The 65,541-nt window shown below is 40.6% G+C and overlaps 2 protein-coding genes across 2 annotated transcripts; both read left to right on the top strand.

Annotated features, from left to right (window-relative positions):
• Window positions 1-13,418: 13,418 nt before the first annotated feature.
• Window positions 13,419-15,402, top strand: LOC111893955 (cytochrome b-c1 complex subunit 6-1, mitochondrial). The gene is made up of 5 exons (XM_023890030.3): window positions 13,419-13,543; window positions 13,683-13,724; window positions 14,442-14,526; window positions 14,993-15,082; window positions 15,165-15,402. Coding segments are annotated over exons 2-5 (210 nt in total). The 5' UTR covers window positions 13,419-13,543; window positions 13,683-13,722; the 3' UTR covers window positions 15,198-15,402.
• A 9,588-nt stretch (window positions 15,403-24,990) lies between these two features.
• LOC111893956 (pentatricopeptide repeat-containing protein At5g48910) lies at window positions 24,991-26,981 on the top strand. The gene has a single exon (XM_023890031.3). It carries the CDS (start codon window positions 25,059-25,061, stop codon window positions 26,955-26,957), a length of 1,899 nt encoding a protein of 632 aa, XP_023745799.1. The 5' UTR covers window positions 24,991-25,058; the 3' UTR covers window positions 26,958-26,981.
• Window positions 26,982-65,541: the final 38,560 nt, after the last annotated feature.

Below are 65,541 nucleotides of genomic sequence, written 5' to 3'. Positions count from 1 at the left end.
AGATCGAGCGGTCTTTAGCCGGCACAACCTAAACGAAAGTTGAAGACCCCGACAATAGGAGTACAATAGTAAAAAGTCTGACGAAAATGGACACCAGATGAAGGAGTTATGGAATTTAAACGGACTTTTCCAGGCCCGGCCTGTTAAAAATAATATAATAAATATAAAGTCAAAATTAGCCGACGGAGTCTAAACGGGAGTTGTATAGCCTTTTCTTAGCTACGCGTGGATATAAAGAACGTCGAAAACGGAGCTCGTATGCGAAAGATATGATTTTCTGAAGTTCGGGACACGAATTTCGATGTTGTGTCAGAATTGTTAGTGTTCACGACGTGAACACTGTGTTCACGACGTGAACAGTCTGACTGATGCATTTCAGAGCCACTTGACATATGACGCATGCCATGACGAATTTGGGACAAACTCACGATGTGAATTGGCAAAACTCACGACGTGAACTTCGATTTTTAGCCTATATATAGAAATCGAAGCCTTTCGAGTTTGGCTGCTCATTCCTAACCTCTCTACTACTTCTACTCTCTGTTAAGCCCCTCTAAACCACCCCGAATCCCCGGTAACACTCCTGGAGCACGACGCAAGGCCCGACACCCCGAAGTTCCCGAGACACTGCTTCTCTCCAGTCGAAGTACTGCCTACGTGAAGCCCTGGGTTTTATACTCAAGCTCTGAAGGAAGTTCTATACTCCCGAGATCCCCGAGAATCCCGAGATTTCAACTCTCTCTAGTCGAAGTTCTGCTCGATTCTTCTCTCGACTACTTCAAAACAACCACTTCAATCATGTGAGTTCATACCCCTACAAACACACTTTAAATACGTTTTTAACCGCTTTTAAACACTTTTAGGGGGGGGGGGGATACAAGTAAACACATGACTAAAATCGTGTGAAACATCGATCTTTTGCTATAATTTTCATACTGTTGATTTAACTATCATATGAAGTTGTTATCATGCAAAACACCTCACAACACAACTTTACCCTCTTGGGATACAATATGTTCTATAAATAGAAATATGTTTTATTTATACGTTTGCATACTACATCATATCAAGGGTAACCATTTTCAACTATAACATAATGCTTTTACAAGAAAACTCAACTCATCATCACGCCTTTGTAACACGGTAGAAAAGGAAATCATTTCATACAAACGATTTTTCATCATATTTCTCGTGAACTTGTTGTTAGCCATCCTTGTTAAACCATTTTATGCATTCAAATAACTTATGATTTATGCTTTGTCAAACATTGTGAAAGAGGATAAACATTGCATACCAAAACTATCACTTTAATACAGACTTAGTTGAGATTTCGTGAGACAATTACATCTTTAATGCTACCTTTTTGCGAAAAGGTACAACCTAAAGTCCTGTCTATTATAACCAGAGTCTCACATTTGGAGAGCGTGTAAAATGTGTATAGATCTATACGGGAAGTCATGATCCCACGCCCTGACTGTTAGCTACAGTCCTTTGGGTGACAGTTTATCATAAACGTTTCGACGCCTGAAGACCGTCGCCACATGCATATTATGTTTAGTATGGTTATATAACTCACCGGATAGACAATTATTATGGTATTCTGATTTTTATGATGGAGTAGTTATTAAAACTATTCTTCATCTAACAAGTGATATCTTCTTATATCTTTATTATATAAAACTATGCCTCAACCTTTAAGCATGTCGGATGCTTGCGATTTTCGGTCTTGGACATTAGAGACTGCCTGTTATGTTAGGAAAATAAGGGATTTTCCTGCATCTAAAACAATCAACCAATAGGAAAATAAGGGATTTTCCTGGTGCAACTATTTACAATTCACAACACGAACATTCATATGCATTTCATACTTTTATAAGAAAATAAGGGATTTTCTTGGAAAACGCACGAACTTTGGAATGGCATACATTTTCTCAAAACCGCTTATGAACTCACCAACTTAATTGTTGACACTTTTTCTTTGAAATAACTTGTATTCTCAGGGAACCGCTAAGCAGGTTTTGAAATCATCTTTTGAGGATTAACGTTCTGGCGTTAATGAACTTCTTTTGAAACATGTTATTGTATTTATATTTTTAATATGTAACAACTACGATTATGTAAACACTTTTAAATATTTATATACTTGGTGGTGTGTACTTTCCTTACTATGTAATTATTATAATATTGAATATGACGTCCTCCGCCCCCGAACGTTTCCGTCGTTCTGGTTTGGGGGTGTGACAGATTGGTATCACAGCTTTGTTTATAGTGAATTAAGTATATCAAAACCATTTTTTGTATACAACTATAAATACAACTGGGCAAAAACACTCTGAGTAAGAGTGATACTTTAAAAATAAAATTTATTTAATTTTGTTGTAAAGTAGGCATGCATTCATTTCATATTAATAACAGGGTCAGTATCATAATTAAAACAATATAGAAGTATTTTAGATGAGTTGTACAATACAGGTATGCCTTGAGATATGTAATCGGGACTGGGATGAATATAGCCTAATCAACTATATTTGTCCGAGAGCCGACCAGCATATGCTAGGGGATAGCTACAATGAACAACAAATCTAAAACTTACCAAACTTATCAACCTTAGAATCAAACATAACATTTAGAATACTATAGGAGTATTTTATGCATACAATAAGTTTAACTTTGATGTTCAACCTTATGTGCCTTAGTTCTAGACAATCCTTATCTCCCTATTCTCGTACAAACACAATGGCTGGATTCCACCTACCAGGAGACCCCTACTACCCGAACCAAGACAGTGGAGAAGGGATAGAGAATGATCCAGAAGAAGAAATGCAAGAAGAATCAGACTCAGATCCCAAGGAAAATAACCTACCCTTAGCGGCTCCAATTCAAAATTCTAATCCTCGACGGGAATTTCATGGCTCGACACCTCTATGGGCAACCAACCTGAATAGGTGGAGTCGCGAACAGGATCAACCCTTTCCATACAATGGAGACCGAAGCTTTTACAATCTAAGCGAGGGAGGCTCAGCAGATAGAGTCCTTCCTATATTGGTTTGCCGAATTGCTCGCATTGAGGAACAAGGAAGGACAACCGTCCATCGAACTGAGTAGAATGATGCGAACACTGGAGTCAATACAGTTCGCATCTGACAGTTAGGATTAGCTCACGGGAGAATCGTAAATCAAAATGAAGCTTGGCAAGGAGAACTAACTGAAACTCAAACTGAAGTCAGGGAACTTAGAGCACGCCAGGCAAGGTATGAAATGCGTTTGCTCGAGATGGAACGTCAGTTGGCAGGTCAAAAGGCTCAGCAGAACAGTTCCCGCCGCTAGTAGAAGATACTCTACTCACTCTGTAACATCCGAATTTTCAGGGTTATTATTTTGTAGTTTAATCTTTTGATTAAAGGAGAGATTCGACGAGTTGAGGATCCAACTCGCCGAGTCGAGTCGGGTTTTTCATGAGGATTTAATGAGTGGACTCGACAAGTCAGATGAGGGACTCGCCGAGTAGGTGCTGGGAAGAGAAACCCTAATTTCTCGGGTTTGGGACCTATTTAAAGTCCTTATGGCCTTCATTTGCGGCCACTACACCCTGAGAAACCATAGAGAGCATAGAGGAAACTTGTAGTGCAAGAGGAGGGCTAATTCATCATCTTTTGGGGTGTCCTAGCAAAGGGAAGGAAGGATTTCGAGTTGGGCTGTCTTGTGGGACTCAAATCTTCCATCATTTCGTTCAGAGCTGCTGTGAGAGGTAAGGATTCATGTCCATATTCGTTTGATTTCATGAATCTAGGGTTTCTTCATGCTTTATTTATCTTGAATCTAGAGTATGAGAGGTCCCATGGTAAAATGATTCTTAGATCTGGACCTTAAGAGGTCCAGAGAGTCCCTTCCATTATGTTTTATGCCTTTTCCTTGGAGCTATGAGCTAGGTTTGTCATGATATGAAGGATTTCACCAAAATAAGCATAGAGAGCCTTGCATGTGTACCAAGATTTGACCTTTTTGTGGTTATTGGTCATAGGGAAGTCAGATCTATGGATTAGAGGAACGGATCTGACCTCAGAAGGCCAAATGAGTGTTGTCATGGGAGCAACTCGCTGAGTTCATGAGAGGACTCGACGAGTCGAGTCGGGGTTGCCCTGCGATTCATACCAGGCGTGACTCGTCGAGCAAGGGGTTGGCTCAACGTGTCAAGCGAGGCTAGAAGGTGGATTCCGTGGTCACGTGTGGACTCACCGAGTCGCCCATGTGCACTCGACGGGTCGGGTCAAAGTTTGACCGTTGACTTTCGTTGACTTTAGGGTTTTGGTCAAGACTGACTTAAGAGAGTTCAGGTAACGGTAGAATGGTCTTCTACCCAATATTTAGAGCTGAGACAATAAGAGAGTGTTGATCGGGGATGTTATTTAAATAATAGGAGGAGGCCAGGTCGGGACGTTGAGCGCAAGAGTTCATCCGACTTCGTTTGAGGTGAGTCTTCTCACTATACTTTACCTAGAGTGGTAACAGAGTTATGTGACAAAGTTATTGTATGCTATCTATGCGATGTGTGGCACTGCATTATTTCTATGTGATTTATGTTGTGTGTATATCAGAGTTAGGACCGGAAGGTCCACAGGGCTAGGACCAGAGGGTCCACAGAGTTAGGTTTAGAGTTATGTGCCAGTGTATTTGTATGCTATTTATTTTATGAGATTTATTGTGATATGTGATATGCATGATTCAGAGTTATCAGAGTTAGGACCTTTGGATCCATAGAGTTAGGGCCAGAGGGTCCATAGAGAGTTGGGACTGGAGGGTCCCACTGAGACACACTGACCAGAGGGTCAACAGAGTTATAGCCTTGAGTGGCTAATATGCGTTAGAGTGGTATTTTGGGTAACTCACTAAGCTTCGTGCTTACAAAGTTTTGTGTTATATGTTTAAGGTTTTCTCAGGATCATGGGACGGCACCGACTCGATTGTACACACCAGAGGAAGCATTTGTTTTGGAGGATCCTGGTTTATTAATTGATTGAACAAAAGAGTCATGATTTGTAATTTAAATAAAAAAATGAGATTTTTATGAAAAGTGTTAAAGAGATAAGCGAACTTAAATGAAAATTTTGTTTTGAAGATTTCGGTGTTACACACTCCTTCTTTTGGGTTGTGAAATAACCTTAGTATGTACTCTAAGTAGTACTCTTTTCATGTAATTATTCCTGTCTAGCAAGTACTGTCTCGTTAAGTCTTTGTACTATCAGGTTTCCCTGTGTGGTATATTATAGACCTACCCTAAGGTCGAATTTTTCCGAATTCTAAGTAGCTGTATACCAACTAATATGACAGACCTCTTTCTTCCTTTAAAGATCCTCGCTATCAATTCATACTCTGTCTATGTAAGCAGTTCATGTCATAAACTGTTATAGCAACTCACTACAATGTACCTATCGATCTAATATATTGTAGTTCAATGTTATTGAACTCAACATCACTAGCGAAGTCTTGCCACCATTTCATCAGTAACCCTAAAGTTGGAAAATGCCTTCTCGCTAATCAAACGGACTAAACCCTTCCATAAACCCAACTTTTCTATCACTTACACCCTTTAGAGAGAGAAACGGTTATCATAGGATAACAAACCTTTATAACTTTAACTATGGCAATCGAAACAACGACGGAGACTAAAACGTGCCTAAGGAAAACCAAGGACGTCGTGTTCATAAGATAGAGGATATAACAAATCGTTACCACCGAGGAGAGGACAAAGGGAACCACTCGTGAATCATGAGAGGTGGTAGAGAACCTGATGCGTCAGACTAATAAGTAATAGTTTTTACTACTTAATGAGTTGGTAAGTATAATACTCACGCTTTGAGATGGATACATCACATCTTCCTGATGGGTTTTGGTCATAAGAACATCCTATGTGCTCATACAAACCCTAATGCTTGGATCTAGGTTTCTCTATTGTACATGCAATTTATCCAAAACTATAAACCCTAGATCTAGCATATGATAATCAATATAACATATAATTAGGGTTTAGATCATACCTTGATTGTTATGTAGCAATAACAATCTCAAATCCTCCTTGTAATGACTTTAGAAAGCTTAGAGTCACAAATGTCACTCCTCTAATGGTTCACAAACACCAAGAGCTGGAGGATGAAGAAGAGAAGAGAAGGAGGCTCTCAAAAACATGTGGAAACCCTAGAAGGAAGCTTGTCCACGTTTTTGAGGCATAAGGGCTCTTTAAATAGTGAGGCTATTATGGTTATCTAATAAGGAAACCCTAATTTGGATGCTTAAGCCCTAAGCAACCCATGGACTCCTTTCCTTAAAGGCCTTGGACGATTTCCAATGGGTTTCCACATAGAATTCGTCCAACCTTATAATATAAGGCAATCCATAGCCCAGTTGCAATTATCTTATAATTACAATTCCAGTCCCTTAAGTTTATTTAATCTCTTTTGGTCACAAACTTAATTCTTATTAATTCTTGACTAATATTAATTAAACAATATGATTTCTCCTTTAATATATTATTCCCATAATATATTAATAAATCATATTTAATCCTTTCTCTCCATAATTCATCCTATCAAGTTGCTTTGGTGAAGGCAACCCAAAAAGACCATGCACCATCGGGTCAAGTACATACCAAAATAGTTATGGACTTAGACACTAATCAAACACTTTCTTCATATCTCGGAAAAGTAAAGGATATATCCTCTCCTAAAATGAATGAAACTAGATCAACTTGAGATTTCAACCCTAAAGTATAACTACATCATAAGGAATGTAAGCCGGAACATTAGAAATCGAATATCAAAGTGAGGAAATTATACGTATAGAATCCAACTAACAACAATCCTAGTTATCTAACCAACTCGTTTCACATCATGTAACAGAATCATGTCTTCACCTGGAAGTAATCAACCAACCAACGACGCACCACTTCTGCATATTGACTCAGCTACTCTTCGTGTTGCAGTCACAATCGCCATATCAGCCATCATGGCTTATATCAATGCAAGTAATGCTATTAAAAATGGGAGTGGTGTCGACAATTCAAACCTCTGTAATAATCAAGGAAACCAACAAGTGCGAGCCCATAAGAATACTCCAACCCACAAACCTCGTAACAGGAAACGAAAACCCTGGAATAGGAAAGGGAACAATTTGAAACAAGGGCCTCCCAAAAGGCAACATATAGTGACATCTCACACTTTTACTATTCCTACCACCCCAACACCCCTAAGGTCGTATAATGGCAACCAACCTAAGTGAAACCGATGCAACTTTCATCATCACGGAACTTTCTATGAAAGTTATTGCGCTAGGTGCATCACGAAGGGGCACACTGTCCGCTACTGCAAAGGACCAATCCAATCACCCACTCTAAACACGAATGTCGGAGTTGGCCATACTTGCTATGAGTGTGGAGCAACGGGGCACTTTCGAAGGGACTGCCCGAGAGCAAACAACAGAAATGCTGATGGGAGAGGTCGAGTATTCGCAATGGGCCAAGAGGAAGCCACTGCAGATCCCACTATGGTTACGGGTACGTTTCCCCTCGATAACTCTTATGCATGAATATTGGTTAATAGTGGAGCGAAGATTAGTTTCGTGAGCCATAGTTTTAAAAATCTACTCAAACAAACAACCCAACCATTAAGCAAAACCTTCATAGTAGTAATAACAATAGACTGAAATCACTGAAAACACATAAGTAGAATGCACTATCCCACTAATGAACACTTTTACTGATTGACTTCACTATTAATACGATAAGAAGTTCCCAAATAGCTACTAGAAATGGATTGGCGTGGTCTCCACAATACCAATTGCATGTGCTATAAAAAGACCCTTCACTTTCACCGTTGACTAACAAAAACCTTTCGATCTAAAACGACAAACCCAACACAATTCCCAAAATCATAGTTAGGTTTCAAAACCTCGAGGTACTCATGTGAGGAGTACTATCTCTTTACAACCTTCCCATAGTATTCCCCAATAGATCATTTAGAAGAACATAAGTAAATAAACCCAAAACCACACGATATCCTTATCGGTCGAAGCGATAGACGGAATAATGAAGATCCGTTAGAACACCCATGCTAAGAGTTGGATTAAGTAGAGAACAAGAAGATTCAAATGGAACAGAAGTACGCTCACCTTTCCCCAACCATCGATGTCCCATTCAAATGCGAATTTCGAGACGAAATTCTCTCTAACGGGGGGATAATGTAACACCAGCAAAATTAGGGTCAAAAATTTAACTTTTATAAAACAAGAATTGGGATATACCAAGTGGTATATATCGTAACGAGTTTTCCAAAAATATAAAGAGCAATAAAATCCAAGTTATAATGAAAAAGTTATGAACAATCAAATATCTGCGGCAATACCAGTAAAACACTGTTAAACGTAAAATACGAAATCCCGATAAAATACTTTTTAGCCTTAGTTATCTAAATGAAATTCATAGATATCATTAAATCGTGAACATACATAAAAAGAATGCCCAAATCTGACTTCGTATTAGGAAGTTATGATTTTTCGAAGTTTCTGACTTAGCAGTAGACAACTAAAAACTCGAAATAGAGATCGAGCGGTCTTTAGCCGGCACAACCTAAACGAAAGTTGAAGACCCCGACAATAGGAGTACAATAGTAAAAAGTCTGACGAAAATGGACACCAGATGAAGGAGTTATGGAATTTAAACGGACTTTTCCAGGCCCGGCCTGTTAAAAATAATATAATAAAAATAAAGTCAAAATTAGCCGACGGAGTCTAAACGGGAGTTGTATAGCCTTTTCTTAGCTACGCGTGGATATAAAGAACGTCGAAAACGGAGCTCGTATGCGAAAGATATGATTTTCTGAAGTTCAGGACACGAATTTCGACGTTGTGTCAGAATTGTCAGTGTTCACGACGTGAACACTGTGTTCACGACGTGAACAGTCTGACTGATGCATTTCAGAGCCACTTGACAAATGACGCATGCCATGACGAATTTGGGACAAACTCACGATGTGAATTGGCAAAACTCACGACGTAAACTTCGATTTTTAGCCTATATATAGAAATCGAAGCCTTTCGAGTTTGGTTGCTGGAACACGACGCAAGGTTCGACGCCCCGATGTTCCCGAGACACTGCTTCTCTCTAGTTGAAGTACTGTCTACGTGAAGCCCCGGGTTTTATACTCAAGCTCTGAAGGAAGTTCTATACTCCCGAGATCCCCAAGAATCCCGAGATTTCAACTCTCTCTAGTCGAAGTTCTGCTCGATTCTTCTCTCGACTACTTCAAAACAACCACTTCAATCATGTGAGTTCATACCCCTACAAACACACTTTAAATACGTTTTTAACTGCTTTTAAACACTTTGGGGGGGGGGGATACAAGTAAACACACGGCTAAAATCGTGTGAAACATCGATCTTTTGCTATACTTTTCATACTGTTGTTTTAACTATCATATGAAGTTGTTATCATGCAAAACACCTCACAACACAACTTTACTCTCTTGGGATACAATATGTTCTATAAATAGAAATATGTTTTATTTATACGTTTGCATACTACATCATATCAAGGGTAACCATTTTCAACTATAACATAATGCTTTTACAAGAAAACTCAACTCATCATCACGCCTTTGTAACACGGTAGAAAAGGAAATCATTTCATACAAACGATTTTTCATCATATTTCTCGTGAACTTGTTGTTAGCCATCATTGTTAAACCATTTTATGCATTCAAAGAACTTATGATTTATGCTTTGTCAAACATTATGAAAGAGGATAAACATTGCATACCAAAACTATCACTTTAATACAGACTTAGTTGAGAATCCGTGAGACAATTACATCTTTAATGCTACCTTTTTGCGAAAAGGTACAACTTAAAGTCCTGTCTATTATAACCAGAGTCTCCCATTTGGAGAGCGTGTAAAATGTGTATAGATCTATACGGGAAGTCATGATCCCACGCCCTGACTGTTAGCTACAGTCCTTTGGGTGACAGTTTGTCATAAACGTTTCGACGCCTGAAGACCGTCGCCACATACATATTATGTTTAGTATGGTTATAAAACTCACCGGATAGACAATTATTATGGTATTCTAATTTTTATAATGGAGTAGTTATTAAAACTATTCTTCATCTAACAAGTGCGATCTTCTTATAGCTTTATTATATAAAACTATGCCTCAACCTTTAAGCACGTCGGTTGCTTGCGATTTTCGGTCTTGGACATTAGAGACTGCCTGTTATGTTAGGAAAATAAGGGATTTTCCTGCATCTAAAACAATCAACTAATAGGAAAATAAGGGATTTTCCTGGTGCAACTATTTACAATTCACAACACGAACATTCATATGCATTTCATACTTTTATAAGAAAATAAGGGATTTTCTTGGAAAACGCACGAACTTTGGAATGGCATACATTTTCTCAAAACCGCTTATGAACTCACCAACTTAATTGTTGACACTTTTTCTTTGAAATAACTTGTATTCTCAAGGAACCGCTAAGCAGGTTTTGAAATCATCTTTTGAGGATTAACGTTCTGGCGTTAATGAACTTCTTTTGAAACATTTTATTGTATTTATATTTTGAATATGTAACAACTACGATTATGTAAACACTTTTAAATATTTATATACTTGGTGGTGTATACTTTCCTTACTATGCAATTGTTATGATACTGAATATGACGTCCTCCGCCCCCGAACGTTTCTGCCGTTCTGGTTTGGGGGTGTGACACAACTGTAGCCTGTAGTTATAACCATAATCTCCTAGAGGAAGAGCAGAAGTTTATGTATGGATCTATACGGGGGTTGACACCCAACACTTGAGTTGTTCGCTGCAGTTAGACTAGGTCAGTCTAAGGTGACAAACCATACCTTAAACAAGTCAGCGTCTAAAAGATGTCATGACATACGAAATTTTCATTATTAAGTATGTTATAACGGCTCACTTAGAGGAATTAACACCATTATAAAATATACGGGAAACATTCTTTTGTGGAAACACGGTAACCTACACGCACTAGTACTCAACCTCGGGTGTTGAGATTCCAACATTTTCATAAACGGACAACATCGGGTTGTCTGGGGTCATTCTCTTTATATTCTCATAAACATTAACACGCATGCATTAATACAAGATCGGACACAAACATTTCAAACCGTTTTTCAGAAACTATCTGATTTTTTGGTGTTTATGAAGTAATACAAAACATTTTTTTTCCTAAACATGCTTATGAACTCACCAACATTATATATGTTGACCTTTTTAAATTAATTTGTATTATCAGGAAATCGTTGAGCAAGTTGGTCATTAAGAATACTTGGATATTTTGATATGTTTTGTTTCATCAAACTTTGGTTTATTTTGGCATGTAATATTGAAATACAATATTTGATGTAAACAATGATAGTTGTAATATTACATGTGTAATGATGATAATGTTATGTTTCAATTATATGCATTGTGATGATACTACATGAATGAAGTCACTCAAGTCCTCGGACGTTTCTGCCGTCTCGTTCGGGGGTGTAACAAAGAAGAAGAGATTGGAAAAGACAATACAAGTGTTGCGTCAAACAGAATACGCGCATAAGTTTTTTACTCTGAAGACTTCTAAAAAATAAATAGCTGCGAGATTAAAAGTGTTGCGTATGTGCTGCACCGCGCAACAATAAAAGATCTTAAGAGATTTTTTACAAAAAAAAAATAACACCTTATCTTTTCCCTTATTTAACTTATAAGAAAATGCGATGTTTTTTTTAGTTTGTCATTTTAAATATGAAATCTACCAAAAAATAATTTATTTTTTTATTTATCCATCAAATCTACTAACCAAGGCATAATATGTAACAAAATGTTCATGTTAAGAAAAAGTTTTGACACTACAAAAATATCAATTCCATTTCAATTTCATATCAACACTTAAAACTATTCAAAAACATAACAAAATATTTTAACTAATATACATCAAAACACAATAAATTGAACAAAAATATTCAAACGATAATAATGTTAAAAAAATCTAATAATACAAAAATATTCACCTTACTTCATTTTGATAGGATCACTTAAAAAGTTGGATATACACTAAAGATGAGACATATATAATTTTTAGAATATATATATATATATATATATATATATATATATATATATATATATATATATATATATATATATATATAAAATAGTAATATTTACAAAGATTATAGTTTAAATTGTTGTAAAACATTAGTTTTTACATTAACCTTTAATAACTTTTAGTTTTTTAACATTATTATTTAAATATTTTTGTTGGTATATTTATTATGATTTAACATATATTAGTTTGAATATTATATTGTGATATACATTAGTTTGAAACATATTATTTCTGGTTACATCTTATTGTGATATGCATCAATTAGTAGGTTTCATAGATACATCAAAAAACAAAAAAAAAAAAATTTGTTAGATTTTATATTAAGTGATAAATAGGAAAAAAGGGAAAAAAATTCTCACAGTTTAAATGGATTGATGGATGAGACAGTTTGATTATAAATAAGTAAACAAATTAAATTTTGTAAACGATAACTAACGGGGGAAGCGCTTAAACTTGTAGTTTTAAATAACGGTAAAAGTGCCAAAACAATTTTAATTTAGAGTAAATTATGCGAATAGTTTTTATGGTTTATGGTAATTTATGCGTTTGGTCCCTAACATATTTTTTTAACTTGGAAGGTCCTTACTGTTTGTTTTTGTTACACGTTTGGTCCCTGACTTACCTAAAAATATTATTTTTCCCTTGATTTTTTGATTTATTTAAATAAACACACCCCAATCCCACATCCTTCACCTTACCTTACTTACCCTATTATTTTTTTTCCTATTTAAATAATAGTCTTTTTAGGTAAGATATGGACCAAACGTGTAACAAAAGCAAACAGTAGGGATCAAACGCGTAACAAAAACAAACAATAAGGACCTTCCGAGTTAAAAAATAAGTTAGGAATTAAACGTGCAAATTATCCCAAACCACAGGGACCATTCGTGTAATTTACTCTTTAATTTAAGTGGAAGAATCACTTAAACAGTGGAAATATCATATCCCAATATATATATATTTAAAGTAAAAACATAATAGATTTTTAAACTTAACGGGTTTTTTCAAAAATTCAGTTTCATGTAAAGCCCGGTTATTACATGGGCTATGACTTTTAGTAATCTTGATTCAGTTAACTTTAAACCCAGAACCAAGAGGGCCGAACCAGAATTGCACCAAAACGGCAGCAAAACCGAAAGTCAGGATTTTATAAAACCGAATACTGAACCGGAGTTGTTATTCGGTGCTGGATCGGATCGGTTCAGTTATTGGTTTTTTATTAGGTCCAATCAGATAAATACACGTGGTTTTTCCCAGAAAGCACTAGACGTAAACGCAAAATTCGCATTGCTAAAAGAGATCTCTCTCCCCATTTCTCTCTCTAACTTCTTAGCCCTGATCTTTCGGTTGACGGCTGCTGTTTTAAACCCCCATTTTCACGGTAATAATCGTTGTTCATCTTCTCCATTAACTTCGTTATTCTCTGGCAAATCCGATCAGATCTAAACTTTATTCATCGATCTGTTAATTAGGGTTTTCACGCATATTTCAATCGATTTTTGAAAATGGTGCTTCTGCAGGTTGCTTTGAAGTGTTCGTGTATCATATCCGTGTATAATAATGTGAGTAATCCGTCTCTTGAACTTATCCCTAAGAACTAATTTAATTGTTGTGTATGAAAGTTTGTTTTGTAAGTATTAATATATTGCTGCCCTAAGATGCCATCATCCGGCTGAATTTGCATCGTTAACTTCTATTTTTTAGATCAATTAGGAGTTAATCCCTGATTCGAAAGCAGAAATTCAAATCCATGATGTTGTCTGAGAATGCTTTCTTGAAGGCTGATTGCAACTAAAGAGAAATAACCTTGATTTTGTCTTCCAAGTCATCTTTTTATCTCAACATTCTAAAATATGTGCTAGAACACCTCTGATTAAGTGACTGTAACAGTTATATATCTTCAGTGGGATGTAACTGTGGATCGTCTGAATCCTTTTTCCCCGATGTTTGCCTCCATTAATAAGCTCCATAAGCTGGAATCAGTTTAATTACAAACTACACAGTCAACATGTCATGCTGCCATGTATTCGATTTTAAAAATGCTGTTTCTTCTGTCGAATCTTTCTTGATCTTCTGCATCCCAAATTACAACTATCTTGATAATTCATCGGCTGCTCATCCTGACAACACAGTTACTTTTACTACTTATCTCCCATTATTTTTATCCTGTTTTGCAGACTTTGTCCTGTTTGAATGAATTGAAAGATAGTTAAGAGGTTTTCAATGGTTTTATGTTCAACCTCACATTGATAATATGTATCTTTATTTCTCCATTGAAGGTCGGATGAAGAACCAGTTGATCAGAAGAAATACTTTGAAGATTTATGCAAGCCCAAGTGTGTTAGAGCTTGGCTCGACTATCAGGTTTTCTATTATACCTGAAATTGAATATTTTCTCTTTTACTTTCCATAGCCCATAAAGTCCATGTAGAAATACATCTGCTATCACATGTTTATTTCTCTTTGCTTCTTTTTTTTTTTTTATTGCAAATATATGGAGGAAACTTCCTTTTAAGTTACAAATGAGTGAAATGACCAAATGGGTCTTTGCTGAGGTCTTGAAATAACCAAGTTTCAGATTGTTTAACCACTCAAGTTTCATTTTTGTTTCATTCTTATACAACTTTATGTTTTTTGCTTCATTTCAATGTAATTTGAAAACAATATTTATCATCTACTTGTTATTCTCCTAAACACTTATTAAAAATGTTATCTTTTTCTTGTTTATGACATGGTAAATCTATGTCAATCACATAAACATTGGCATAATATTTTGGGTATTTTCTAAAAACAATAATTTATTTCTAATTTAGGTTATTATGATTTTCAGGGATGTGTGAAAAGGGTTCAAGCAGATGAAACTGGCCACAAACATTGCACTGGGCAATACTTTGATTACTGGCAGTGTGTGGACAAATGTGTAAGTTTATTATTATTTTATTTAAATAATAAATTTGATCAGTGTTTATCTTTATTTAATATTGAGGCTGATTTGAATGCAGGTTGCACCTAGGCTATTTGCAAAACTCAAGTAATGGAGATAATACATATTGAGGTCACATTTACGAGTGTTTATTTGTTTGCAAGAAAACTCATTTTTGGGTAAAACTGGTACCTTGAGTTGAAACATGAATAAGGAGTGTCTTAATTGCCATGAATTTAGCTTCTTGTTGTTTATTTGTTGAAACCTTGAAAATTGAAATAGACCTTTGCAACAAGCAAGATCTTGCTTTTACATCATTTTGTGTTTGTGGGTTTCGTTCCTCTCTCACTTAAATACAACATGTAATGACACTATCTATAACATCTTCAAACGCAACTTGACCCTTTCCATTTGGTTTCTTTTCCTCCTAGAATTTGTTATCTTATCTTTATAAAGGTCATTCTTATTAAATATGACATTCCTACATCTAATGACACTCTACTATGTTCATCGTATAAATAATATCTTATCTAACATGAACTATAACCAAGTAAGTACCAATTTGTCCATCAGATCTTAGGCAAATACACATGAGGCCAGATAATTATTTTTCATCTCGTTAATTATTATGTTCATTCTTTTAGCAATTGTATTCAACTGAGGTGTTTCAATAACCATCTTCGGCATTTCGATCATATTTGCATCATAATAATTAACAAAAATATTTTCGATTGTATCTTTCTCCATTGTCAGACTTTAAACAGATGTTAAAATTAGTCTCATTCTCAACAGCTTTCCACTTTTTAAAGGTACTATTATTTAAACATTTATTTTTTTTAGAAAATAAAACCATACATTTCTTGTGGAATATCCAATGAAAGTAATGTAATAGCGATCATCCTATTCAAGAAACTAATATAGGTCTTACACATCAATATGTGCAAACTTTATTTTTTCTAGCTTTAGATGACATTTCCATCTTTGCAAAATGTAACATTTTTTGTCTAACAAGAACACACGAATGACAGAAACCTATCACCTTCCTTAGATCTAGAATTATGTATTTTAAAGCTACCATCTTAATACATTTTACACTTATATTGTAAAATTTGTAACATCCTCCAAAGCACGTACCACGATATTGTCCGCTTTGGGCCACAAAAACTTCATAGCAGAGTCACCCGTCTTAAAATTGTTCTTTACTCGGACACGCTTAAATGCAGAATGCTTATGAGATTCACCATCCTCATGGCTTTAACAACACGTTTTGATAAGGAAGATAACCACACCCCTTATAAGATAGAGTTCGATTCTCCTTCCCAAACGACGTAGGATCATAGATCTCTCCCATTCACCCCTTACTACAATGTTAGAGGTCCCCGTTGAACACATCGACCTTTGATACCATTTGTAAAATCCACAAAGACATGTATTATAATATTGTTTGTTTTGGACCACCTAACAGAAAAACTTCCTAACAGGGTCATCTATCTTGAATTTGTTCTCGCTCGGGCATGCTTAACTGCAAAGTTTTATGGGATCTACCGACCACATGACTTTAAAACGTAATGTGATTGGGTAGATATCCACACCCCTTATAAGACAATTCTTAGTTCTCATTCCCAGCCGACGTATGATTAGGGATGATTTTAATCCCCTCCTTCACATTTCTATTTGTAATTGACTGTTATATTAGCATGTTTGTAACAAACAAGAGATGACGTCCCTTGTGGACACGATTTTGTCGTCATTTTATAGAGCGATGCAACGACATGGACATTGTATCTATAAACAATTGAGTCGCCATGTCGTTGCATAGATGACAACAGCTTTAAATAATTTTTGATGTTCACTTGTCATCACAAAAAGGTCTTTGTAGCTATGAGCCTATGAAGCATGTAGTACGTTCTTGTAGTGTCTTCTCATTCTTAATAATACATGTTCTTCTTACTAATACATGTCCTAGAAACATCAATGATAAAGCTCACATGGGTCACATTATTAAAAGTGTACATCAAATGAAAGAGAAAATGATAAATAATAAGAAGTAAAAGTTATTAAACTAAAATTTTGAGGTAGTGTGCAATGATGACACTATTCCAACACCATATACTCTATTCTTATTGTTTCAAACTGTAGTATATTTTCAAAAACCAAAATAAAAGCAGTTCTCGTTAGTGTCAGCTAGTGAGACAACATTCACACATCTAGAACTCCAAATTAAAATTAATTATCAAAAACACAATTTATCCAAAATATATATTTATTGCAATGGGACAAGCATCATGTGTATGAACACTGTACAACCTGGTAGACAATGGCAAAATGGGGTTGCAGATATTTTAATTAAGGGTTTGCTTTGATGCCCACTTTATGATAAATGATTATGCACCTTGCTTAAAAATAATACTTACCATGTCATTAGGTGTAAGATTCCTCCATTAAATCATTAATATGTAATCCCCACTAAACAGTAAACAGCCGCTATAAAAGCCATCAATCCCACTACGCTTATTTGCCACTCGATCATACAAACTACAAAACCAATCTTTCTCTAATCTCTACAAGTGCAAATAAACATTTATCATTCACCGAAATGGAAGGTGTGAAGCTAGCCATTTTTCTCGCCATTACAATGATTGTTCTGATGGCCTTCACAAGTTCTGGAACGATGGCTCAGGAGTTTGAGGCAGCACCAGCACCATCTCCATCAATGCAGAGCGCTGGAATTGCATTGCAAGTTCCTGCTTTACTTGTAGCCATCGTGTCTTTGGTGGCTTGCCTCTTCTAAAGCAAGGCCGGATTTTTCTAGCATCTTTCTTATCTTAATAAACTTAACCTTTGCTATCTTCAAGAGTTCAATGTTTCAAACTTGTATTTCCGGTGTCTAGCTCTTCATTTGTAACCATAATTTCTTTTTAACAATTGCATTTACTATTCTCTTATCATAAACTGATTAGTTTTTTTTTTCCTGTTTACTACTTAAATTTATCAATTTATTTTTATACATTTAAGTAGTAACAAGGAAAAAAAACTAACGAATTTACAATAAATATTAGATTAAGATAAAATAAAAACTTTACCATTCCAAAAAATAAAAAAAGATGAAATTAATACTTTACCCGTTTACCGTCCCAATATGGATCAATGCAAAAAAATAATAATAATACAAAAGACAAAGATGTACATTTTTTTAAGTATGTTTTAGAAAATACAAAAAATGCTGGTGAAAAATTGTAATATTCCAAAAATATGGACATTTTAATAAAAATAATAAAAATTTGGGTAAAACCTGTAAAAAGATAAATGTTAGATTAAACTTAAACAGACGTTGCTTTTTAAATGACTTTTGAGATTTTTGGTTTGATAATTTGAAAATGAGATTTTTTTTCTACTACGTACCTATCACACACCAACCTATTTTTTTGAAAGGTTAAATATTGAAAATTGTGTATTTCAGCCTCCCATTTACCAACGCCTATTTTTTGTTCTTTTTCATTTTGTGATTTCTTTGAGTTTTTTAAAATAGAGAGCTTTTTTTTTTTTTTTGAAAAGTCAAATATTAATACTTCCATTTGCATATTTTTTCCTGTCACTAAACAAAATCATGTTTTTTTTTTTTTTTTTTTTTCTTTTTTTCTTTTTTTTTTTACTCTTCAAACCAAGTTACCAAATCTTTTTCTTTATGATTATCACGTGCACCTTATTTTGATTTGATTTTTCATTTTAAATTTGATTTTTACACACTTAAAAAATAAAAATATATAAGCACTTCCTTGATTTTGGTTTCCCAATCCTGTTTTTATTGGGTTAATTTTTATTTTTATTTTTAGTTTTAAAATTTTGTTTTATTTTAATTCAGATTTTATTTATATATACCTAAAATAAAATATGTATAAAATGGCCTTATAGTTGAATTATTTTTAAAATTATTCAAAACAAAACTAACACAAGTTTAATTATCTTGTTCGTATACTAACAAAAGTTTAATTATTTTTAAAATTATTCAAAACAAAACTAACACAAGTTTAATTATTTTGTTCGTATACGTGGTAACATTTAGAAAAATATATATGGAAATGAAATGAAATAATAAAATACTATATATGTTTTTTGATTGCTGAAATATGCAAATTGAGTATATATATATATATATATATATATATATATATATATATATATATATATATATATATATATATATATATATATATATATATATATATATATATATATATATATAGTAACTTTTAAATATAAAATGAAAATTAAAATTAAATATAAGTAGATTTTGTTTTAATTTTTTTCTGGTCTTTTTATTAAATATTCTTTTGGAAAATTTTGAAAACATCATCATCATTTTGTTTAATCGTCAATTATGGTTCAACGACAGTGTCAGCATAATGTCTGGTGGTCCGATGAGTCGGTGGTTTGACGATGATGACTTGGCGATTTTGATGGTCCGGCAAAACAACGACGACATATATATTATTTTTAGTTTTATTTATGATTCTATGATTGTAAAAGCATTTTAGTATATTAACATGAAAGTTTGAAAATAAAATAAAAAAATATTGAGCTAAATACATATTGTACTGCAACATTATTGAAATGTAAAAAAAAATAAATAAATAAAAGAAACCTATTTGTTATATATATATATATATATATATATATATATATATATATATATATATATATATATATATATATATATATATATATATATATATATATATATATATATAGAGAGAGAGAGAGAGAGAGAGAGAGAGAGAGAAAATTACTTTTTCGAAAAACAATGTAAGTAATAATTTATTAATGGTAATGATTAGTTTAGGTATATCAGATTAGTGTTTAATAGAGTGGTGTGTCCAAAGTAGGACCCTTTGAAAATATCTTTTAAATTGTCTTTTTGAGAAGAAGAAAAAGAAAGGGTTAAGAAGTCTAGAATTTGTGACTTTTAGCAATTTTTGTTTTTTTTTCTTTTGCCCTTTCAAAAGTTACAAACACATTTTAAAATTATTTTTTGAAAAATTACATGAATCAAAAAGTTTAATTCTAAAAGATGACTTTTAGTTTAAAAAGTTATCCCAAACACAAAGAAGTATAAATTGGAGAGGTTTGGGGTGGGTATGGGTATAAATATGGGTCTAGATCCACGGGTATACGCTTTAGGATAAACCTTTTTGTTTTGACTCATGAAAAAATAAAAAGAAAATGACACATGAACTAATCAAACCCGTCTTGAATGTGGAAAGCAAGAACATAATTCAGGTTATCCGTTAGTTGATGTTAAAATAGGTTTATAAAATAAAAACGTTTGGTATTGAAATAATAAAAACACTATTCCTCATGTTGCAAATTATGCATGGTTTATAATTCATTAATTTGAATACTTTTAATTTTATTTTAATAAAAACATTAAACAAGTTATAGCAATATAATATACAATTTATTTGTTGTTATAGACAAAAATCAATATTGTTATATATATATATATATATATATATATATATATATATATATATATATATATATATATATATATATATATATATATATATATATATATATATATATATATATATATATAAAAGATTTTTTTAATAATTTTAAAATAAATAACAATTTTTTAATAAATAATTTCACATAAATAAAAAATTAATTAAAATTTATATTTATTTAACAAAAAAAATTAGGTTCAAATTGATTTATTAGTTAGTTACAAAAATTATGTTAGTTGAATTATATACATATAAGTAGGGGTGTCCACGGTCCGGTTTTTTCGGTTTTTAGGTCAAACCGGAGCCAAACCGTTACTAACGGTTTTTGTCAAGCAAAAACCAAAGCCGAACCATTGAAAATTTAAAACCGAACCAAACCAAACCGTTACTAACGATTTGGCTCCGGTTTGGTTTCACGGTTTGGGCTTTTTAGGCCCATTTTAATCGAGTCCATTAAGCTAATTTAGTAAAAAAAAAACTGCATTATTACATGCATTAAAACAGTAAAAATTCTACATAATATTAAAGCTATAATAGTAGAGGTATTAAAATAATAAAAAACTGCACTATTAAAGGTATTAAAACAGTTAAATAAAAAAACTGCACCATTTAAGATATTAAAACATTCTAAATTCTGCCTAATTTAGTAAAAAAAAACTGCATTGTTTGTTGAAAATACTGCAATAGGGAAATTGCCAAAAACAGCAAGAAAACACCAAAAAAGTTGTCCAAAACAGCAAATAAAAAACAGTAAATGAAAATATCAAATATTGTTCCATTACATCAAATATTAGACTAATAAACACATCCTACTAAGCTGTCCAAAACAGCAAAACTGTTATCCAAAAAGCATTATCAGCAAGATCACTTTCAAAATGCTATCCACTTCCAAAATTCTATCCAATTCATAAGCTTTTGCTGTCCAAAAAAGTCAATATTAAAACATCACACCAAAAATTCAATATAAAACCAAGAAAAGAAATGTACCTTTCATTCGATATTGTCGGTGCAAATATTAAGTTTGTTTGCAAAATCTAAAATACAAGTTATATTTTGTTAGAATTTAGAAATAATAAGTTGAAGAAAATATATAACTTTTGAAAATTTAAAACTTACCATTTTCAATTTCATCAAGGTCTTCAATTTCTTTCAACACATCTTCATAACCAACTTTTGCATTTTTGTTAAACACACCCCGAATTTTGTGTGCATATAAGCGCTTGCACTGTTTTAGGAAAAAGACTACTCCTAAATGAATCCAAAACTCTACCCCCGGTGCTAAATGCGGATTCCGACGCAACTGTGGAAACTGGAACAGCCAAGACATCCCGTGCAATTTTTCCTAAAATCTTATATTTTGCTCCATTTGTCTTCCACCAATCCAACAAGTCAAATGACTCATAGCTTGGCTCTTGGTTATCTGACAAATATCTTTCAAGTTCACTCACTTCTCCTGTTTTTTCATCTTCCAAATGTGCCTTATATTTTAGCATACGCTTCTCTTGTATGCTAAGATTCTCATTAACTTTTCTTTTGTTATGATTCTTGTTTGAAGAAGAACTTCTGGCATGCATAGGATCTTTTTCCAAATAAAAGTCATAAAGTCGAGTCAAAGTGGCTTTTAACTTCTTTTTCAAGTCACATGCAATATCACCAATAGGGTACATTTCTTCCAAACTCCAATTGACATATTTTAACTTGTATCGAGGATCAAGAACAACTGCTACATACAATAAAGGATTCATCTTTTCAGCATTTCCCCAATATTTATCATACTTTGCCTTCATATTCATAGCCATCGAACTCACCCGCCAATCATCACTTTCAATGCATTCATCAATATGGCTATGCAATGAACACATATCATGAAAGTAAGCACTCGAAGTTACATATAAAGACCCCGAAAACCGATTTGTCACTTCATAAAAAACCTTAAGAAAAACCATAAATGCTTGTGCAACATCCCAATCAATATCACTACGTGGCCCCACTCTAGTGACATCATACTTTTTCTTTGCATCTACTTCATTCAACAAGCTACTAGGACCCACATTAAAAAACCTTGCATAGTGTCCATCTTCTTCCAACCTATTAAACGCTTTTCTATACTTCAAAGCTGACTCCAACATCAAGTAAGTTGAATTCCACCTAGTGGAAACATCTAAACATACAGTTCCAGTAACATTTAACTTTTCTATCTTCACACATTCCTTGAACTTAGCCAACCTTGAAGGTGAGGATCTAACATACCTCACAACATTTCTAATAACTTGAATTGCAGGATCATAATCTTTTAACCCATCACACACAATCAAGTTTAACACATGAGCACAACAAGGCATATGCAAGTATTGAGCATCTAAAATCGCATGTCCCCAATTTTGTATTTTCTTTTTTAGAAAGGAAATAGCTGTATCATTAGAGCTCGCATTATCCACGGTGATTGTAAAAACCTTCTCAATACCCCATGTAATTAGACAACTCTCAACCATTTTACCAATTGTGTCACCCTTATGATTCGAAATAACTTCAAAATTCAAAATCCTTTTTTGCAAATTCCATTCTCCATCAATGTAATGGACTGTTAAAACCATATAATTGATGTTTTGACATGAAGTCCATGCATCAGTCGTAAGACAAACGGATTGTGAAGATTTTCGTAAAAGCTCTTTCAACTTATTCTTTTCATCCACATATAATGATAAGATATCTCTAGCAATTGTAATCCGACTCGGTAACTCTAGCTCGGGTCGAACTACACTACAAAAATAACGAAAACCTTCTTTTTCAACAAAGCTAAATGGTAGTTCATCAATAATAATCATTTTAGCAAGAGCTTGTTTACCCAATTCCTTTGTAAAACGACCGCATTGTAACTTTCCATCCGTACCCTTTCCAACAAAATTTATAGTTGTTTGTTTTTTATCTACTTGACATTTAAGTGGATCAAACTTGCATAACTTTCTCAAATGGTTTAACATAGCACTAGTACCATTCTGACTTGGTTCATACACATAGCTTTTTTTGCAGTGAATACATGCAGTGCGTGCTCCTTCAGGTGGAACTGGATCTGGTTTGTTGAAGTGTTTCCAAACAATAGACTGTTTTCGTCCCCTTCCTTGGTTCTTATCAGTAGCACCTCCATTTTGCTCCACATGAACATCATCATCTACATCAATCTCTTCCATATCATCTTCAGCATCAATGATGTTAACAGGTTCACTACTTGGAATATTTATGTTATCTTTATCCATGTAAGGACTTGAAAGAAAAAAGTGCAAGCAAAATTCAGAATTGTGGACTCACTGAAATCAGATTAAGAGATGATGAGTTTTAGAAGTTAGCAACAGGTTTAGAAACAAATAAAAAATCAACAAGTTTCGTCCTATATTTGCTTCTGTTAAAAAAAATCAAACGCACATATAAGGACCTGAAAGAAAAGATTAAGAGATGATGAGTCTTAACAGTTAGCAACAGGTTTTAGAAAGAAATAAAAAATCAAATGGTTTCATCCGATGTTTGCTACTGTTAAAAAAAATCAAACGCACTATCAGAGCTAGAATCGCCAAACGGACCTTATCGGAGCAACAATCGGAGCTGCAGGGGAGGCCTGTAGTCGGAGCCAAGCAGTTAGCAACTACTTTATACTTTTGTTTCGTCCGATCTTGGCTTCTGTTAAAAAAAATCAAATGCACAATGATAGGAGAGATGATGGATGGATAGAAATCAGGTGTAGATGGATGATAAATAAATCACTTCAGTTGATTAAGAACACAACATACCTTATCGGAGTAACAATCCAGCCAAGTAGCCAACACCCAACGATAGAGAAACGAGAGGTAGAATCGGAGCTGCTGCAGGGTAGGTGACGAGCTGTTGGCCTGCAAGTCGGAGCCTCGGAGGGAAAACGAGTGGTGCACTAGTGTGGCAACTGGAAAGTGGAAACCGAGTCTGCGTATTTGGCTGTTTGCGATTTGCGATTACTCGATTAGTCGATTAGGGCAAGTTGAATCAGTGAATCACCTTTGAATGATTGTTTGGGGCTGGAGCCTGGAGGTGGACTACTGACCCAATTCAATATTAGGCTGTAATAATTCAATATAATGTGGGTTTTTAAATTTATTATTTATATATAAAAATTAATATATAATACAATAAAAATTAATTATATATAAAAAAAATAATTAATATATATACAAATCCTATGGTCCGGTCCGGTTTTTATACGGATTGAAATCTTAAAAACCGTAAGCCAAACCGTTCAATACGGTTTGAAAAGTTCAAAACCGCAAGTCAAACCGTAAAGAAAAATACAAACCATAAAACCAAACCGATGACCGGTTTGGCCGGTTTCACGGTTTCAAACCGGACCATGAACACCCCTACCCCTACATATAAGAAATAAAAATTTGGGTGCCGGTAACTCCGTCTCCAATTTGATGGGGATTTGTTAAGCTAGCGTGGCCATGAACTCGACGGTTCTGCAACCAACAACCACCGGTCAGCCACCACACCCATCGACCTTCTTTCCGGAGCTCAAACAATGCAAGACGAAGCGGGATTTATTTCAAGTACACGCCAGACTTATCAAAACCGGACGCATCCGGGACCCACTTGCCTCCGCCGAGCTGCTCCGCTTTTACGCCATTTCCGACCCACCTCTCCGAGACCTCCAATACGCCCGCCGCCTGTTCGATCAAATGAACCAACCCAACTGCTTCTCTTGGAACACCATCATCAGAGCTCTATGCGATAGCAACGACCCATTAGAATCCTTCGTTCTGTTTACCCAAATGGTCGAAAAAAGCAACGATTTTGCAAAACCCAATACGTTTACATTTCCGTCTGTGCTTAAAGCGTGTGCAAAAACGGGCAGGCTCGAAGAAGGTAAGCAAACTCATTGTCTTGTAGTAAAGCACGGATTACTGAATGATGGGTTTGTGTTAAGCAATTTGGTTCGAATGTACGCCATGTGTGGTACCATGAACGACGCACATCTTCTTTTTGATTCTTTCAAAACGAATTCAGAAATGGGTGAAATTGTTTTATGGAACGTAATAATCGACGGCTATATAAGACTTGGCGAACTCAAAACTGCACGAAACCTGTTCGATAAAATGCCGCAAAGAACTGTAATGTCTTGGAACTCCATGATTTCTGGGTACGCACAAAATGGGTTTTTCATGGAATCTTTAGAACTATTCAGACAAATGCAAATGGAAGATGATACCACAATACCAAACTACATCACTTTGATCAGTGTACTTCCAGCAATTTCAAGACTCGGTGCACTTGAAATCGGGAAATGGGTACATTTCTACGCAGTGAAGAACAACATAAACATCGACCCAATCCTTGGTTCTGCACTAATTGACATGTATTCAAAATGTGGAAGCATCGATGAAGCGCTTCAACTCTTCAATTCTCTAACACAAAAGAATGTAATCACATGGAACTCAATAATCACCGGGCTCGCAATCCATGGTCGAGCCAACGAAGCTCTTAATCACTTCAAGAAAATGCAAGAAAACGGTGTTTCACCAAGCGATGTAACTTATATCACGGTCTTAACCGCATGTAGCCATGGTGGTTTAGTTGACCAAGGGTTGTCAGTTTTCAACCAAATGGTTCGAACCGGTGGGTTAACCCCAAGGATCGAACACTACGGATGTATGGTTGACCTACTCGGCCGTGCAGGCCGTCTACAAGAAGCCGAAGAGCTCATACTCAACATGCCGGGTGAACCGGACCATGTGGCCTTAAAGGCCTTACTTGGTGCTTGTAAAAAGCATCAAAATTTTGAGATTGGTGAACGTATAGGGCAACGTCTTCTGGAAACAGATCCAGAAGACGGGGCCCCGTACGTAGCCCTATCCAACATGTACGCCTCTCAGGCGAACTGGGATAGGGTTGCAGAAACAAGGTTGAAAATGAAGGAAAACAACGTTAAGAAAGATCCAGGGTGTAGTTGGATTGAGATCAATGGGGCCATTCATGAGTTTTTTGTTGAGGATGAATCGCATATAAAATCAAAAGATATTCGTATGATGTTGGAAGAAATGATGGAGAACTTGAGTCTGTCCGGTTATAAACCGGACAGGTCTCAAGTTTTCCTAAAAGTGGATGATGATGAGAAAGAATCAGTTTTACGGTATCATAGTGAGAAGATTGCGGTTGCTTTTGGGTTGATTAGTACGAGCCGTGAGATGACGGTTAAGGTGGTTAAGAATTTGCGGATATGTGATGATTGTCACTCGACGTTTAAACTTGTTTCTAGAATATATGGACGAAGGATTATTGTGAGAGATCGAAAAAGATTTCATCATTTTGAGAATGGGTCGTGTTCTTGTATGGATTATTGGTAGTGGATGATGATTATATTAATTTAACTAGTTTATAACTCATGGCAACACAGTTACAAAATTAATTAAACTTTCATAGTAAAAACTCAAAATTATTAATCAATTATATTTTTTTTAGTTATATAAAATTATAATCGTTGATTTAAATAAATACGTGACCTTATAATTTGTATTAATTTTATTTTAAATGTTATTCTAATGTTATTTAATTTAATTTAATTAGAGTGAGAAATTTAAATTTTGAAATTTGAAATGCATAATCAATAGATTGACATGTGCCATGACATTAATTATGATGTCTAATAAGATGACACATGTAGAATCAACCTATTGTTTTATTAGAATAGACATGAATACCTATGAAATAAATTTAATATAACACTCTTTTCCAATTTTGTATCATTGACCGATTTAAGTTATTTGTTTATAGATAAAAAAAAGCTTATTAAATTTATTATTAGTTGAAAAAAATTTAGTGTCATGCTTGACATAATGACATGTATGAGATTGCTTTTACCGTGGACATGACATCAATGGTGTGGAGACAAAACGTTAGGGTTTGATGGATAGTGTCACCACCTTGTATGCCTTTATTTATTTTTTCTTTGTTGTGGATAATGGTATCTTGCTCTTATGTTAGTTTACGATTATTCATCTATTTACCTATCACTATCACCTAGTCTTCTTAGGTTTTGCCTTTTTTGGAGGTTCCTTGTATGTTTATTTACAAAGTACCTATCTTTATTTCTTACACGATACTATGAATCAGTTTCCTTTTTTCCTTTTGTTTTCCCTTTCTATAGATTTTCTTTATGCACATGTTAGAGACCATCTAGGTAACACCATCATTCTCCTTGCTATGGAGACTAAACTATTGACTTCTACCCTTATCCCATTCTAATGGAATTCTCAATATATGTTGTTGTTAGATTTTTTATTAAAATTTAAGTTAATTAGAAATGTATATACCCAGTGAATATTCCATTTGTGTGGGACATATTTGCATATGGGACATAATACTAATGCTATTGCAAGTGGTCGATCTACCTTCATAAATTGAGCAGACCACAACTCTAACAACAACAAAATTCATATCAAGTCGTTTATTTATACAAAATTATAGTTTTTTAGAACCACAGACAGACACCCACTACACGACTGCTAAACAGGGACAGTTTTGAAGTAGTGCACGGTGTTGTACCAACAACACCTGCTTTTCCCGCACGCAGTAGAAATTTTTTTGATTTTTTTACCTATTGTGTCACTATGTAAAAAAAAACCGAAAACTACTACAAGAAAATGGCAATTAAGTAAAAAAAATGTCAGATCAATTAAGCCCAAATAAATAGTAGCCCAAACACGTATCTATTTTAATCCAACTAATATTAATTCAAATGAAAAAGAATAGAGGAAAATAGCTCAAATAAAACAATTATCCAATTGCCCAATTGGGTCAAATACTCCAATCGGTTGAATCGAAAAGAAAAAAAAAAGAGGAGACCTTGTTTCGCTTCTGTCCGCTCCCAGCCTCCCATCGACGACTTTTTCTACTGCTGTTCTTCTTTTGTTTTGATTGACAATCGACAATCGACAACTTCCCTTCCCAGTGCAAAAAACGGGGTGCTTTTTGTTGGCTTGAGGTGCAAAAATCGATTTCCAAGTGCAAAAACAACTACAATCCAAGGTCCAAGCCCTAATGAAGCAAGTAAGTATTTCTAATTTTCTATGGCTTTTAAATTTATGGTTGTAATTTTTAATCAAAATTTGAAATTGCTATTACTAATTGCTATGGTTTTCGAAATTCCAGTTAATTGTAATTTCTATGTGTGACCGCAAGTGTAGAAAGATGTTTTTCCGAAGATGAAACTCTTGAATACCGATTTGCACAACAAAATTGACGATGACTTTTTGAATGACGCGTTGCTTTGAGATGTTTGAGACAAAAGTTTCATCTCAAAAGGTATTAATTCAACCAAAGTATTTTACCATGTGTAATACTAATGCAATATATATATATATATATATATATATATATATATATATATATATATATATATATATATATATATATATATATATATACTAGGTAGGTTTAAGGCTCGTGCTAAGCACGACCCATGAAGGGTATTTTTAGTATTTCCTGAAAAAACCATAAGATCATAGTGAGAAACAAACCCCAAGATACATTGAAACGCTCATTCTTGGATTTTATAAAAGGCTAAGTGCAACAAATAGCAATGAACTTCCATTCCTACTTTTCCCTATTAATTCTATATATTAAAAAACGTAATGGTTTTATTGGTAAACAAATATAAGCGCATTGCTATTATGCGTACAAAATAAAGTATGTTGCCTATGATGGTACAAAGGATAAAGCATTGCTATTTTTTGGAATTTACATATGTACACACAACCATAACAAAAATTGCATATATGTGCATATTTGGTGGAATTGTCAACATATAATGTTCGAACATGTAAAAAGGAAAGTAGGTTGTTGTTGTAGACATAACAATGAAAGTGCATTCTAAGAGGTTACATCTTTGCTTTCAATAACAAGGAAGAACAATCACAAACTTGGTAATATCTTACCTGGTTAAAAGACATTGCAACAAGCTTCATTTCCATGAATCATAATCTGAAACCTTTATAATAACAAATGGTTGTCAATTATTGACGACCGAAGATTAGGGTTCTGATCGCTGTCAACTGTTGATGGAGGAGGTGGGAGTAGATTGTTACTTCATGATTTTGGAACTAAATAACTCAGAAAACACCATAAAGTAAATAAGAGCTAACAACATGTAGGAATGCTTCAACAATTAGTAGATTTTTCCACTTATCTTTTAAACTTAAATGTCATCCCATAAACCAAATTCAGATTCCAGCCTGATCTAGCGAGTCAAAACCTCAATCCTATCCTTCAAATAATTTATTGTATATATGCAACAAGAAGTGTCGGCCACTTAATGTGAAAAAAGAAACATGGCCTTAGTCGTATGTAATATGTCGCAGCATAAAAGCTTTTGACAATATTACAAATAATTGTTATACAGCTAAAAACTCATTAGTTTAGTTTATCTAAATAAATTTAAAACTATTAGGAATAAATCAATTATAAGAATGTAAATCACATAAAACCACCAACCTCAGTTAGGACACTTCCATATGAAACTTTTGTAGACTGTAAGCTACTTGAGGTTATTCATACTTTAATGCGGTAAATGTAAACAAGTCCATTAACAAACAAAAGGAAAGAACTTTTAAGCAGTCAATGTCTAACATTAAAACTTGATTGTATACTTGGGTCCACAACTTCGGGTAAGTCATCTAAATTTAGCAACATAATGTGCTTTTTTCCCTAGAAAACAAGTTTAACCCATTTGATTCATTTCATTTTTCGTTAAATTTACATGTTACTAATTTGAACAATTGGAGAAAGTATAACGCAAATGAACTCATTTTTAGGTTAACATGTCGGAACTACATATATTGCGATTTGCGAGTAAACATAAATATCAAACATGAGATTGACATATAGTTATTTGTCCTCAAAACTCACTCCTTCAAGTGTCAAGACATTTTTGACATCATTCCTATAAAACATATATTAAGACATGTCATGATAATAGAAAAATAGCTACTGTAATAGGTTAAAACAAATTATTCCTATAAAACAAATTATATTTTTCCACATTGCTTCTCCAAAATATTTATACAATAGGAGCCACAAGTTATTTAATAGAAAATTGTAGGATACGATTCAAATTAGATCCCATAAATATATGTACTAAATTGGAATAATCACTGATACATCTCATTACAATAATTTGGAGAGACTATCTAGAAAACTAATTAAAAAGCAAAGATGCAGACTTTTTGACAAAGTCAAGTATTGAACAATCAAAGTAATTCATTGAACCCTATTTTAACTTATCAATAGCATACCAAACCCAAAACATTAATCCACCAAAATCCATTTTGCAAAATCACAAAAAAGATCGAGATTTTTAGGGGTAAAAAAAAAATTTCACCGCAATTGAAAAAGAAACTACACATTTGAAGGAGATAAAGAAAACCCACCACGGCTTGAGTAAAACCCTAACTTCCAATTAATGAAATCTAAAATTAAAGGATCATACCTTAAAGCATTCAAATATAATCATCAACAACCTTTGATTGGTGAGAAAAACGACTCCCCATTTGATGGAGTCCTATGTATCAACCAAAGATTACCTCTACAGTTATGGTTCGTAAGATTAAATATAGCAGGTCTTAACTTTCTGATTTTGGGTTTGATTCCTTCAGTTTGTGAAAATAGGCCTAAATCATTTTTGGTTTCTCATAAGTGTAGGGTTGAAAATTGGCAAGAATAGCAGAGAACGAGACACCATAATCGATCAAATCATCATTCATACCAATCCTAGTAGGCATCCTAGATTAGACCTATATGCTTCCTCCTAATCACCCTTTGTACCTTTCTCTGTGATAGGCTTTGATTATAATGAAGAAACAAACCAGAGTTTATTCTTTTTGTTGAAAATTTGGTAGGCTTATTCTTGTTGAGGGAACCGATACACGTGACGGAAAGATGGAGGGTATTTCGAATTGCAAAAAGAAGAGTGGTAGAATGGATGCGACGATCAGAAAGTTTAAATTAATTGACATTTTGATAAATTGCGTCGTTCCAAGAGTGGGTTACGTGGAGGCATTTGATCCCTATGAATTTGTTCTAAACGGCCGGAGAAAGGAAGGGCTTTTATATATAGTAATGATATATATATATATATATATATATATATATATATATATATATATATATATATATATATATATATATATATATATATATATATATATATATATATATATATATATATATATATATATATAGAGAGAGAGAGAGAGAGAGGTAGATTCAAATGTGGATGAACAATTATTATGTGGATGTAGGGATTAATATGGACCAATCATTTTAAAAAGCTAACTAAATGTATTTTTGTTATCTTATATTTTAATTAATAATATTAATTAATTCAATTAGATTTTAATCTCAATCAAATCCTTTTATTTTAGGCAAATATTTATCAATAATTATATTTCTCCTCTTTCTTTATAAACTGTTGACCACAACATCAAAACCCTATTCAATCGTCGCCAAAATGTACTGCTTCTATTGCCGATCCATCTCTTTGTTTCTCTATTTCTAAGTCATCGTTGTTCATATCATAGGAAATGGTTCCCATATGCAGGGATGACACAAAAATGTACTACTTATGAGAAGTTTGTTTACTTGGTGGATGAACTCACTGTTGATAATAAAATTTATCAGATAGTTTGTCTCAAATGTCATTATTGCAAGAGCACCCTCAAGGTTTTTCTCTTTCTTTTGTATTCAAATTATAATATTTGCCACTCACAATATTACTTCAACATTTACCCATATCTATAATTTTTGTTAGGATTTTATATTAACTAATAAGAACAATTGAAACATCCCAAAATTTAAGACCAAAAATTTCTTTTTTGATAAAACATTACTTTAAACAAAGACATCATTCCAAAACATAATCTGAGTATAAGTTTTCAAAACACAGGTTTATTATCAGAGTAAACATTCCCAGGCTGACTAATCTATGGTGTGTGCCATGCGATCACCCCGAGCTCCTCCCTCCGCTACCGGAAGTACCTGAAAACAAAACTGAAAACCGTAAGCACGAAGCTTAGTGAGTTCCCCACCCTACCACATACCATACACATAAATGCGCACTGCACATACTGGGCCACGCCCTCTAACTAGCTGCAACTAACACATACTGCAAATACTGGGCCACGCCTGCTATCCTGGGCCCCGCCCTCTACCTCGGGCCTCGCCCGCTACAACGGCCCCGCCGCTCCAGGCCCCGCCTTGCTTCGAGCCCCGCTCAGATACATATCTGTTTCACTTAGGCCTCGCCTGTCGCAGGGCCTCGCCACTAACATATAATAGCACATAAACATGTCACATAACATTACATAAACTAAACATATACTAACAACTCTTGCTCTAAGGCCTCGCCTATCTCTGGGCCCCGCCTGTGTCCTGCTACTGATGAGTCATGGAACCTCGTCCATACTCCTGCTGATAGTGAGATACGGGCCCAGCCCACCCTTACTCCTTTCCTGACTTGGGCCTCGCCCCTGCCCTGCTGCTACTGAGATGTGGAACACCGTCCACACCCTGCTATTGGTGAGATACGGGACCTCGCCCACACTCACCTCCCTACCAGGCACATACAAGTATCACACAGACAACAAGTATAAACTATCACATAAACCGCTCCTTGGGCACCTGCCCTCTATCATTGGACCTCGTCCGAATATCATACTAGCATACTGTGCCTAGGGCTAACCCCCGGGTCTTCTACTCATAGCTACATGGGCCGGCATTGTGGCCGTAGACCCATTCATACAAAGGGAAACTCACCTGATACTGTTGAACTGCTGCTGCTAACCCCTTTGACCGCTACCTGACCACTGACTCCGAACTGCTGCTCCACTAGCTCCCCGAGCTACCAATATCAACATAACACTTAGTCTAACTGACCTTCAAAGGTCAGCCAAGTCAACTCTGGTCAAAGTCAACGTCCTGGTCAAAGTCAACCTTCCAGGTCAACCCTACTCGTCGAGTCACCCTACTGACTCGCCGAGTTCATAATTCCAGAGTCCTTCCACTCGCGACTCTACTCGCCGAGTCAGCCCCTGACTCGCCGAGTCTACTGATTCCCGATTCCTATCCTGTCCAACTCACTAAGTCCTGGCTCAACTCGCTGACTCGAGACTTAACTCGAAGGGTTTGGGACCACGCGACCTGACTCGCCGAGTCTAAGAACAGACTCGCCGAGCACACGGCAATCTTCATCCAACTCGCCGAGTTCATGCCTATCTTCATTCGACTCGATGAGTTGTTCATCCCACTCGTCGAGTTCCTCCTCATCTTCAAGCTACTCGCCGAGTCCACTCGAAGGACTTGCCGAGTCCAATAAGGTCCACTTACATGCAGAGTACTTCCGAGTCATGCATGAACTCCAAACTGTAGATCCACCCTTCCCAAGCCTATTCCCCACGTAAAGTTGCAAACTTTACATGTAGAGAGGGAGATCTAGGCAAAATGCACCAACAACTAGGGTTTAAGACCAAGAGGCTCCAAAATCCACCCAATGGCTGATACTTTACGGGATTCTAAACCAACACAAGCATGGATCTGAGGTAGCAACCTCAGATCTGGACCTCAAGCTTGAAATTGATCTTAGGCATGGCTTAAAAGCCCCAAAACTCATAACCAAGGAAAATCTGGAGGAGAGAAACGACTTAATACCTTCAAATGCTCTGAAATGCTCCCCAAACTTCGGATCCAAGACCACTCCTGGATGCTTCAAAGATTCCCACTCCTTCTTCTTCCTTAAAACCACTCAAAAATGGCTAAAAGCTTGAATGAACAGAATGAAGGCTTAGGGTGCGACGTTCTGGGTGTGAGAGACAGTAAAGGAGCCCTAGGAAGAAGATTGAGACGTTTAAATAGGCTCCAAGCCCCGGATTTAGGGTTTTCCTCGCACAGACCAGACTCGCCGAGTCCACTTGGCCGACTCGCCGAGTTGGTCACTTACTCCTCGACCCGGATCCCGCTCCGACTCGCCGAGTCCATCCTTGGACTCGCCGAGTCCCTCTTAAATTTAGGGTTTCCTTTTACTTTCTTGGCTTTCAAAATCTTGGGTGTTACAACTCTCCCCCACTTAAACTGAACTTCGTCCTCGAAGTTTACCATGGCCCACCGCCTGCGGTCTGCCTCCAATACCCAACACCAGCCGCCTACCTGCGCTGGTCTTCCACCTGGTCATTCTGACTAACATCAACCTCGCGGGTAAACCTCGGGTCAAACCTGACCCTGAACAACATAGAAACAGAACTTACTCAACTGATAATCCTCCTGGTACTCACCGGGTACTGCACTGAACCCGCAGAGGTTCTCCACTACTTTCCTTGCGCAATTTCCTTGCCTTCCCAAGGCAAAGCCTCAAAACCAACTTTTCCTATGACACTGTGAAGGTCCTATCCTTCACTAACTCCATCACCCTCCCGCTATTCCCAAAACGGGTCATCACCGTCAGTACACACTGACACTCCTTTCTGCCAACACCTGGTGTCGAGCACCCCTCGGCTCAACTAACTGAATTCTACCATACGCTGCATACTCGCACTACCACCGACTGGCAATTCTGATATTCCTCGACTGACTCCCTGATAAACTGGGACCGCCCTAGTCCCTACCAACCTATCAATGACTGGATTACCGGCTCCCATCGGTAGCTAGTCCCAACACCATCACTGGTCGCTCTCAGCGACTTCCAAAGAAACCTCGACCACCTATAACTGCTCATTCAATCCTGCCATCCCGACACTACAAACCTGGGATCCCCGATCCCCTAATCTTGACACTAAGGTCCCTACCAGGTCCCACCTGCGCTGCTAAAACTCACGGGCCCCGCCCACGGGTCCCACCCGCCTCTATCATTCTAGACCCTCCGATCTATTCACTCTCGCTAAGGCCTCGCCCATGGGTCCCACCCATCAATATTACTGAGCAACCCTGCTCCCAAGTCTCACCTGCACTGCTAATCTCATACGGGCCTCGCCCACGGGTCTCACCCGACTATATCCTGGAGCGGCCTCTCCCAAGGTCTCACCTCTCTAGAGCTATACAGGCAACTCCCTATCATTCTCATCCACTTACCCAATCTTGATCCCTACCTGATCACTAGGAGATAAGGGCCTCGCCCCAACTCCACTAACGGAGCTACTAAGGAATGCTACGGCTTACCCATAGGCTTACATCACCATCCATTGCTGACCCCTAGTGAATGCTACAGCTGCCTTGTAGTCTTACAACACTTCCACTACTGACTGCTAAAACGAAGGCACCCACGTGCCATCAACTGCTCAAGACCCTTATTCCGACTCCTGCGAGTCCTTCGGGCGATCCACAACCTGAATTCTCACCCATAACTAACCATTACCATCTCACGCACTAGCTGATGTGGAGTTTCTCAAACTCCCAACCCTAAAATCCTCAATCCATCAAACGCTGAACTACTTCTCTTCCCTCTCGGAGGTCTCGTACTCATTCTATGTCTGCGTGCTCCTCTCTGGACACACCCGGAGGATTCTCCCCCACTTCGATCCTGCTTACCCCTTGCTGCTCAATACTCAAAGAGATCCCAATCTTTGCTACCATTCCATAACCCATCTACTGAGGAACCCAAGCCCGCCATAGCTAGGGATTTAGCCAATCCATCACAATCACTGCACCACTCCGAACTAGCGAAACGTACCAAATCCCTCCCAAGCATGCTATAGTTACTGCATCCTTCGAAACCTTCTTCAATAGAGCACATCCCCTAACTACCATACAATTATCCAAGGTATGCAGATGACATATAACTCAATCACAATCAACCACTCAAAACAAAATACTCATACCAAAATGATGCGGAACCAAACAATATAGTCATGCACAAATAAAAGAAATGAAAATGGAAATTGCATACCTGCAACGTCCGGCGATGCTCGCGTCTCCAAGGTCGTCATCTGAAAAGCCCTGCTCCCCACTGCAGGTGCCTCTACCCGGCCCTGACGGCCATCTGCGATCCTCAAAGTTGCAGGGGCGGGTGCCATCACCCGTCCTGCCGAAGACAAACTGGGGCACTGGGCCTTCTTGTGGCCCTGCTGGTTGCAATGAAAACATATCATGTCTGATCCCTGCGCGGCGGTAACAGTACAATCCCTGCTGAAATGACCAGTCCGACCGCACTTGAAGCAGCCAGACTCACCACCGCTACCACTCCTACACGCACCCCCGTGCGCCCTGCCAGACTTTCCGCACCGACTGCGGTCCTGATGATCCCTCGATCTCGAATCCGATCCCTTGGGCCTTTTGCCCGAACCCGTAGCTACCTGAACCTCATCCGGCTTCCTCTTCCGGATCTGCTCCAAATCAATTTCCCTCTCTCTAGCCCGAGAAATCATATCTTCCAGCGTCTTACAGCTGGATCTGCTCACGAACTCCCTGATGTCATCCCTCAACATCTCATGGTACCGAGCCTTCTTCATCTCCTCATCCGCGACATACTGCGGTACAAGAAGAGCCCTCTCCCTGAACTTGGCGGTGATCTCCGCCACAGTCTCAATAGTCTACGTCAAATCCTGAAACTCTCGTGCCAGCTGCTGCACCTCAATAATCGGCGAAAACTCCGCCCTGAACCTGGCCGAGAAATCGCTCCAAGTCATCGCGTCCAACGTGACATCATCCCCCAAAGCATGACCAATCTCCTCCCACCAATCCCTCGCTCTGTCCTTCAGAAGACAGGAAGCGAGTCTAACCTTGTCCCCCTCGGGACACCTGCTCGTACGAAAAGCGTTGGCTACATCTGCCAACCATCTGCTGCTAGCAATGGGGTCCCGAGCCCCATGATAATCTGGTGCCCCGCAGGCTCTGAACTCTCGAAATGTCAAGGTACGCGCTCCCATCAATGCCATCATCTCAGTACGGAAGGCTCCCAGCCTCTCCTCCAAGATCTCCAGTATACCCTCCTTGACCGTGCCAAAGATCACAGGAGTCCGAGCTAGAATACTGCGCGTAACCTCAGCTGATATCAACTCTCTCATTCGCTCCTCGAGCTGCTCGGTCCCTGAACCCGAGCCTGATCCCTCTCCGGCGCCTGATCCGCTCGCTGGTCTCTCTCGCAATGTCACCATGCTGAAAATATACCACAACCACTATCAGAATACTCATCACTGATACGAGACCAAACACACCCCTTACTAGGTTCCCGGTCTTGTCTTGGCCCTTCCTGAATCAAGTACGGATCCTCTGCTTTCAGTAGTACGGGCCCATACTACCTTCCACATCTACTACTACTGCTCCCAGCACTATCTCATCCTAGGCTTACCCTAGGGAAACCTCTGACTCAACTCAAACCAGTCCTCAGCTGCTGAAGGTCTCCTTGTGATGCCAATTAGCCATCACCTGGATACCATCACATGCGACGAGGCTCAGATAATCCTTCAAGTAAAGGACTCGTCCCTACAACGGTTAGACTCAAACGAGAGCTGCGCAATAGGGCCAATTCCAGTACTCTGAGATTATTCAACCCTGATCGCATGTGACGTAACGTATCCATCTAATGGCTAACTCCCATCACTCAAAATCCCACAATGCACAAAGCAAGCAGCATTCGGACAAGGGGAAAATCTAACCACAACATACTCAAGCAATCATATCCACGTAGCAAGAATCTGAACTAGCATGCATCACAAACTCATAAACTCAGGCATAACCTAAACAGGCTATCCTACTACTGTCTAATCAGCACTATCATTCAGCTCAAAAGCACAAATAACAGGCACATAAGGCATCATCCCTAGATCCTTAGTCCTATTCTAGCATGCTGTTCTATCAACTGATAATCATAACATAAGCTTGTATGGGTATTTTGGGGTACTTACTTGAGCTCGGTTGATTGCATGCACCACACCTCTTTTCTCTTTTCAAAGTTCTTTTCTTTCTGAATTCTTTTTGCCTTTCTAAAACTCTTTTTCGTTCTCAAAATTCTTTTTACAAAACTGTCTTTTCATTTTTGAAAACTTTTTATCCGACCCCTCAGTTTGAGTTTAGGCACACCCGAGAGTATGCCCGAATCCCTCAAACCAAGGCTCTGATACCAACTTGAAACATCCCAAAATTTAAGACCAAAAATTTCTTTTTTGATAAAACATTACTTTAAACATAGACATCATTCCAAAACATAATCTGAGTATAAGTTTTCAAAACACAGGTTTATTATCAGAGTAAACATTCCCAGGCTGACTAATCTATGGTGTGTGCCATGCGATCACCCCGAGCTCCTCCCTCCGCTACCGGAAGTACCTGAAAACAAAACTGAAAACCGTAAGCACGAAGCTTAGTGAGTTCCCCACCCTACCACATACCATACACATAAATGCGCACTGCACATACTGGGCCACGCCCTCTAACTAGCTGCAACTAACACATACTGCAAATACTGGGCCACGCCTGCTATCCTGGGCCCCGCCCTCTACCTCGGGCCTCGCCCGCTACAACGGCCCCGCCGCTCCAGGCCCCGCCTTGCTTCGAGCCCCGCTCAGATACATATCTGTTTCACTTAGGCCTCGCCTGTCGCAGGGCCTCGCCACTAACATATAATAGCACATAAACATGTCACATAACATTACATAAACTAAACATATACTAACAACTCTTGCTCTAAGGCCTCGCCTATCTCTGGGCCCCGCCCGTGTCCTGCTACTGATGAGTCATGGAACCTCGTCCATACTCCTGCTGATAGTGAGATACGGGCCCAGCCCACCCTTACTCCTTTCCTGACTTGGGCCTCGCCCCTGCCCTGCTGCTACTGAGATGTGGAACACCGTCCACACCCTGCTATTGGTGAGATACGGGACCTCGCCCACACTCACCTCCCTACCAGGCACATACAAGTATCACACAGACAACAAGTATAAACTATCACATAAACCGCTCCTTGGGCACCTGCCCTCTATCATTGGACCTCGTCCGAATATCATACTAGCATACTGTGCCTAGGGCTAACCCCCGGGTCTTCTACTCATAGCTACATGGGCCGGCATTGTGGCCGTAGACCCATTCATACAAAGGGAAACTCACCTGATACTGTTGAACTGCTGCTGCTAACCCCTTTGACCGCTACCTGACCACTGACTCCGAACTGCTGCTCCACTAGCTCCCCGAGCTACCAATATCAACATAACACTTAGTCTAACTGACCTTCAAAGGTCAGCCAAGTCAACTCTGGTCAAAGTCAACGTCCTGGTCAAAGTCAACCTTCCAGGTCAACCCTACTCGTCGAGTCACCCTACTGACTCGCCGAGTTCATAATTCCAGAGTCCTTCCACTCGCGACTCTACTCGCCGAGTCAGCCCCTGACTCGCCGAGTCTACTGATTCCCGATTCCTATCCTGTCCAACTCACTGAGTTCTGGCTCGACTCGCTGACTCGAGACTTAACTCGAAGGGTTTGGGACCACGCGACCTGACTCGCCGAGTCTAAGAACAGACTCGCCGAGCACACGGCAATCTTCATCCAACTCGCCGAGTTCATGCCTATCTTTATTCGACTCGATGAGTTGTTCATCCCACTCGTCGAGTTCCTCCTCATCTTCAAGCTACTCGCTGAGTCCACTCGAAGGACTTGCCGAGTCCAATAAGGTCCACTTACATGCAGAGTACTTCCGAGTCATGCATGAACTCCAAACTGTAGATCCACCCTTCCCAAGCCTATTCCCCACGTAAAGTTGCAAACTTTACATGTAGAGAGGGAGATCTAGGCAAAATGCACCAACAACTAGGGTTTAAGACCAAGAGGCTCCAAAATCCACCCAATGGCTGATACTTTACGGGATTCTAAACCAACACAAGCATGGATCTGAGGTAGCAACCTCAGATCTGGACCTCAAGCTTGAAATTGATCTTAGGCATGGCTTAAAAGCCCCAAAACTCATAACCAAGGAAAATCTGGAGGAGAGAAACGACTTAATACCTTCAAATGCTCTGAAATGCTCCCCAAACTTCGGATCCAAGACCACTCCTGGATGCTTCAAAGATTCCCACTCCTTCTTCTTCCTTAAAACCACTCAAAAATGGCTAAAAGCTTGAATGAACAGAATGAAGGCTTAGGGTGCGACGTTCTGGGTGTGAGAGACAGTAAAGGAGCCCTAGGAAGAAGATTGAGACGTTTAAATAGGCTCCAAGCCCCGAATTTAGGGTTTTCCTCGCACAGACCAGACTCGCCGAGTCCACTTGGCCGACTCGCCGAGTTGGTCACTTACTCCTCGACCCGGATCCCGCTCCGACTCGCCGAGTCCATCCTTGGACTCGCCGAGTCCCTCTTAAATTTAGGGTTTCCTTTTACTTTCTTGGCTTTCAAAATCTTGGGTGTTACAACTCTCCCCCACTTAAACTGAACTTCGTCCTCGAAGTTTACCATGGCCCACCGCCTGCGGTCTACCTCCAATACCCAACACCAGCCGCCTACCTGCGCTGGTCTTCCACCTGGTCATTCTGACTAACATCAACCTCGCGGGTAAACCTCGGGTCAAACCTGACCCTGAACAACATAGAAACAGAACTTACTCAACTGATAATCCTCCTGGTACTCACCGGGTACTGCACTGAACCCGCAGAGGTTCTCCACTACTTTCCTTGCGCAATTTCCTTGCCTTCCCAAGGCAAAGCCTCAAAACCAACTTTTCCTATGACACTGTGAAGGTCCTATCCTTCACTAACTCCATCACCCTCCCGCTATTCCCAAAACGGGTCATCACCGTCAGTACACACTGACACTCCTTTCTGCCAACACCTGGTGTCGAGCACCCCTCGGCTCAACTAACTGAATTCTACCATACGCTGCATACTCGCACTACCACCGACTGGCAATTCTGATATTCCTCGACTGACTCCCTGATAAACTGGGACCGCCCTAGTCCCTACCAACCTATCAATGACTGGATTACCGGCTCCCATCGGTAGCTAGTCCCAACACCATCACTGGTCGCTCTCAGCGACTTCCAAAGAAACCTCGACCACCTATAACTGCTCATTCAATCCTGCCATCCCGACACTACAAACCTGGGATCCCCGATCCCCTAATCTTGACACTAAGGTCCCTACCAGGTCCCACCTGCGCTGCTAAAACTCACGGGCCCCGCCCACGGGTCCCACCCGCCTCTATCATTCTAGACCCTCCGATCTATTCACTCTCGCTAAGGCCTCGCCCATGGGTCCCACCCATCAATATTACTGAGCAACCCTGCTCCCAAGTCTCACCTGCACTGCTAATCTCATACGGGCCTCGCCCACGGGTCTCACCCGACTATATCCTGGAGCGGCCTCTCCCAAGGTCTCACCTCTCTAGAGCTATACAGGCAACTCCCTATCATTCTCATCCACTTACCCAATCTTGATCCCTACCTGATCACTAGGAGATAAGGGCCTCGCCCCAACTCCACTAACGGAGCTACTAAGGAATGCTACGGCTTACCCATAGGCTTACATCACCATCCATTGCTGACCCCTAGTGAATGCTACAGCTGCCTTGTAGTCTTACAACACTTCCACTACTGACTGCTAAAACGAAGGCACCCACGTGCCATCAACTGCTCAAGACCCTTATTCCGACTCCTGCGAGTCCTTCGGGCGATCCACAACCTGAATTCTCACCCATAACTAACCATTACCATCTCACGCACTAGCTGATGTGGAGTTTCTCAAACTCCCAACCCTAAAATCCTCAATCCATCAAACGCTGAACTACTTCTCTTCCCTCTCGGAGGTCTCGTACTCATTCTATGTCTGCGTGCTCCTCTCTGGACACACCCGGAGGATTCTCCCCCACTTCGATCCTGCTTACCCCTTGCTGCTCAATACTCAAAGAGATCCCAATCTTTGCTACCATTCCATAACCCATCTACTGAGGAACCCAAGCCCGCCATAGCTAGGGATTTAGCCAATCCATCACAATCACTGCACCACTCCGAACTAGCGAAACGTACCAAATCCCTCCCAAGCATGCTATAGTTACTGCATCCTTCGAAACCTTCTTCAATAGAGCACATCCCCTAACTACCATACAATTATCCAAGGTATGCAGATGACATATAACTCAATCACAATCAACCACTCAAAACAAAATACTCATACCAAAATGATGCGGAACCAAACAATATAGTCATGCACAAATAAAAGAAATGAAAATGGAAATTGCATACCTGCAACGTCCGGCGATGCTCGCGTCTCCAAGGTCGTCATCTGAAAAGCCCTGCTCCCCACTGCAGGTGCCTCTACCCGGCCCTGACGGCCATCTGCGATCCTCAAAGTTGCAGGGGCGGGTGCCATCACCCGTCCTGCCGAAGACAAACTGGGGCACTGGGCCTTCTTGTGGCCCTGCTGGTTGCAATGAAAACATATCATGTCTGATCCCTGCGCGGCGGTAACAGTACAATCCCTGCTGAAATGACCAGTCCGACCGCACTTGAAGCAGCCAGACTCACCACCGCTACCACTCCTACACGCACCCCCGTGCGCCCTGCCAGACTTTCCGCACCGACTGCGGTCCTGATGATCCCTCGATCTCGAATCCGATCCCTTGGGCCTTTTGCCCGAACCCGTAGCTACCTGAACCTCATCCGGCTTCCTCTTCCGGATCTGCTCCAAATCAATTTCCCTCTCTCTAGCCCGAGAAATCATATCTTCCAGCGTCTTACAGCTGGATCTGCTCACGAACTCCCTGATGTCATCCCTCAACATCTCATGGTACCGAGCCTTCTTCATCTCCTCATCCGCGACATACTGCGGTACAAGAAGAGCCCTCTCCCTGAACTTGGCGGTGATCTCCGCCACAGTCTCAATAGTCTACGTCAAATCCTGAAACTCTCGTGCCAGCTGCTGCACCTCAATAATTGGCGAAAACTCCGCCCTGAACCTGGCCGAGAAATCGCTCCAAGTCATCGCGTCCAACGCGACATCATCCCCCAAAGCATGACCAATCTCCTCCCACCAATCCCTCGCTCTGTCCTTCAGAAGACAGGAAGCGAGTCTAACCTTGTCCCCCTCGGGACACCTGCTCGTACGAAAAGCGTTGGCTACATCCGCCAACCATCTGCTGCTAGCAATGGGGTCCCGAGCCCCATGATAATCTGGTGCCCCGCAGGCTCTGAACTCTCGAAATGTCAAGGTACGCGCTCCCATCAATGCCATCATCTCAGTACGGAAGGCTCCCAGCCTCTCCTCCAAGATCTCCAGTATACCCTCCTTGACCGTGCCAAAGATCACAGGAGTCCGAGCTAGAATACTGCGCGTAACCTCAGCTGATATCAACTCTCTCATTCGCTCCTCGAGCTGCTCGGTCCCTGAACCCGAGCCTGATCCCTCTCCGGCGCCTGATCCGCTCGCTGGTCTCTCTCGCAATGTCACCATGCTGAAAATATACCACAACCACTATCAGAATACTCATCACTGATACGAGACCAAACACACCCCTTACTAGGTTCCCGGTCTTGTCTTGGCCCTTCCTGAATCAAGTACGGATCCTCTGCTTTCAGTAGTACGGGCCCATACTACCTTCCACATCTACTACTACTGCTCCCAGCACTATCTCATCCTAGGCTTACCCTAGGGAAACCTCTGACTCAACTCAAACCAGTCCTCAGCTGCTGAAGGTCTCCTTGTGATGCCAATTAGCCATCACCTGGATACCATCACATGCGACGAGGCTCAGATAATCCTTCAAGTAAAGGACTCGTCCCTACAACGGTTAGACTCAAACGAGAGCTGCGCAATAGGGCCAATTCCAGTACTCTGAGATTATTCAACCCTGATCGCATGTGACGTAACGTATCCATCTAATGGCTAACTCCCATCACTCAAAATCCCACAATGCACAAAGCAAGCAGCATTCGGACAAGGGGAAAATCTAACCACAACATACTCAAGCAATCATATCCACGTAGCAAGAATCTGAACTAGCATGCATCACAAACTCATAAACTCAGGCATAACCTAAACAGGCTATCCTACTACTGTCTAATCAGCACTATCATTCAGCTCAAAAGCACAAATAACAGGCACATAAGGCATCATCCCTAGATCCTTAGTCCTATTCTAGCATGCTGTTCTATCAACTGATAATCATAACATAAGCTTGTATGGGTATTTTGGGGTACTTACTTGAGCTCGGTTGATTGCATGCACCACACCTCTTTTCTCTTTTCAAAGTTCTTTTCTTTCTGAATTCTTTTTGCCTTTCTAAAACTCTTTTTCGTTCTCAAAATTCTTTTTACAAAACTGTCTTTTCATTTTTGAAAACTTTTTATCCGACCCCTCAGTTTGAGTTTAGGCACACCCGAGAGTATGCCCGAATCCCTCAAACCAAGGCTCTGATACCAACTTGAAACATCCCAAAATTTAAGACCAAAAATTTCTTTTTTGATAAAACATTACTTTAAACATAGACATCATTCCAAAACATAATCTGAGTATAAGTTTTCAAAACACAGGTTTATTATCAGAGTAAACATTCCCAGGCTGACTAATCTATGGTGTGTGCCATGCGATCACCCCGAGCTCCTCCCTCCGCTACCGGAAGTACCTGAAAACAAAACTGAAAACCGTAAGCACGAAGCTTAGTGAGTTCCCCACCCTACCACATACCATACACATAAATGCGCACTGCACATACTGGGCCACGCCCTCTAACTAGCTGCAACTAACACATACTGCAAATACTGGGCCACGCCTGCTATCCTGGGCCCCGCCCTCTACCTCGGGCCTCGCCCGCTACAACGGCCCCGCCGCTCCAGGCCCCGCCTTGCTTCGAGCCCCGCTCAGATACATATCTGTTTCACTTAGGCCTCGCCTGTCGCAGGGCCTCGCCACTAACATATAATAGCACATAAACATGTCACATAACATTACATAAACTAAACATATACTAACAACTCTTGCTCTAAGGCCTCGCCTATCTCTGGCCCGCCCGTGTCCTGCTACTGATGAGTCATGGAACCTCGTCCATACTCCTGCTGATAGTGAGATACGGGCCCAGCCCACCCTTACTCCTTTCCTGACTTGGGCCTCGCCCCTGCCCTGCTGCTACTGAGATGTGGAACACCGTCCACACCCTGCTATTGGTGAGATACGGGACCTCGCCCACACTCACCTCCCTACCAGGCACATACAAGTATCACACAGACAACAAGTATAAACTATCACATAAACCGCTCCTTGGGCACCTGCCCTCTATCATTGGACCTCGTCCGAATATCATACTAGCATACTGTGCCTAGGGCTAACCCCCGGGTCTTCTACTCATAGCTACATGGGCCGGCATTGTGGCCGTAGACCCATTCATACAAAGGGAAACTCACCTGATACTGTTGAACTGCTGCTGCTAACCCCTTTGACCGCTACCTGACCACTGACTCCGAACTGCTGCTCCACTAGCTCCCCGAGCTACCAATATCAACATAACACTTAGTCTAACTGACCTTCAAAGGTCAGCCAAGTCAACTCTGGTCAAAGTCAACGTCCTGGTCAAAGTCAACCTTCCAGGTCAACCCTACTCGTCGAGTCACCCTACTGACTCGCCGAGTTCATAATTCCAGAGTCCTTCCACTCGCGACTCTACTCGCCGAGTCAGCCCCTGACTCGCCGAGTCTACTGATTCCCGATTCCTATCATGTCCAACTCACTGAGTTCTGGCTCGACTCGCTGACTTGAGACTTAACTCGAAGGGTTTGGGACCACGCGACCTGACTCGCCGAGTCTAAGAACAGACTCGCCGAGCACACGGCAATCTTCATCCAACTCGCCGAGTTCATGCCTATCTTCATTCGACTCGATGAGTTGTTCATCCCACTCGTCGAGTTCCTCCTCATCTTCAAGCTACTCGCCGAGTCCACTCGAAGGACTTGCCGAGTCCAATAAGGTCCACTTACATGCAGAGTACTTCCGAGTCATGCATGAACTCCAAACTGTAGATCCACCCTTCCCAAGCCTATTCCCCACGTAAAGTTGCAAACTTTACATGTAGAGAGGGAGATCTAGGCAAAATGCACCAACAACTAGGGTTTAAGACCAAGAGGCTCCAAAATCCACCTAATGGCTGATACTTTACGGGATTCTAAACCAACACAAGCATGGATCTGAGGTAGCAACCTCAGATCTGGACCTCAAGCTTGAAATTGATCTTAGGCATGGCTTAAAAGCCCTAAAACTCATAACCAAGGAAAATCTGGAGGAGAGAAACGACTTAATACCTTCAATTGCTCTGAAATGCTCCCCAAACTTCGGATCCAAGACCACTCCTGGATGCTTCAAAGATTCCCACTCCTTCTTCTTCCTTAAAACCACTCAAAAATGGCTAAAAGCTTGAATGAACAGAATGAAGGCTTAGGGTGCGACGTTCTGGGTGTGAAAGACAGTAAAGGAGCCCTAGGCAGAAGATTGAGACGTTTAAATAGGCTCCAAGCCCCGGATTTAGGGTTTTCCTCGCACAGACCAGACTCGCCGAGTCCACTTGGCCGACTCGCCGAGTTGGTCACTTACTCATCGACCCGGATCCCGCTCCGACTCGCCGAGTCCATCCTTGGACTCGCCGAGTCCCTCTTAAATTTAGGGTTTCCTTTTACTTTCTTGGCTTTCAAAATCTTGGGTGTTACAACTCTCCCCCACTTAAACTGAACTTCGTCCTCGAAGTTTACCATGGCCCACCGCCTGCGGTCTGCCTCCAATACCCAACACCAGCCGCCTACCTGCGCTGGTCTTCCACCTGGTCATTCTGACTAACATCAACCTCGCGGGTAAACCTCGGGTCAAACCTGACCCTGAACAACATAGAAACAGAACTTACTCAACTGATAATCCTCCTGGTACTCACCGGGTACTGCACTGAACCCGCAGAGGTTCTCCACTACTTTCCTTGCGCAATTTCCTTGCCTTCCCAAGGCAAAGCCTCAAAACCAACTTTTCCTATGACACTGTGAAGGTCCTATCCTTCACTAACTCCATCACCCTCCCGCTATTCCCAAAACGGGTCATCACCGTCAGTACACACTGACACTCCTTTCTGCCAACACCTGGTGTCGAGCACCCCTCGGCTCAACTAACTGAATTCTACCATACGCTGCATACTCGCACTACCACCGACTGGCAATTCTGATATTCCTCGACTGACTCCCTGATAAACTGGGACCGCCCTAGTCCCTACCAACCTATCAATGACTGGATTACCGGCTCCCATCGGTAGCTAGTCCCAACACCATCACTGGTCGCTCTCAGCGACTTCCAAAGAAACCTCGACCACCTATAACTGCTCATTCAATCCTGCCATCCCGACACTACAAACCTGGGATCCCCGATCCCCTAATCTTGACACTAAGGTCCCTACCAGGTCCCACCTGCGCTGCTAAAACTCACGGGCCCCACCCACGGGTCCCACCCGCCTCTATCATTCTAGACCCTCCGATCTATTCACTCTCGCTAAGGCCTCGCCCATGGGTCCCACCCATCAATATTACTGAGCAACCCTGCTCCCAAGTCTCACCTGCACTGCTAATCTCATACGGGCCTCGCCCACGGGTCTCACCCGACTATATCCTGGAGCGGCCTCTCCCAAGGTCTCACCTCTCTAGAGCTATACAGGCAACTCCCTATCATTCTCACCCACTTACCCAATCTTGATCCCTACCTGATCACTAGGAGATAAGGGCCTCGCCCCAACTCCACTAACGGAGCTACTAAGGAATGCTACGGCTTACCCATAGGCTTACATCACCATCCATTGCTGACCCCTAGTGAATGCTACAGCTGCCTTGTAGTCTTACAACACTTCCACTACTGACTGCTAAAACGAAGGCACCCACGTGCCATCAACTGCTCAAGACCCTTATTCCGACTCCTGCGAGTCCTTCGGGCGATCCACAACCTGAATTCTCACCCATAACTAACCATTACCATCTCACGCACTAGCTGATGTGGAGTTTCTCAAACTCCCAACCCTAAAATCCTCAATCCATCAAACGCTGAACTACTTCTCTTCCCTCTCGGAGGTCTCGTACTCATTCTATGTCTGCGTGCTCCTCTCTGGACACACCCGGAGGATTCTCCCCCACTTCGATCCTGCTTACCCCTTGCTGCTCAATACTCAAAGAGATCCCAATCTTTGCTACCATTCCATAACCCATCTACTGAGGAACCCAAGCCCGCCATAGCTAGGGATTTAGCCAATCCATCACAATCACTGCACCACTCCGAACTAGCGAAACGTACCAAATCCCTCCCAAGCATGCTATAGTTACTGCATCCTTCGAAACCTTCTTCAATAGAGCACATCCCCTAACTACCATACAATTATCCAAGGTATGCAGATGACATATAACTCAATCACAATCAACCACTCAAAACAAAATACTCATACCAAAATGATGCGGAACCAAACAATATAGTCATGCACAAATAAAAGAAATGAAAATGGAAATTGCATACCTGCAACGTCCGGCGATGCTCGCGTCTCCAAGGTCGTCATCTGAAAAGCCCTGCTCCCCACTGCAGGTGCCTCTACCCGGCCCTGACGGCCATCTGCGATCCTCAAAGTTGCAGGGGCGGGTGCCATCACCCGTCCTGCCGAAGACAAACTGGGGCACTGGGCCTTCTTGTGGCCCTGCTGGTTGCAATGAAAACATATCATGTCTGATCCCTGCGCGGCGGTAACAGTACAATCCCTGCTGAAATGACCAGTCCGACCGCACTTGAAGCAGCCAGACTCACCACCGCTACCACTCCTACACGCACCCCCGTGCGCCCTGCCAGACTTTCCGCACCGACTGCGGTCCTGATGATCCCTCGATCTCGAATCCGATCCCTTGGGCCTTTTGCCCGAACCCGTAGCTACCTGAACCTCATCCGGCTTCCTCTTCCGGATCTGCTCCAAATCAATTTCCCTCTCTCTAGCCCGAGAAATCATATCTTCCAGCGTCTTACAGCTGGATCTACTCACGAACTCCCTGATGTCATCCCTCAACATCTCATGGTACCGAGCCTTCTTCATCTCCTCATCCGCGACATACTGCGGTACAAGAAGAGCCCTCTCCCTGAACTTGGCGGTGATCTCCGCCACAGTCTCAATAGTCTGCGTCAAATCCTGAAACTCTCGTGCCAGCTGCTGCACCTCAATAATCGGCGAAAACTCCGCCCTGAACCTGGCCGAGAAATCGCTCCAAGTCATCGCGTCCAACGTGACATCATCCCCCAAAGCATGACCAATCTCCTCCCACCAATCCCTCGCTCTGTCCTTCAGAAGACAGGAAGCGAGTCTAACCTTGTCCCCCTCGGGACACCTGCTCGTACGAAAAGCGTTGGCTACATCCGCCAACCATCTGCTGCTAGCAATGGGGTCCCGAGCCCCATGATAATCTGGTGCCCCGCAGGCTCTGAACTCTCGAAATGTCAAGGTACGCGCTCCCATCAATGCCATCATCTCAGTACGGAAGGCTCCCAGCCTCTCCTCCAAGATCTCCAGTATACCCTCCTTGACCGTGCCAAAGATCACAGGAGTCCGAGCTAGAATACTGCGCGTAACCTCAGCTGATATCAACTCTCTCATTCGCTCCTCGAGCTGCTCGGTCCCTGAACCCGAGCCTGATCCCTCTCCGGCGCCTGATCCGCTCGCTGGTCTCTCTCGCAATGTCACCATGCTGAAAATATACCACAACCACTATCAGAATACTCATCACTGATACGAGACCAAACACACCCCTTACTAGGTTCCCGGTCTTGTCTTGGCCCTTCCTGAATCAAGTACGGATCCTCTGCTTTCAGTAGTACGGGCCCATACTACCTTCCACATCTACTACTACTGCTCCCAGCACTATCTCATCCTAGGCTTACCCTAGGGAAACCTCTGACTCAACTCAAACCAGTCCTCAGCTGCTGAAGGTCTCCTTGTGATGCCAATTAGCCATCACCTGGATACCATCACATGCGACGAGGCTCAGATAATCCTTCAAGTAAAGGACTCGTCCCTACAACGGTTAGACTCAAACGAGAGCTGCGCAATAGGTCCAATTCCAGTACTCTGAGATTATTCAACCCTGATCGCATGTGACGTAACGTATCCATCTAATGGCTAACTCCCATCACTCAAAATCCCACAATGCACAAAGCAAGCAGCATTCGGACAAGGGGAAAATCTAACCACAACATACTCAAGCAATCATATCCACGTAGCAAGAATCTGAACTAGCATGCATCACAAACTCATAAACTCAGGCATAACCTAAACAGGCTATCCTACTACTGTCTAATCAGCACTATCATTCAGCTCAAAAGCACAAATAACAGGCACATAAGGCATCATCCCTAGATCCTTAGTCCTATTCTAGCATGCTGTTCTATCAACTGATAATCATAACATAAGCTTGTATGGGTATTTTGGGGTACTTACTTGAGCTCGGTTGATTGCATGCACCACACCTCTTTTCTCTTTTCAAAGTTCTTTTCTTTCTGAATTCTTTTTGCCTTTCTAAAACTCTTTTTCGTTCTCAAAATTCTTTTTACAAAACTGTCTTTTCATTTTTGAAAACTTTTTATCCGACCCCTCAGTTTGAGTTTAGGCACACCCGAGAGTATGCCCGAATCCCTCAAACCAAGGCTCTGATACCAACTTGAAACATCCCAAAATTTAAGACCAAAAATTTCTTTTTTGATAAAACATTACTTTAAACATAGACATCATTCCAAAACATAATCTGAGTATAAGTTTTCAAAACACAGGTTTATTATCAGAGTAAACATTCCCAGGCTGACTAATCTATGGTGTGTGCCATGCGATCACCCCGAGCTCCTCCCTCCGCTACCGGAAGTACCTGAAAACAAAACTGAAAACCGTAAGCACGAAGCTTAGTGAGTTCCCCACCCTACCACATACCATACACATAAATGCGCACTGCACATACTGGGCCACGCCCTCTAACTAGCTGCAACTAACACATACTGCAAATACTGGGCCACGCCTGCTATCCTGGGCCCCGCCCTCTACCTCGGGCCTCGCCCGCTACAACGGCCCCGCCGCTCCAGGCCCCGCCTTGCTTCGAGCCCCGCTCAGATACATATCTGTTTCACTTAGGCCTCGCCTGTCGCAGGGCCTCGCCACTAACATATAATAGCACATAAACATGTCACATAACATTACATAAACTAAACATATACTAACAACTCTTGCTCTAAGGCCTCGCCTATCTCTGGCCCGCCCGTGTCCTGCTACTGATGAGTCATGGAACCTCGTCCATACTCCTGCTGATAGTGAGATACGGGCCCAGCCCACCCTTACTCCTTTCCTGACTTGGGCCTCGCCCCTGCCCTGCTGCTACTGAGATGTGGAACACCGTCCACACCCTGCTATTGGTGAGATACGGGACCTCGCCCACACTCACCTCCCTACCAGGCACATACAAGTATCACACAGACAACAAGTATAAACTATCACATAAACCGCTCCTTGGGCACCTGCCCTCTATCATTGGACCTCGTCCGAATATCATACTAGCATACTGTGCCTAGGGCTAACCCCCGGGTCTTCTACTCATAGCTACATGGGCCGGCATTGTGGCCGTAGACCCATTCATACAAAGGGAAACTCACCTGATACTGTTGAACTGCTGCTGCTAACCCCTTTGACCGCTACCTGACCACTGACTCCGAACTGCTGCTCCACTAGCTCCCCGAGCTACCAATATCAACATAACACTTAGTCTAACTGACCTTCAAAGGTCAGCCAAGTCAACTCTGGTCAAAGTCAACGTCCTGGTCAAAGTCAACCTTCCAGGTCAACCCTACTCGTCGAGTCACCCTACTGACTCGCCGAGTTCATAATTCCAGAGTCCTTCCACTCGCGACTCTACTCGCCGAGTCAGCCCCTGACTCGCCGAGTCTACTGATTCCCGATTCCTATCATGTCCAACTCACTGAGTTCTGGCTCGACTCGCTGACTTGAGACTTAACTCGAAGGGTTTGGGACCACGCGACCTGACTCGCCGAGTCTAAGAACAGACTCGCCGAGCACACGGCAATCTTCATCCAACTCGCCGAGTTCATGCCTATCTTCATTCGACTCGATGAGTTGTTCATCCCACTCGTCGAGTTCCTCCTCATCTTCAAGCTACTCGCCGAGTCCACTCGAAGGACTTGCCGAGTCCAATAAGGTCCACTTACATGCAGAGTACTTCCGAGTCATGCATGAACTCCAAACTGTAGATCCACCCTTCCCAAGCCTATTCCCCACGTAAAGTTGCAAACTTTACATGTAGAGAGGGAGATCTAGGCAAAATGCACCAACAACTAGGGTTTAAGACCAAGAGGCTCCAAAATCCACCTAATGGCTGATACTTTACGGGATTCTAAACCAACACAAGCATGGATCTGAGGTAGCAACCTCAGATCTGGACCTCAAGCTTGAAATTGATCTTAGGCATGGCTTAAAAGCCCTAAAACTCATAACCAAGGAAAATCTGGAGGAGAGAAACGACTTAATACCTTCAATTGCTCTGAAATGCTCCCCAAACTTCGGATCCAAGACCACTCCTGGATGCTTCAAAGATTCCCACTCCTTCTTCTTCCTTAAAACCACTCAAAAATGGCTAAAAGCTTGAATGAACAGAATGAAGGCTTAGGGTGCGACGTTCTGGGTGTGAAAGACAGTAAAGGAGCCCTAGGCAGAAGATTGAGACGTTTAAATAGGCTCCAAGCCCCGGATTTAGGGTTTTCCTCGCACAGACCAGACTCGCCGAGTCCACTTGGCCGACTCGCCGAGTTGGTCACTTACTCATCGACCCGGATCCCGCTCCGACTCGCCGAGTCCATCCTTGGACTCGCCGAGTCCCTCTTAAATTTAGGGTTTCCTTTTACTTTCTTGGCTTTCAAAATCTTGGGTGTTACAACTCTCCCCCACTTAAACTGAACTTCGTCCTCGAAGTTTACCATGGCCCACCGCCTGCGGTCTGCCTCCAATACCCAACACCAGCCGCCTACCTGCGCTGGTCTTCCACCTGGTCATTCTGACTAACATCAACCTCGCGGGTAAACCTCGGGTCAAACCTGACCCTGAACAACATAGAAACAGAACTTACTCAACTGATAATCCTCCTGGTACTCACCGGGTACTGCACTGAACCCGCAGAGGTTCTCCACTACTTTCCTTGCGCAATTTCCTTGCCTTCCCAAGGCAAAGCCTCAAAACCAACTTTTCCTATGACACTGTGAAGGTCCTATCCTTCACTAACTCCATCACCCTCCCGCTATTCCCAAAACGGGTCATCACCGTCAGTACACACTGACACTCCTTTCTGCCAACACCTGGTGTCGAGCACCCCTCGGCTCAACTAACTGAATTCTACCATACGCTGCATACTCGCACTACCACCGACTGGCAATTCTGATATTCCTCGACTGACTCCCTGATAAACTGGGACCGCCCTAGTCCCTACCAACCTATCAATGACTGGATTACCGGCTCCCATCGGTAGCTAGTCCCAACACCATCACTGGTCGCTCTCAGCGACTTCCAAAGAAACCTCGACCACCTATAACTGCTCATTCAATCCTGCCATCCCGACACTACAAACCTGGGATCCCCGATCCCCTAATCTTGACACTAAGGTCCCTACCAGGTCCCACCTGCGCTGCTAAAACTCACGGGCCCCACCCACGGGTCCCACCCGCCTCTATCATTCTAGACCCTCCGATCTATTCACTCTCGCTAAGGCCTCGCCCATGGGTCCCACCCATCAATATTACTGAGCAACCCTGCTCCCAAGTCTCACCTGCACTGCTAATCTCATACGGGCCTCGCCCACGGGTCTCACCCGACTATATCCTGGAGCGGCCTCTCCCAAGGTCTCACCTCTCTAGAGCTATACAGGCAACTCCCTATCATTCTCACCCACTTACCCAATCTTGATCCCTACCTGATCACTAGGAGATAAGGGCCTCGCCCCAACTCCACTAACGGAGCTACTAAGGAATGCTACGGCTTACCCATAGGCTTACATCACCATCCATTGCTGACCCCTAGTGAATGCTACAGCTGCCTTGTAGTCTTACAACACTTCCACTACTGACTGCTAAAACGAAGGCACCCACGTGCCATCAACTGCTCAAGACCCTTATTCCGACTCCTGCGAGTCCTTCGGGCGATCCACAACCTGAATTCTCACCCATAACTAACCATTACCATCTCACGCACTAGCTGATGTGGAGTTTCTCAAACTCCCAACCCTAAAATCCTCAATCCATCAAACGCTGAACTACTTCTCTTCCCTCTCGGAGGTCTCGTACTCATTCTATGTCTGCGTGCTCCTCTCTGGACACACCCGGAGGATTCTCCCCCACTTCGATCCTGCTTACCCCTTGCTGCTCAATACTCAAAGAGATCCCAATCTTTGCTACCATTCCATAACCCATCTACTGAGGAACCCAAGCCCGCCATAGCTAGGGATTTAGCCAATCCATCACAATCACTGCACCACTCCGAACTAGCGAAACGTACCAAATCCCTCCCAAGCATGCTATAGTTACTGCATCCTTCGAAACCTTCTTCAATAGAGCACATCCCCTAACTACCATACAATTATCCAAGGTATGCAGATGACATATAACTCAATCACAATCAACCACTCAAAACAAAATACTCATACCAAAATGATGCGGAACCAAACAATATAGTCATGCACAAATAAAAGAAATGAAAATGGAAATTGCATACCTGCAACGTCCGGCGATGCTCGCGTCTCCAAGGTCGTCATCTGAAAAGCCCTGCTCCCCACTGCAGGTGCCTCTACCCGGCCCTGACGGCCATCTGCGATCCTCAAAGTTGCAGGGGCGGGTGCCATCACCCGTCCTGCCGAAGACAAACTGGGGCACTGGGCCTTCTTGTGGCCCTGCTGGTTGCAATGAAAACATATCATGTCTGATCCCTGCGCGGCGGTAACAGTACAATCCCTGCTGAAATGACCAGTCCGACCGCACTTGAAGCAGCCAGACTCACCACCGCTACCACTCCTACACGCACCCCCGTGCGCCCTGCCAGACTTTCCGCACCGACTGCGGTCCTGATGATCCCTCGATCTCGAATCCGATCCCTTGGGCCTTTTGCCCGAACCCGTAGCTACCTGAACCTCATCCGGCTTCCTCTTCCGGATCTGCTCCAAATCAATTTCCCTCTCTCTAGCCCGAGAAATCATATCTTCCAGCGTCTTACAGCTGGATCTACTCACGAACTCCCTGATGTCATCCCTCAACATCTCATGGTACCGAGCCTTCTTCATCTCCTCATCCGCGACATACTGCGGTACAAGAAGAGCCCTCTCCCTGAACTTGGCGGTGATCTCCGCCACAGTCTCAATAGTCTGCGTCAAATCCTGAAACTCTCGTGCCAGCTGCTGCACCTCAATAATCGGCGAAAACTCCGCCCTGAACCTGGCCGAGAAATCGCTCCAAGTCATCGCGTCCAACGTGACATCATCCCCCAAAGCATGACCAATCTCCTCCCACCAATCCCTCGCTCTGTCCTTCAGAAGACAGGAAGCGAGTCTAACCTTGTCCCCCTCGGGACACCTGCTCGTACGAAAAGCGTTGGCTACATCCGCCAACCATCTGCTGCTAGCAATGGGGTCCCGAGCCCCATGATAATCTGGTGCCCCGCAGGCTCTGAACTCTCGAAATGTCAAGGTACGCGCTCCCATCAATGCCATCATCTCAGTACGGAAGGCTCCCAGCCTCTCCTCCAAGATCTCCAGTATACCCTCCTTGACCGTGCCAAAGATCACAGGAGTCCGAGCTAGAATACTGCGCGTAACCTCAGCTGATATCAACTCTCTCATTCGCTCCTCGAGCTGCTCGGTCCCTGAACCCGAGCCTGATCCCTCTCCGGCGCCTGATCCGCTCGCTGGTCTCTCTCGCAATGTCACCATGCTGAAAATATACCACAACCACTATCAGAATACTCATCACTGATACGAGACCAAACACACCCCTTACTAGGTTCCCGGTCTTGTCTTGGCCCTTCCTGAATCAAGTACGGATCCTCTGCTTTCAGTAGTACGGGCCCATACTACCTTCCACATCTACTACTACTGCTCCCAGCACTATCTCATCCTAGGCTTACCCTAGGGAAACCTCTGACTCAACTCAAACCAGTCCTCAGCTGCTGAAGGTCTCCTTGTGATGCCAATTAGCCATCACCTGGATACCATCACATGCGACGAGGCTCAGATAATCCTTCAAGTAAAGGACTCGTCCCTACAACGGTTAGACTCAAACGAGAGCTGCGCAATAGGTCCAATTCCAGTACTCTGAGATTATTCAACCCTGATCGCATGTGACGTAACGTATCCATCTAATGGCTAACTCCCATCACTCAAAATCCCACAATGCACAAAGCAAGCAGCATTCGGACAAGGGGAAAATCTAACCACAACATACTCAAGCAATCATATCCACGTAGCAAGAATCTGAACTAGCATGCATCACAAACTCATAAACTCAGGCATAACCTAAACAGGCTATCCTACTACTGTCTAATCAGCACTATCATTCAGCTCAAAAGCACAAATAACAGGCACATAAGGCATCATCCCTAGATCCTTAGTCCTATTCTAGCATGCTGTTCTATCAACTGATAATCATAACATAAGCTTGTATGGGTATTTTGGGGTACTTACTTGAGCTCGGTTGATTGCATGCACCACACCTCTTTTCTCTTTTCAAAGTTCTTTTCTTTCTGAATTCTTTTTGCCTTTCTAAAACTCTTTTTCGTTCTCAAAATTCTTTTTACAAAACTGTCTTTTCATTTTTGAAAACTTTTTATCCGACCCCTCAGTTTGAGTTTAGGCACACCCGAGAGTATGCCCGAATCCCTCAAACCAAGGCTCTGATACCAACTTGAAACATCCCAAAATTTAAGACCAAAAATTTCTTTTTTGATAAAACATTACTTTAAACATAGACATCATTCCAAAACATAATCTGAGTATAAGTTTTCAAAACACAGGTTTATTATCAGAGTAAACATTCCCAGGCTGACTAATCTATGGTGTGTGCCATGCGATCACCCCGAGCTCCTCCCTCCGCTACCGGAAGTACCTGAAAACAAAACTGAAAACCGTAAGCACGAAGCTTAGTGAGTTCCCCACCCTACCACATACCATACACATAAATGCGCACTGCACATACTGGGCCACGCCCTCTAACTAGCTGCAACTAACACATACTGCAAATACTGGGCCACGCCTGCTATCCTGGGCCCCGCCCTCTACCTCGGGCCTCGCCCGCTACAACGGCCCCGCCGCTCCAGGCCCCGCCTTGCTTCGAGCCCCGCTCAGATACATATCTGTTTCACTTAGGCCTCGCCTGTCGCAGGGCCTCGCCCACTAACATATAATAGCACATAAACATGTCACATAAAATTACAACTTTGAATTGCAAAACAAGAACCCTAGAGGAGAGAGGCTATTTTCGAAATTTACAAACTAGGGTTTAGTAATTACATACCTTTCAATTGTTATAGTAAACAATTGATAATTCCCTTGATCTTGATCTTGATCTTCTTGGAAGCTTAGCACCACAAGTGTAATGCCTCTAATGGAATCACACCCAAACTAGCAAGAAGGAAAGTAGAAGAGATAGGGAAGAAGGAGTATGCAAAATTTCGGCCCTTAGGGTTTCTTCAAAAGAAAGAGTGGCCAAAATGTGAACTAGGAGGCCCCTTATATAGTTGAGGGATCTAGGGTTTAGGAAAAAACCCTAATGCTCCTTGCTTAGGGCCTAAGCAAACCCAAGGGCCTTATCCAAGCCCCCTTGGACGAAATCCTTAGGGTTTCCCCTATAGATTTCGTCCACCTCCTTCCAAGGAGGTTTTGGAGCCTTTTACTCAACTATTAGATAATTGCAAAATTGTCCCTGCACTTTATAATTAATTCTTTTAACCCCAAAATTAATTCTAATTAATTTCTGACTAACAATTAATTAAACAAAATGATTTCTTATTAATATATTAATCTTTTAATATATTAATAAATTCATTTATATTAACCTATTAATCTCATAATAAATTAATATCTCTCCTTTCATAATTTCCTTGTCCGGTTGCTAGGTTTGAGGGCAACCCAAAAGGACTGTGCTGCTATCAATTCAAGTACATACCAATTATAGTTATGGGCTTAGACACCTAATCCAACAGTCTCCACTTGGATAAGTCTGTAACTATAATTGATAGAATGCCTTCTAAATTTGACCAACAAATTGTAGCTTCTAAAAAGCTGCTGTCGAACTCTGACCCAGTCAGTTATGTGTCCTAAGATAAGTGATCATATAATCCTTCGTTCTGCTAGATATCCCTAGACAAAAGACATGGAATGTAATCAACCTCTTTGTCCAGAATCTATGTTTCCCGATTCCTGATTTGTGATGATGTAGGACTTCTAATTGAACACATCAATTTAGTCCTGGCTGGGCCCAACACATAAGTCAACATCTAATCATCGAGGGGCCCATAGATATCGCTTTTCCCGTTAGGGTAAAAGGAACGAATAAACATTGACTCATATGCTTGTATCTTTTACTCATAAAACCATACATGATAATACGTTTTATAACACCAAGTTACTGATGCGTTTTCATTTCACCAATGCATAGCCGACTTGCAAATTACAACTCATATATATATATATATATATATATATATATATATATATATATATATATATATATATCTGTTTCAAGATTATAAGATATTATCGTCTCAGTATTACTCGTGATGAATTCCATGAAGTAATACTCTGAGCTAGGGTTTATCCAATACTCAAATCTTAATTTCTGAGTACTCATGAACGTTGAAACAAATCTATTGCCATGTCTATCCTTAGACAATCTACAATCCAGTTCATGACAGTGCTGATTCACTACTTACTTCCAAAAGTACGAGCGACTGTGGAGTTTGAATAATCTTATTATTCGGGAAGTAAAACATGCAAAAATGAAACACAATAATAAACAATTGACAAAAGGTAGAACCCAAACTTATAAATAATACTTTATTATTTAATCACCAAAAGTCAATTACATTTACTTTGTTACAAGTTTCAAAACTAATCTAACTACTAAAACTAATATCATCTTTCAGTCCTATGCTCCGAGCATGCTGAATGTGCTTAGCCCTACTCAGACCCTTTGTGAGGGGATCTGCGGGGTTATCTTCAGATGACACCCTCTTCACTATAAGATGGCCTTCTTCTACTCTATGTCTGATGAAATGGTACTTTCTGTCGATATGTATGGTTTTACCATGATCTCTCGGTTCCTTTTTCAAGGCAACTGCTCCTTCATTATCGCAGAACAATTCCATAGGCTCCTGGATGGTTGGAACAACTCCGAGATCCCCGATGAAGTTCCTCAACCAAGCTGCTTCTTTCGACGCTTCACTTGCTGCTATGTACTCTAATTCACAAGTAGAATCAGCCACTGTATCTTGCTTGGAACTCTTCCAAGTAACTGCTCCTCCATTCAGTAAAAATACCCAGACCGACTGAGAACGGAAGTTATCTTTATCCGTCTGAAAGTTGGCATCACTGTAATCATCTACTCTCAAAGTATCATTGCCACCAAGCACAAGGACCCAGTCCTTTGTCCTTCGCAAATACTTGAGTATATTCTTTACGGCTATCCAATGTGCTCTACCCGGGTTTCCCTGATAGCGACTGACCATGCTCAAAGCAAAGGCCACATCAGGGCGAGTACATGTCATAGTGTACATGATCGATTCGACAGTGGAAGCATAAGGTACACGACTCATGTCATCTATTTCCACATCTGTACTCGGGCATTGAGTCTTACTCAATTTGGTATTGCTCTGGATAGGTAGCTCTCCCTTCTTGGAATTTTCCATACTAAACCTCTTTAGTACCTTATCCAAGTATGTGCTCTGACTAAGTCCAATTATTCTCTTCTTTCTATCTCTCAATATTCTAATCCCAAGAATATAGGCGGCTTCTCCAAGGTCTTTCATGGCAAAACACTTTCCAAGCCAAGACTTAACTTCATTCAAGGTTGGAACGTCGTTACCAATGAGTAATATGTCATCGACATATAACACCAGAAAAGTTACTATACTCCCACTAGCCTTGATGTACACACAAAACTCATCTTCAATTCTAGAGAAACCAAACTCTTTGACTTTCTCATGGAAGCAAAGATTCCAGCTGTGAGATGCTTGTTTTAATCCATAAATGGATTTCTCAAGCTTGCACACTCTATTGGGAAACTTTGCATCAACAAAATCTTCTGGTTGACTCATGTAAACATCCTCAGCCAACTTCCCGTTAAGGAAAGCAGTCTTGACATCCATCTGCCAGATTTCATAGTCATGAAAGGCAGCTATGGCGAGCAATATCCTAATAGATTTAGTCTTAGCTACTGGCGAAAAAGTCTCATCATAGTCAACCCCTGGGGTTTGAGTGAAACCTTTTACAACCAGTCGAGCCTTGAATGTATGCACATTCTCATCCATGTCTGTCTTCTTCTTGAAGATCCATTTGCACCCAACTGTCTTCCGACCTGGTGCACTATCAACCAAATTCCAAACTTGGTTGTCATACATGGACTTAATCTCGCTGTCCATTGCCTCTTTCCACTTGGAAGCCTCTGGGCCTGCCATTGCTTCCTTATAAGTGACTGGTTCATCTAAGTTTACCAGTGTTCTATCACTTATGAATGTGTCACCATCTGAAGTAATATGAAAACCATACAACTCAGGTGGCACACTCACCCTAGTGGATCTTCGAAGAGGTAATGATTTATCAACTGGTTCAATAGGAACTGTTTCCTCTGGTTGAGTGCTAGTGTCATCTAAGGTTCCTTCATTAGTTGACTCTTGAATCTCTTCAAGGTCAATGGTACTCCCACTGTCCTCTTTGAATATGAGCTCTCTTTCCAGAAAGACTCCTCTTCGAGCTACAAACACCACGTTTTCACTAGGTCTGTAGAAAAAATATCCAAAAGACTGCTTTGGGTAACCAATGAAAACACATTTCTCACTTCTAGCTGCTAGCTTGTCGTGAGTCTCTCGTCTTACGAAAGCTTCACAACCCCAGACTTTAATATGTGCTAACGAGGGAACTTTCCCTGTCCACATTTCGTGAGGTGTTTTGAAACCTTCTTTGTAGGGACAAGATTGAGGATGTGGGCGGTTGTCTCTAAGGCATACCCCCAGAAGTGAATAGGAAGCGAGGCACGACTCATCATAAAACGAACCATGTCTAACAAGGTTCGATTATGCCTCTCAGCTACACCATTTAACTGTGGTGTCCTAGGAGGAGTCAATTGTGAGACTATCCCACATTCTTTCAGATAGTCGTTGAACTCGATGCTAAGATACTCCCCGCCTCTATCGGATCTAAGTATCTTGATCTTTCTGCCCAATTGATTTTCGACTTCATGCTTAAACTCTTTGAACTTTTCAAAGGTTTCTGACTTATGTTTGATCAAGTAGATGTAACCATATCTGCTATAATCATCAGTGAAAGTTACATAGAATCGATTAGCATCCCTTGTGGTTGATCTGAAGGGCCCACACACATCTGTGTGTATGAGATCCAATAGACCTTCACCTCTTTCACAAGACCCTATGAATGGTGATTTTTTCATCTTTCCCAAAAGACAAGACTCACACATATCATCTGATTTTAGGTTAAATGCTTCTAACACTCCATCCTTTTGGAGTTGGGCTATGTGTTTCTTGTTAATGTGTCCAAGACGACAATGCCACAAGCATGCCTTGTCTACAATATTAGACAAGTCAATATTAAGTACACTATTTCCTAAGCTATCAACACAAGTCACTGTTTCATACACACCATCACAAGGTAAAGCTTCAAACATAAACACACCATTCTTATAAACAGAAATTGAACCATTCAAATCATTAAAAGAATATTTAAAACCTTGTTTGAACAATGCATGAAATGAAATAATGTTTCTCGTCATCTCAGATGAATAGCAACAATTTACTAAGTCTAATCTAACATAATTACTAAGCAATAGTTGATAAACTCCGATCTTGGTCACTGGTGAAGACTTTTGTTCCCCATGATCAAGTTTATCCTCCCATGCTCTATCTCCTCACTTTCCTTTAGCCCCTACAAATCAGAATAGATATGAAAACCACATCCTGTATCAAGGACCCATGAACGAGAAGATAATGAGTTATTAGCAGTAATAGTGTAAATACCTGCCGAGGATGGATTCACTTTGCCATCCTTGATATCTTGCAGATATTGCGGGCAAGATCTCTTCTAATGCCCCTTTTGATTGCAGTAAAAGCAAACTACCTCTTTTGGATCAGAAACATGGGTAGTGAAACCATTGGGCTTAGCCTTTGGGCCATTACTAGATGACACAGCTTGAGCCTTGCTCTTCCAGTTTTGCTTGGGAGGACCTTTCCTCTTATTCCCCTTTCCATGTCCAATGGCCAAGACAGGAGCACTTGTAGGTGTGGAGGGTATACTTTTACCCTTCATCCCTGCCTCAGCTGTCTGCAACAAGTTGTCCAATTGGGCCAATGCCTGCTCAGTGTTGTTCAAATGGTAAGTTAAGATAAACTGACCATAACAATCAGGCAATGAGTTCAAGACCATGTCAATGGCTAATTCCTCATTGAAGTGAATGTTGAGCTTGACCAAACGCTCTATGTAGCGTTGCATTCTTTGCACATGAGATACAACCGATTCCCCCTCTTTCATCTTGCAAGCCATGAGTGACTTGACTACCTCAAACTTTTCTTGACGAGCTCGCTTATGGTACTTTTCCATAAGGTCCTTTTTCATCTCAAAAGGCCAGTAGTCCTCATAGTACCTCTGCAATTCTGGGGACATGGTTGCAACCATGATGCATGCCACTTTGGTAGCATCATCATAGTGCTTCTTGTAGGCAGCATACTCTTCGGGAGTGGCTTTGGACTCATCAAGTTCTTTGAGCTCCTTTTCAAGGACATACTCTTTGTCCTCGAATCTAAGCGCCATCTTGATGTTACGCATCCAATCGTTATAGTTGGAGCCATCCATAACGACTTTGGAGCAGATGTTTAGTAGAGAGAAGTTGTGGCTGGATGATGATGAAGCAGAAGTGTTTCCAGGAGTAGACATCTGAAAAGAAAGATAGTTTTAGTTAGATTTCAATACACCTCAATATAATAACCCAAAGATATTATATCAAGGTTAGGATCCAACTATGACGATTTACAACTTAGAAATGGGATGTCGAGATCCAAGTTCAAATCTCATAAGGTAGGTGAATGACGATTCACCAATTCCACCATTAGACAAAATGAACGAAGTGAAATTCCTAATTCTTTTGAGATACATTAAAACTATTTAATGGCATGTTTTAATCTCGGATTATGCTCTACTATTTGTGACTGAGATACCGAGGATCACAAACTAGATGTGAATAACCATGCAAATGTGCTTGGTAACCTTATTATCTTTATCATTAACTATTGATGTGCCGGTAAACCACACACGCTCCATCAAAATGATAATTATAAGATACCCATTACTACTCTTTATTAGTGCCTTTTAGTGTGCCAGTTAACCACACACGCTCCACTAACGACCAATAAAGCATAATGTGCAATTTCATGGATTAGCATACTTTTCACATTTTTCCTAAAGTAACTAGAGTTAGGATTTTGAAAAATAATATTCTAGTACTTTCTTTAATAGCATTATACTTTTAATGAGAATTAGTTGTCCTATCAAATCCGTTCTGCTAACGACCCTCCACTAATCAAGGAAGCGGTGGGTGAGAGTGGACACCCATTCAACTACCATTTTATAGGCAGTTTCCTTATACCCCCTTATAGACTAGCTTCGTGAATGAGGCATACTAGCGATTTGACTGACCATATTCTTATACATATATAATATTTAACTTTTAATTATAATATATATATATATATATATATATATATATATATATATATATATATATATAAGGTGTGTTTTAAAACATCTTAAAACTCCAAGGGTTTATATAAATTTTCGAAATTTAAACTATTAAATTTTAAATTTAAATAAACCAATTAATTAGATTTAATAGTTATCTATTAATTAACTTTTAATTAATTTATTAAATCTTGTAAGGATTATCTAATTAAATTAAATCCTAGTCCATATCCCTTATAGATTTCGAAAATATGGGGATAGGATAATTTCCTTATTTTTCTCAATTATCCAATAAGGAAACTATTATCCAAAGCAAAGAAACCCTAATCTTTAGCATATTTCGAAATTTTAAGGGAGGAGGCTATGGTTTTTCAAAACCCTAACCCTAATTTCGATTAGGGTTCTTTGGAGGCTAGGGTTTTCGAAAACCCTTTGATCCATAACCCTAAAAATCGAAAAAAATGGCCTTTAGGGTTTAATAGTTATAAACCCTAATTTGCAATTCAACAATTATAGCAATTCAATTTAAAACAAACAACGGCTATGATACCACTGATGGGTTTTAGGTAAAACAAATAAACTAGAAAACAATTCCTAAGTTCACATGCAACCTACTTTGGATCTATGTTTTAACTATTGAACATACAACTTTGAATTGAAAAACAAGAACCCTAGAGGAGAGAGGCTATTTTCGAAATTTACAAACTAGGGTTTAGTAATTACATACCTTTCAATTGTTATAGTAAACAATTGATAATTCCCTTGATCTTGATCTTGATCTTCTTGGAAGCTTAGCACCACAAGTGTAATGCCTCTAATGGAATCACACCCAAACTAGCAAGAAGGAAAGTAGAAGAGAGAGGGAAGAGGGAGTATGCAAAATTTCAGCCCTTAGGGTTTCTTCAAAAGAAAGAGTGACCAAAATGTGAACCAGAAGGCTCCTTATATAGTTGAGG

The sequence above is a fragment of the Lactuca sativa genome, chromosome 9 (genome assembly GCF_002870075.4).
Source record: "Lactuca sativa cultivar Salinas chromosome 9, Lsat_Salinas_v11, whole genome shotgun sequence".
NCBI lineage: Eukaryota > Viridiplantae > Streptophyta > Magnoliopsida > Asterales > Asteraceae > Lactuca > Lactuca sativa.
The sequence above is the reverse complement of the archived record's forward strand: the minus strand, read 5'-3'. Positions and strand labels throughout refer to the sequence as shown.

What these genes read in the sequence shown, in the direction of transcription:
- LOC111893955 (XM_023890030.3), top strand. An exon ending in GAGCTTGGCTCGACTATCAG is followed by an intron (nt 14,527 to 14,992) that starts GTTTTCTATTAT and finishes TATGATTTTCAG; the next exon opens with GGATGTGTGAAAAGGGTTCA. An exon ending in GGCAGTGTGTGGACAAATGT is followed by an intron (nt 15,083 to 15,164) that starts GTAAGTTTATTA and finishes ATTTGAATGCAG; the next exon opens with GTTGCACCTAGGCTATTTGC.
- LOC111893956 (XM_023890031.3), top strand. Translation starts at nt 25,059, where the DNA reads ATGAACTCGACGGTTCTGCAACCAACAACCACCGGTCAGCCACCACAC.